The sequence below is a fragment of the Paramormyrops kingsleyae genome, chromosome 11, assembly GCF_048594095.1.
Source record: "Paramormyrops kingsleyae isolate MSU_618 chromosome 11, PKINGS_0.4, whole genome shotgun sequence".
Classification (NCBI taxonomy): domain Eukaryota; kingdom Metazoa; phylum Chordata; class Actinopteri; order Osteoglossiformes; family Mormyridae; genus Paramormyrops; species Paramormyrops kingsleyae.
Window position 1 is genome coordinate 3858895 of NC_132807.1, and position 70854 is coordinate 3929748.

General features: G+C 45.3%; 3 protein-coding genes and 1 long non-coding RNA gene across 13 annotated transcripts; 3 read left to right on the forward strand and 1 right to left on the reverse strand.

The window, feature by feature from the left end:
• Positions 1-969: 969 nt before the first annotated feature.
• Positions 970-27081, forward strand: LOC111859389 (RNA polymerase II elongation factor ELL2-like). Its single transcript, XM_023842010.2, has 12 exons — positions 970-1163; positions 3181-3228; positions 13418-13545; positions 15476-15639; positions 17530-17780; positions 18004-18128; positions 19487-19604; positions 19886-20210; positions 21928-21991; positions 22710-22881; positions 22991-23035; positions 23179-27081. Exons 1-12 carry the CDS (start codon positions 1026-1028, stop codon positions 23302-23304), a joined length of 1704 nt encoding a protein of 567 aa, XP_023697778.1. The 5' UTR covers positions 970-1025; the 3' UTR covers positions 23305-27081.
• Positions 27082-28890: 1809 nt separating this feature from the next.
• On the forward strand, positions 28891-40206 carry wdr93 (WD repeat domain 93). 9 transcript variants are annotated; one of them, XR_002841813.2, is made up of 17 exons: positions 28891-28954; positions 29237-29489; positions 29629-29830; positions 29985-30049; positions 30149-30227; positions 30848-30930; positions 31135-31219; positions 31440-31611; positions 31851-31921; positions 32088-32177; positions 32482-32613; positions 33200-33392; positions 33590-33719; positions 35524-35680; positions 36361-36523; positions 38454-39447; positions 39547-40206. XR_002841813.2 is itself a non-coding variant. In XM_023842000.2 (17 exons), the coding sequence occupies exons 1-16, from the start codon at positions 28926-28928 to the stop codon at positions 38584-38586; spliced, it is 2037 nt and encodes a 678-aa protein (XP_023697768.2). In that variant the 5' UTR covers positions 28891-28925; the 3' UTR covers positions 38587-38625; positions 39547-40206. The 9 variants fall into 9 exon arrangements, 8 of the variants coding, with proteins under 8 accessions (XP_023697768.2, XP_023697767.2, XP_023697771.1 ...); XM_023842000.2 differs by having other exon boundaries at positions 38454-38625; XM_023841999.2 differs by having other exon boundaries at positions 38454-40206.
• A 2342-nt stretch (positions 40207-42548) lies between these two features.
• Positions 42549-47321, reverse strand: LOC111859388 (putative gonadotropin-releasing hormone II receptor). Of its 2 annotated transcripts, none has more exons than XM_023842008.2 (4): positions 46646-47321; positions 44862-45538; positions 44150-44354; positions 42549-43657 (listed from the first exon to the last, which is right to left on the reverse strand). In XM_023842008.2, the coding sequence occupies exons 2-4, from the start codon at positions 45402-45404 to the stop codon at positions 43137-43139; spliced, it is 1269 nt and encodes a 422-aa protein (XP_023697776.1). In that variant the 5' UTR covers positions 45405-45538; positions 46646-47321; the 3' UTR covers positions 42549-43136. The 2 variants fall into 2 exon arrangements, with proteins under 2 accessions (XP_023697776.1, XP_023697777.1); XM_023842009.2 differs by lacking the exon at positions 46646-47321 and adding an exon at positions 45754-46382.
• Positions 44298-44905, forward strand: LOC140593426 (uncharacterized). Its single transcript, XR_011993742.1, has 3 exons — positions 44298-44385; positions 44536-44619; positions 44793-44905. It is a non-coding gene; the product is annotated as an uncharacterized lncRNA (long non-coding RNA).
• Positions 47322-70854: the final 23533 nt, after the last annotated feature.

Genomic DNA, 70854 nt, shown 5'->3' on the forward strand with positions numbered 1-70854 from the left:
ATGCAGGGATATATTATTTATGTGTATTCAGATAATCCTCTGCAGTCGGTCAACTTTTTTTTGGATTTGTTTAAACACTTCGCAATCAGTGACATTCATATCTTAAACAGCAATGACAAAAAATGTGTCTCACAGGTGAAACGTGAGACTTAACACTCAACTGTGATATGAGGTCCTTTTTCTGAGTCATCTTGCCAGTGCTTCAATGACAGTTTTACTCTATTGTTTATGATAAAATGCGCCCCCCGCATGCCAACTACACCATCATCACACACATAGGCGTAAATTACGGGGGGGATGGGGGGGTTGTAGCCCCCTCAATAAATCAAAACCAGCTAATACAACCCCCCAAATAACCATGTTTCCCTCCTAATGGGTGGAGACCTCAACTCCCCCCCCCCCAATGTTCCACCCAAAGTTACGCCCTTGATCACACAGTCATCCTCCACATTTTAATAATTTTCATGTGCCATCCCCTCCAAGTGTTGGAGCCATGCCAAGACTATGACAAGCACCAGAGGCATAAGTGTAAAGTCCACGCCATACAGAAAGATCCACAAAAAGATTCATATTCACGGACAAAGCGCTAGTAACCAATTCACTGTCACATTTATGTATTAGCAGGTTTGGGACACAGAGGGGAGTCGAACACATCCTAAGAAATGTGCTTGTGTTAGGCAAAACGATAAGCAAGGATCGTCTAATTACTGGATTACATAATAAAAAAAAACACATCTCTCTCTGAAAATTATAAACAAGAAACGCGAAAAAACAACTGAATTACTGCCCGCACATATAATTATTGGCCATAAGGGAAAATGAAGAGCAATCACACAGAGACAGGGGGCAGCTTCTCCGCCTCCGGGTCGTTGGGACATTTTCTAATGACTGGGGGCATCTGGAAAGGGGGGAGGCGGCTGATGTGCGACGCGCGTTGAGAAGCGCCGGAGCCCGGCGCCTGGGCTCCAGACCCCGCCTCCGCGCCGCCTAAATGACAATGTCCCCAGACCGCCTCACTTCCAGACATGGCAGCATTGAGGCAGGAGCATCGCTATGGGCTCTCCTGCGGAAAAAATCACAAAAACGCCCCGAACAGGACGCTTTACCACGTCAAGCTGACGGACACTGCCATCCGAGCGCTCGAAGCCTACCAGAACCGGAAGGTGAGCTTTACTTAGCGGGCACTTCGCTTACTTTGCCTCGAAATCCCCGGGGCTCCGCTGCCAGCTTTTCTGGCAGCTGCAGCAGCGGCGGATCGCAGCAGAGCAGCGACACCGTGATAGTGTGATTTAAAAAGTTTTCCAGTCATCGACAAAATGCCGTGATTCAGTTCACCCGTGTTACCTAGAGGGACCTGGCGAGGTCCGTGTGCGGAAGCGCTTTATGCTTGAACCGTGGGAACCGAAAATAAAAACCTTTGGATCCCATAAACAAGCAGTCGGATTTACATATATACTGCCCAGAATGATCGTATCTGGCGTAAACCGATTTAATTTTAAGCAATCATTACAAACAGGCCAACACACATACATTTAATGCATATGTATAGGATGTATACTCAGTCTACACTAACAGACTCATATATAGCCTATCAATCACACATATAAATACGTAATTATAATAATCATAACAACGATTAGGTTCTGGATTCGAAATCATGTTGGATATTGCAGGAACAGGGCAGGGGACAACTTTTATTCCGTTTACAAACGCGGCTTTTACCATTAAATCATCTAAGTAACTTTTGTATTATCCTCGGCATTTAGAAGAATCACCGTACGGTGTGAGTGTGGGTCTCCGGAAGACTTCAGTTTAATGACATTAAAATGAAATAAGAGAAACCTAACAATCCAACAGGCGTGTTTTTTTCCGGAGGTTGTCGGCAAAAAAAAAATCTGATTTACCAGCACGTCTGCGATGAGTAATTTAACCTTTTGTATTGTTTATACCGGCTGCCCGTAAAGTCAGCGCCATGAAAACATCCGCACTTGCTGGTCCCCTGGCTCCGAGGATGCTCCACGTGAGCGTCCCGTTAAACATGGGGTGGGAGTGAGGACCCGGCTCGGAAAGGACAGTTACGGGGCATCTTTTCGTTAGCTTGTCCTCCGCATTTGAAGCTATAGGCCTACCTTATATGCCTCTTAAATGTTTTGGCCGCCGTTAATAAGCCAGTCGTTTCAATGTGACGTGAATCGGATACATATTTAAGCTTCTGACACATATACAGTCAGAGCAGTGCGTGCATCCTGGATTCACAGCAGTGATCAGGGACCCGCTTGAAAAGCGAATTAACGCCCACCCCCCAGACGGAGACCGTTTTTACTTAAATTCCCTAACAGCGCGATCAGCCGCACTGTCAGAGCTCTAGACGCCAGCTGGAGCGACTGATCGTTGAATGCCCCCAGCCCCCTGCCCCCGGCCCCTGGTGCTCCAGGCGCCCCCGCCGCTCCCCTGACCGGTGGCTGCTGTCGGTGTGGCTTTTCGTTGCTCTGCTCCTTCGCTATTGTTCTGCTTTTTATAAGCTGTGCCTCAGTCCTCTTACCCTGTTAAACTCAGAATAAGACATTTAACTCACTGCTGCTATGCTTTTTAATGCTTGCAACTATCTGCATTAGATGCCTCTATCAATCCCGAGGTGCTGAAGGATAATTGCAGTGCCAGATACTGTCTGTCTTGATCATTATTGATTTTTTTTTGTTTATGTATGATTTTTATTACTGTGAACCAACAGCCTACTTACCCAGAGCTGTCAGTTACTCCAAGAAAACCGTTAATATAGATCTGTCTAGTTAACTTTACGTTAATCCATAAAAAAAAAAAAACAATGCGTTCGTTATTATTTTTCAGGCTATTTTTTCAGACTTGTTTCCTTGTGAGCCCCACACGTGTAAATTTCCGATTTATCTATGTCCATGGACTCCGTAAACAACTGCCTTGTCCTTGGCTCTGATCTGTCACTCCATATTGCCGTAGCAAACCTAACTTTCATGATTCCCTGAAAATGCCACCCATGAGTCACCGGTGCAGCTGGTAATCTGCTTGTCAATATGCCACGAACAACACCTTTATCAAACAAGCATTGTTCAAAGGCTTTGGGCTTTCCCTTTGTTTAGATTAGGGAGTCTGCGTCAGCACTATTCATTTTCAGGTGGTAACTAACTTCTTCTCATTGCTTTTCAGGGCTCCTTCTCCAATCAACCAGCTATTTGTTTTAAGGAGAACCAAGGGGTAAGAGAGATTTTCACCTTCCAGACACCATGTTCTTTTATGTTCCCTGCTTATAGTTCTTCTGTACTTTTCTCTCCTCCGTTCTCTCCAGAATGAAATGTTTTTTGAATGTTTCCTGTTAAGATAAGCTCTTGATCTTTAAAGTACCCTTTTAGCAAATCAGCATCCATCTTAGCCTGAGCTGTGCCTCAGAGGCCGGTAATAGACGGGCCTCCTTTGCAGAGGGAGGCTACCTGATTTGCCCTCCTGCTTGTAGAGATGGGAAGCAGCCCCACAAACAGCAGCGGTGGCAGTGAGTCAGACTGGCACACAAACAGCAGCCTGTGCACTGCCTCAGGCCCCGAAACCTTAGAATGGACACTGTATTCGCTCAACCTTCCAGTTGGGTCACTGGGTCAGGCTGGCAACTGGGAAGCTTTTGTTTGATCAGGGAGCAGTGGAAGGAGGGGGCTTGGGTTGGGGGCTGGGATGTGAGGGGTATTTAGCTCTCCGTACCCCCTTATTTAGGAGAAAACAAACCTCCTCCATCTATATTTTATTTGGACAAACGAGAGTGTCGTTTATGGATTATGACATTGTTCCTTTGTTAATTATCCCTGTCTATTAATAAAGATTAATAAATGATTTAGGTAGATGTCAGTATAGAGATTTATATAATGTTTAATAGCAAATGTATATGTGGTTTTATTATATGTGATGTGTGTTGATTGAATAGTTTCAGTGTTAGTCATAAAATATTGAAAGTGATTGAGGTGAAGGGGAGTAAATTCCCCCCCCCCCCCCACCGCCCGGCCTCCTGTCCGCTTGACAGGGATCAGACTAAGTTGTTGTCTTGGGGGAGGGTGATGGATGTGTCAGACTGGCTGGGCCTCATTGTGTCCCCAGTAAGGTGACAGCATACTGGAATTCGGCCCTGTGACCCAGCGGCAGCCTCTCCAGTAGGTCCAGCGATCGTATTCATTGTAACCATATTTTAACGAGACACGTTCTTTAGGGGGACGGAGAGAATTGGGTAGGAAGTTGAATCGAGGGGGTGGGCGTGAGGCTCCGTGCTTCACGGCGGTCTGAACATCTCAGCTGTGGGTCAGAGCAGACAGCCCACCGAGGCCCCTGTGCTATGCTGACCTCCACTGAGAATATAATGAGGCTGGGTGGTGGGGGGGGGGGGGCTTCCCATAAACTCTTTCCTGGCTGCTCACCAGGATTTTATGGGGAGGTGGAGGGTGGGGGGGTTTAATTTCTGAAGCTGGATCCTGCTGTGGGCTGTCAGCTGCTGTTTTCTTCTGCGCCGCTGATGGGCCGCTTTGAAAAGCCCTCCAGTGGGTCAGCACCACGAATGGGGACTCTGGTAGGGGTGAAGACGGAGCCTGACTTTGGCTTAAATGCAGTAGCCCTCAGGGGGAAAGGCGAAGTACCTGGATGAGGCAAAAAGATAACAGTGGCATTCAGTAAGCGAGGCATGATGCAGCAAATCTCTAAAGTAGGGTTCGCCTAGAAGACTAATGAGTTTAATGACTGAGATTAGCTGAACTCTCGGAAAGCCTGGGAGCGAAGATCGGTTTGGTTTTGCGTTTCCGTGTTTATGATGTCACCTAGTCGGGAATTTCACACCCAGGCCGTGTTTAGCGTCTGTCACTGAGCTCCCAGCTGGGAATTTTGTCCAGCTTTACAGGTCACAGTTACTTGTTACAGACCTGTTTTGTTTGGTGCTCATTAGAGATGGAGATACTGTTGTATTACCATGAATATCAGTCATTAAATCATCAGTCGGCCTCAATGCAGGGGTAATTTGCTTTTCAAAGAAAAAAATATATATAGTCGTTATCAATTATTAATATAATTATTATTGTGCATGGTTGTATGGTTTTATGACATACATTTTTATGGATGACTTCGGTCTTCTGGTATCATTCATCAACAATAAAGGGTTAATAATGGTGCTGCAGACTGATACCTGCCCCTTTGCAGAGCTCCTATGAAAGACATAGAAAATACCCTCAAAAGTATTGATATATCTCTGTAAACAAAGAACAAAAAACAAGAATATGGGATTTTCTGTGACTCTGTGGACACCTTTGAACCATCCACCCTGAATTTGCTTGTGAAGCATAAATAACCAGTTTGAAGCTGCTCTTTCTTGGACATATTATGAAAAGATCCAGCACATTGGGAGCAGAACTTAATGCTTGGGAAAGCTGAAGGTTACAGAGGAAGACGACAAGCAGCAAGAAGATGAATGGACTCCATTTCACAAGAATGATGGATGGCGTCAATATTCATAGCATACCTTCGGGAAGCCTGAACACCTGGACAGATAGTTCTGGAGGAATGCCATCTTCATGGTTGCCAGGAGGCAGTGATAGTAATGATAATAATGGTTCTTGACAAAGAATCGATCTAGGAGTGTTGCTCACCTTTGAGCAAGTAGTAGTCTGAGATACTTCAGGTATAGTGCTTTGGTCTGGTTCTCAGGCAGCTACATGGCTTCAGCTGGTGATGCATGAACAGGGTCCTTTGGAGCAGCATCATACATGGAAGCGTCTGCCCTCTGCCTCTTGTTGGGGGGGGGGGGGGTTCACCATCTGCCGTGGAATTCAGCCATTTCTGGGACGGGAACTGAAAACCTTCCGGGCTTCAGAGACACTGAGATGTGGCTGTTCTTCTGGAGAATCTCCCACGTTTATCTTGTCTGTGCTTCCCCGCAGGGGTGTAGCTTGGAATTCTGGGCCTCCTGGCTAAATGTCACCTTGGGGTCCCCCTCGGTAGATTTTACCCACTGGAGGGATATTCTGCTGGGCCCTCTGACTCTACCAGGGTATCCATGCCCCTTCGACACCCCTCCTCTCTGGTCTTGACCAGGGGTTTGGCAGGATGTTTCTTGTGGACCCCTCCCACCCCCCAGCACATATAGACCCAGTGAAACGCCCCCAAAAGGCCTAATAAATGTGTGAAATCAGTAGTGACTCAAGGCAGGAGCGCAAACAGTGGGAGCATGTGGTGTTCATGGCTGGGGGGGGGGGGGGGCTAGATCTTAAAGGAAAATGAAAAAGAAATCAAAGTGAAATGAAAATACGCCTGGGAATATTTTCATTTCACTTAGGTGAGCAGCACGTGTCTGACTCATGACTGACAGTACAGAGCCTGTAGACCCCTTAGGCCTGAGCGTCATGCAGCCTGCCGGCACGTGTGGGGGGAGGGCGAGGGCTGCATGGGGGGAGGGTGGGGGGTGCTGGCCGTGTTCCGCCAATCCCAGCAGCCCCATGCCTGCCCGTGGAGTGTTTCTGCACGTGTGCTGCCTGGTCTGAGAGTGTCCCTCATTACAATGACAATGACGGCTGAGGGGACGCGGAGCACAAAGGGGCCGTCCGTCCCGCCATGCCCCGCTGTCCTCAGATAGACCATCCCTGCTGGAGCAAGTGTGACTAATTCAAAGTTTACCAGGTCCCCTACTGGAGACGCGGGCGAGTCTGGGCTCAAAAATAGGCAGAAATCAGAAATCACAAACAGGATCAGTGGGGCACTAACCGAAACGTCTGAGCGGCAAAGACTGTCTCCTGCTAGTTTGGTGATTCCGACCAAAATGCCGCTGAATGTTTGTTGTGGGTGTCGCCGTGCGAGAGGGCTCCCCTAGCTGCGACAGCTGATCCGCGGGGGGATTAAACTCTTCTGGCAGCATTAATGGAGGGCAGCTTTTCAAAAAGCTCGCAAATGAGACATAGTCCATGGGGATCATCAGAGATGAGTGTACGTTTAAAATAAGCCCCTTCCGCCGTGGCATGGTCTGCGTGAGCAAAGAGCCGCTGTCTGCGTGAGCAAAGAGCCGCTGTCTGCGTGAGCAAAGAGCCGCTGTCTGCGTGAGCAAAGAGCCGCTGTCTGCGTGAGCAAAGAGCCCCTGTCTGCGTGAGCAAAGAGCCGCTGTCTGCGTGCTGCGTGAAAATGCTGTTTGCAGAAGCAGACTAGATGGTGTTTGAAGCTGCAAGCAGAGGCCTGAAACTTCAGCTTGGTGTTTTTTGGGAGAGAGAGCCAACACACAGCGGTGTTTCCTAACTGCAATTTCTAACTGTTATTACTTATTTCAATTGATATATATTATTTATAATGAGCCATATAATTGTGAGCTCCAGGTAGAATCGCGAACAGAGGTGGAACAGGATGTGTTCGAGTTACATCTGATTACACACGTGGTCTTTAACTTATGCCAGGGTCATTAATCTCAGAGTGACAGCACATTGAATTTCGTTTTCAGGGAACAAAACACTAATGGCTTGTGGCTGTTGTTTTTTTTTTGTCCGTTATTGTTTGCAGATCTATATCCTTCACAGTTTTTTTTTAATTACATTTAGAGTTACATCTTCCATTGTCTCCCTGTTAGTTATCATTTGTAGACCTGTATCCTTCATTGCCTCTCATATCTTGATAGGGCACCACCTTACAATAAGGCTTCCTTTTACGACTTGTAAATGGTAGTAACTCATTATTAAAAAGAAAACGGTGTTATAACTTGTTTAAAATGGTCTATTAATAATTTACAAAGTGTTACAGCCTAATCAATGATCAGATTATAAACCATTCATAAACCCTTTATATGGGGAGTCTTATTGTAAAGTTGCACCCTTGATAGTCTGTAGATTTGTTGGTCTGTGCATTTTTGTTGCATGCAAGATTAGGGAGAGCTTTGGAGTTTGGATTGCTAGTCACCAGTAGAGAGACTGGAAAGTAATGGTTAAACTGGGAAATGCACCACAGCAGGTTTGAACTGGTAAGCTACTGGTCGTGTTTTCCCAATGATTCATAAAGAAAAAGAACAAATTCTCCTGAGCTTAAAGCCACAACACCTGCATGCTACAGCACAGTTCAGGTCACAAATGTCTAGGGTCACTCCCAAGACTCCAGAGGTCAGGGTTCAAGTGTGATGGCTACTTTGTCTGCTAAAGCAAAGCAGTGAAAAGAGAGATATGAAGATGTTACAGAATAAGTCACCTCCTGAGACAGAGTGTGACGTGTTTTATATTCAGCCCCGCGCTTAGATTAAAGCAGCGAGAGCATCCCCCCCCCCCCCCCCCATGTTACGTCAGGGGGCCCCCGCCAGCGGAGACACCCTGCATCCCATCCCAGCAACGCTGACGGCTCACCATTTAAATGCAAATGGCCCCCAAACAAAGGAGACTGGGGGGGGTTAATGAGTTAAGTGACATCTGGAGTAATAAAGACAGAGCAGGAAGCTGGGAATTAGAGTGCGGGGGGGGGGGGGGGGGGCGGAGCCAGCACATGGGGGGAGGGACCTGGGCAGGGGTGCCAGCTTTTGTGTTGTGGTGTGGATGTTTGAATAGCCGTTGGTCGGGTTGTTGGCTTGTCCGTCCGTCCATCTGCTCTTGTGCACCTTACCATCAGCGCGACACTCCTCCGTCTCTCTAGATGTTTGTTAGTGTGATGTCGCATCTGATAGTCGTGCTGCTTTTGTGTCCCTACTGTACCACCTGATGTTTCACGCTCTGTTTGTGATGTGCGTCATGTTGCCGGGGGTCAGCACGCTCTGCGGGGGCGGAGGGGGGCGTGACCTGACGCCCAGCTGACGAGGGGACTGTTTCTCAGCGTGGCATTTAACAGAGGCTGTGTCAACGTCTTGCCGTGGGAGATTAGGGCAGTGCAGTGCACACACACACACACACACACACACACATACACACACACACACACACACGCACATGTAGTGTAAACATATCCTTATGGGGACCGCTCATTCATTTCAATGGGAAAAATGCTAATGCTAACTATGACAACCATAACCCCCACCCTGCCCTAATCATAACCATAAGTAACCTAACAAAATACAAGAGTTTTTGCATTTTTAGTTTTTTCATAGCAGTCACCGATTTTTATAAAATAGAGTTTTCCCTTATGGGGACCAGGAAACCGGTCCCCATAAGGGAAAAAGACGGATATTTATCACATAATGTCCCCATAAGGATAGGTAAACCCGCTCGCACACACACACGTACACGTACACACACGCACACACAAACAAACACGCACACACGTGCGCGCACACTGTGTCCTCTGTGGTTATATGAAGCATGGACTCAGCACAGCACAGCGAATAGGGAAGCGTAATCTTCTACGGGGATTAAATTACTGCCCAAACAGGCACCAGTTCTCCGCCTTCAGCCATTCAGGGCCTGTGGAGACTCTTAATCTTCGTCCCACTTTCATTTTGACATTTTCGATTGAAAAGCACGTGCTGCTTTTGCCTGGAATGAACCTTCACATTATTTTTGTTTTCTTCCTGCATCCTGTGAAAAGTCACCAATCGGCCAAGGAGACTGGCTGTACTTGCATGTATGCTAGCGGACATTCGGCTAGTTTGGCTTTTGTGTCCGCTCCCCATCCTGAGCACCTGAAAGGACAAGTTTCTGGCTGAAGCGTCGGTGTCCTCATGCACTGTGGCAGACCTCGCTCATGGTGAAATGCACAGTGCACTCTCAGTGTTTAATGGCACTAATAATCACTGTATCCACTGACTCCTGCTCAACAATGACAATTCAGGAACTGAACATAGAGCTTTAATTAAGGCTGCAGGCCAGCATTCCTGCCTCTAGGGGGAACCTGAGCCAGGGTGGTTCTGTTCAGTCACATCCTTCCCCAGCGGGGCACTGGGTGGGCTGTTCAGCCTCCGGGTCCCATTCCGATTGTGACATGTCCCAGACTGGATCTGTACAGTCTCCTGAGAATCCTCTTCATGGTCACCTGCATGTGCCATGACTTGTGAGATTTAAAGGGCCTCCATTTGCTTGCCATTTTTAGCTGATGAGGTCCAGATGAGTCGCTGCATCATCTACGTTTTTGTGAGCTGGATTTGTCACTGTCTGTGACACTAGTGTTACATTGCCTCACTGAGTCGTGAACACATCTGAGCCGGCATTTGTATGTCCTGGGTGAAAACATCATGCATCCCCTTCTTGCATGGTTGCTGTATTTAAGCTCCTTTTTAGCTTTTGTGTTCGACAGGCTCCTTTGAAACGGTCAGGGTTAGCTGAGGCCTAAGGGATGCGATTGTACAAATGTGTAATGATCATTGATATGATATTATAGTCAGCATTTTACTCTGCTTTCTGCTTGGAGAATAACAAAGAGGCTGTTTTCCCAGGTTATGTATGATAGAATGTGGGAATGTGGTTTTATTTTCCTGTTCCTGGTTTTTTTACCTGGTGAGCTGTGATTTTCCCTGCTGGTGTAAACCTAAGCTTTCCTCCCTGAATGTCCCAGAAGGAAGTTGTGCTTTAGGTTTGGCAGGGTGTAGGAGAGGTTTAATGATATGCACTCACACAAACAAACTCTCTCTCTCTCTCTCTCTCTCTCTCTCACACACACACACACGTATATGTTTTATGTCTTGATGTCAACACATGAATTAGAATTAGAAGATGGATAATAATTTGCTTTTAAAGAGTCTGACCTCTAATTCTAATTCTCTGATTTACTTTCTGGGTACATTTTCTGCTACCTAATGGTTCGTAAAAATGTATGGGGGAGGTGAGATCTCTGTCTAAATTACTGTTGCCCCTCTGCTTCAGAGTGAACTGCTCCTCTTCAGCTCAGTGTGAAGTGTGCTGGTTTTAAGGTGACGTCGGTGATGTGAATGAGTCAGCCTCAGACAGACTGACTCTGGGGGTTTCGGGGTGCTCAAGTCACACTTAATTTTATCATCCCCCCCCTCATGCAGTTTACTCGTAATGACCATCATGCATCACCTGAAAAGGTGACAGACTCCTCACACACTTGAGTGTAACTGAATTAAGGCTGTTTCTGACTAAATCATGGACCAAGTGGTTACCGGCTGCTCCTGCTCTCACACAGAGTACAGTGCTCTCATATACAGCTCATGAGAGTTCTACTAACACAAAAATGTTCCGAGGGTGAAAGGAAAAATGATTGGCTCAGAAAGATAAAAAAATCAGATTGTAGAGGAGGTGGGTCCAAGCAACTAGAGGAGGTGGGACCAAGACATCTGATTGGTTGGCCCCACCTCCTTTACAATCTGATTGGTTATCTTTCTGATTCAATCATTTTCCTTCTGCCCTCAGAACATTTTTGTGTCAACTCCCATGAGCATGACTACAGCTTCCATTTTCTGTCCTTAATGAGGCCATCTAAAGCACATTTGGGCCACTTTGCAGGGACTGAGGGCGTGAAAGGGGCCGGCTGGGTGGCACATGGCCAGTGTGCGCAGACCTCTGCCTGCTGCTGTTACAGGAAGGGGTCTCAGGTTACATTGGGTTTCTTGTGTGTGTGTACAGGCAGTCAGGCTGATAGCCATCGCTACCTCTGGCGGTGGTGAGAGGGTGAGGTGGGTTCGGGGTGGGGGGGGACCTGAGGACAGACTCTGAGGCAGCGGAGAAGCACAGGAGTGGGTGCGATCTGCCTGAGCACAGAAGATCCCATAGCTTTTACGGTAGATCTGAAAATGGGGCCTGTTGTCTGGCACTAAGGAGCCCTGATAAGCACAATGCTGTGCTTTGCAGCCACTGTGTAGCCACTCTGGAACTGGTGTGCAGACGCAGTGTAATTGGTTTGTAACGCTCTAGTGCTGTGCAGCCACTGTGTAGCTGCTATGCAGTCGATGTGTAGTTGCTTTGTAGCTTTTGAATCTGCCCATCTTCTGTAGCTGCTATGTAGCTCCTGTGTAATTAAGTGTAGCTACTGAGTATTTGCTTTGCAGTGCTCTAGTGCTCCGCAGCCACTATGTAGCTGCTGTGTACTCACTAGGTAGTCGCTGTTCAGCCGCTCTGTAGCTGCAAATTCAGCTGCTTGTTGAGCTTTGTGTTTCGCTGATGCCCATCCATCTTTGCTTCGTTCGTTCCTTCCATCCTTCCTTCCTTCCTCTTTCCCCGCATGGTCTGTGTACCTCCCCTTCAGATGGTTGCCCGGGACGCTGGAGAAGCATTCAGCGAGACTTCCCGCATCACGGGGCTTTGTCTTGAAAGTGATGCCAGTTCCATTGTGACATGGGGGGGTCTATCTGGGTAACAGAACACCATGGGGGGGATGAACGTGGCTTGGCCTAGCAGCCGCATGGAAGCAGTTAGCACGCTAGCTTCCTATTTCCCATGAGGCTTTGCTGTAAACAGGTGCCCCATTTTCCCTTTTCGGCTCTGTCCCCCTGGCCCACGTGGAACGCTCTGGATTTGCAGGCCCCCCCAGGTGTTGTTAAGCTAACGAACGGAGTGCAGCATAGCCCGCGGCAGCCCAGGAGGCCCCTCCATGGGCCGACTCTGCCCCGTGCCGCCCCACATGCCTGGGGGGGAACACGCTGGAAAAAACACCGTTTGCCCTGGGAGATTTATTTAAGGTGGCACAGCTGAAGTTGGATTCTTAAGCTAGTTACCTGCACCAGTGTGTGTGTGTGTGTTTGAGTGTAAATGGCCTACATTAGAGGTGAGGATGTCAGACAGCAGGCAGTGATGACAGAGGATGCTGACGATGATTCAGACATCAGACAGTGATGACAGAGGATGCTGAGGATGATTCAGACATCAGGCAGTGATGAAAGAGGATGCTGACGATGATTCAGACGTCAGACAGTGATGACAGAGGATGCTGATGATGATTCAGACATCAGGCAGTGATGACAGGGGGTGCTGAAGATGATTAAGACATCAGGCAGTGATGACAGAGGATGCTGACGATGATTCAGACATCAGGCAGTGATGACAGAGGATGCTGACGATGATTCAGACAGCAGACAGTGATGACTGAGGATTCTGAGGATGATTCAGACATCAGGCAGTGATGACAGGGGATGCTGACGATGATTCAGACAGCAGACAGTGATGACTGAGGATTCTGAGGATGATTCAGACATCAGGCAGTGATGACAGGGGATGCTGACGATGATTCAGACAGCAGACAGTGATGACTGAGGATTCTGAAGATGATTCAGACATCAGCCAGTGATGACAGAGGATGCTGACGATTCAGACAGCAGACAGTGATGACTGAGGATTCTGAGGATGATTCAGACATCAGGCAGTGATGACAGAGGATGCTGACGATGATTCCCAAATTCTGCTTAGAGTCACCAGTCTGAGACTGATCTAGTCATTATTCTGGCACCAGAGCAAATAGGATTTAACAAAAGGCTCTTCAAGCCTGTTAGGCATTAAATTTGGGAATTTGCCTGTTTTTCCAACAGTACATCAAGATCCCTGCCCTGTCCCCTGATTCCCAGGAAGCACTGCGCGTTTTCTCCTTCTCTCTGTCCAGCGACAGCAAAGACAAGCCCCAGGCGAGCTTGGACTGCATCCAGCAGTATGTATCCAGGTAAGTGCGTTTGTCAGTCAGGCTGCGAATCAGTCAGTCTGGGGGAGTTTAGCTGTAATAACACCCTTTCGAACCACACAACACACTCACTGAACTGTCCTTAATCAGCCATTTCTATGTTTTCTGTCATAAGAAGGGCTGCAGACTCATCTTCTAAGATAGTTTGAGTAAAGATTGTACAAGACACACAATCTTGAACAGACTGTGGACAGTTAAACTGTTCTTTTTGACTTCATCCAGCAGAGCTCAGGCCTCTGAACAAAATGAAAATTGCTTAGTACCTGTGGAGCCCTGTGTCCAGTTACATTTGCTTTGCTCATTAAGGTGCCTCCTTTATTATTTGACAATCTGACACGACGTTTCAGGCCTCGCTGCTGGGGAGTAGTTAGAGGAACAGGGCCCTGGAGCCATAAAAGAGGATTACGGCCTGAAATGAGGGGCCACCGTGGGATGTTCTGGACAGGTCACACTGTGATTTTTATTATTACTTGTTAGTTCCATTGATGCGGGACAAAGTGCGCGGTTGCTGCAGCTGATGGATGGTCACAGGTTATAAACGCTGGGAAGATCCATGTTTGATCGTCATTTGCTTCCTCTTATGTCCATCTACTGCCAAGATTAAGGCTCGGATGTTGGCAGTATCTGCAGATGGTACAGTTTCCTGCCCATGTTTGTCTTCCCCTTTAATATCTGGACTTTTCCATCTCCCATTTACTGGGCCTGTAAGCAGCTATAATTGTCAATAGGAGCTTAAAGGGAAAGTCAGGAACTGGGATGTTTGAGCCCAGGGCAGTTGCCTCATAGACTGAATGGCGTTTAGACTTTACAGTAGGTGCTACAGTGACCATGAATAGGCCCCGCTGTGTTCAGCCCAGCTTTCTCTGACTCCTGCCACTTTTACAGGCTCTCAAATCTTCGTTATTATTTATTTTTCCACACCAAATGAGCTGAAAGACTAACCAGAGTATGGCTGAGGGCAATAAGACTATAATGTGCTTGTGTCACACTCTGAAAGGTTTGCTCTGTGTGTTACAGTGATAGTATCGCGGGTCTTGTTTGGGTCTTGGGCCGCACCACTTCCTGTGTTGAAGCAGGAAGTCCTCTAGGTCGTCAGCGGCGCACATGGGGTTAACGGCGAGTGGGCTGGTTTGATGCAAGGTGGCTCAGCGAAACCCTGGGCTCTGCCGTCCTGCCTGAGGAAGCATGTGAACAGTCAAAGCAGCAGTGGAGTCTCTCCCTCACCTCTGAGATCCTCTTACAGGAAGCAGAACAACAATGAACACAGATCCGTCGCTCTGTTGCTCAGTATCTCCATGTCATATTAGTAAATGCAGCCTTTGTCTGGAATTTCCCGCATTTCTGGAGCTATTTCAAGCTGAAATTGCTTAATTAGATCTTGATCCAGGATGAAGATCTGAGCTTGGAGGTTCTCTGATGTTCCTCTCAAATCATTCACCCAGTCGGCTGTTTGCTACCGACTTGAATGTGACGTGCGTGGCAGTGTCACAGAGCACTCGAATTTTCTAGAAACATGACCGTATCTTTCTTTTTAAAACGACATGTAGGTGTTTGTGGCTTTTCAGTAGAGAGCTGTAGTGTAGGTGGGCTCTGTTAATTGCCTGTTTTTCAGTACTTATGTTGTATGAACAAAAACCATTTAATGTGCAACAGGATAACAGATAATAAATCTTCTGAATTGAGGCACAATTTCCAGTATTTCAGAGTCTGGCCATTATAATATAATATAAGTCAGTCTGCGGTGTCATGGAAGCTTCTTTGTATCACCTTCAAGTTTTTGTTCATTTTTCTCCTCCTCTTCCTCACTATTCTGTCTCTCATCACTCTTTGTCTTCTCCTCAATCTTCTTCCCTGCACTTCCTCACCCCATCTTATTCACATTCTCCTCCTCACCCTCCTCTTCATTCCACAGCGACGGCCGAGAAGAGCTGGAGTGCCAGGGCAGCATGCAGGACAAGATCACAGTGTGCGCCACCGACGACTCCTACAAGGTGACACGGGAGCGCATGTCACAGGTGGAGAAGGACATCCTGGGCCGGTCGGCCATCGAGATCAAGCCAGGGCCTCCTTATCAAGGTAACTCTCTGCTGGATCACACCTCGCTTGTCACAAGACCTGCTCGCATTTGACTTCGTTTCCTAGCTGAAGCTATGAGGTCATGCTGTGCGTAACACTCCCAGCAGCCTTTGCTAAGCTTCTGCTACCCTTCCTTCTTGCACACTTCCTGCTTACCTGTCCCAGAGTGTTTCTCAATACATGTACTTGACCAAACTTGTGGTCTCGCGTGCCCGTTTTACGTCATCTCCCATTGCCGAAGACCAGTTCCAAAACTAAGATCAGAAGTACAGAGGATGGTAATAATCCCTGGATGTCGTTTTTGTCCTGTCCCAAATATCAAGGATGCATCGTTGCACCCTTCATGATTCATGATTCATGATTCATTGCGCCCCAAGTTCGTTCTTGGTAGGGAAATTAGCAAGACTGGTCTTTGCCAAGACCTCAAGTACAATCTTTGTGTTCTTGGTATTTGAGAAACACCCCCTGTCTCTCATCCTGATGCCATGTTTGCTAGCAGCAGAAGGAGGGGGTAGTTTAACTGTCCATAAAACTTAATTGATAAGATGGTTTATGCGTTGTCGAAGCTCTTGAGAATTATAAAAATAGCAGAATGGTGTCTAAAGTGCTCAGCCTTTTCATGACGCACGAGGCCTGCTTACATAACAGGTTATGCTTTTTGGATTTGCAAGCCCAGCACGTTACCCTGTTTGATTTCACACCAACTTACATGCAGCATAATATGTTTAACAGCAGTCTGAGGGTTAAGAAGCACCGGGCAATTGTAACACAGTAAGACTCTCTAAAATGTGCAACATGCTCAATCATGCAGCTGTCAGGAAACAAACTCCTTCTGCCTCTACTAGTTTTAGAAATGTTTGGAATAGAAATGCACTGTTAAATGTTTCTTTGTTTGGCCTGGATGTCTTGACATGCCCAGAAGCTGTGTGCTCGCTTGCCTGCAGTGAACCAGAGGCTTCAGACCCAATTTGTGTGTCAGTCTGAAAGAGGTGTGATCTGTTACCATCCTGTCCCATGGGGACAGACTTAATGAAAATTGTATCGGTGTTAATTTAGTTTTGCCTTAAGGGATTCGCAACAAAACAAGCCCAACTTTCATAAATGGAGCCAAATCTCGCTTCATCCTCTATTTTAAGATCCCTTAGAAATTACTTCACACTTTTACAGTGATTTAGTAAGTTATGAATATTACAGATGTAAGTGAAACTTGCACATTTTCACTTCACTCAGCTGCACTGAGAGCCTTGGCTGGCTCTGTTTGCCAGACTCTACCCTGCAGTCAGGTCGCAGCTGTCTCTGTGCACTGTCTGTGCAGGTAACCCTGCTCCTTATTCCAAAAGACAGAGTGAATGACTGAACAAACACTTACAAATCATTAAAAAATGTTGACGCTCCTGTACTGTGTATGCAATGTGTTCCTGCAGCTCCAGCTGTTGATAAACCACTTTGGCACAGAAGTAACTAGCAGCTTTTTAAAGACGCGAATATTCGGCCTTTGTGTCCTTCTGTGCTGCTCTCAGCAGCGTTGCCTGTGTGTTCAAGGGATGTTTGTGTTCAGGAGACCTGTGGCTGTGTTATCCCGGTTCCTACAGGCACATACCTTCAGCCTATAAGCTAAGAACTCTGGTTCTCCAAGTCTTTAGGAAGTCGCAGGCTCTCTCACATGCTGCCGGTCTTTCACTGCATTACCGACACTAATTCTGTGTGGGCATTTTGCTTGGCCAGCTAAGGACCTCCTACTGTAAGTCCCACCCCCCGGCTCCTCGCTGTCTCCAAATGACCTGCAGTACATTCTTCTGCTTATCTGACTGATGGTCTCTCTGATGGTAGTTTAGTTTTCCAAGAGGGTTCGAAGAGTGACAGTTACGGTGTTTGTGCTCCTGTTTTCAGGCAAATGTGTAAAGGTTCAGAAGAAGGCAGGCCAGGCTCCAGGCCCGGACGGCCTCAGCAAGCACTCCCCCACCTATAAGAGGAGCTGCCCCGCTGGAAGCGCGGGCGTGACGGTACACAGGCCCCTGCGGGAGCGCCTCATACACCTGCTCGCCTTGAAGCCTTACAGGAAGCCGGACCTGCTTCTGTGGCTGGAGCGGGAGAGGGCCAGCCCCAGGGAGAAGGCCGAGCTGACCCCCCTTCTGGAGGAGGTAGGAGCAGCCATGGGAAGGTGCTCACACCCACAGCCAGGAAACACTAAGCATTTGCTAACAACAATATGAATTCTGGATGATTGAGACCATCAGGTAGGGGGTGTGCTACTCTGTCTCAGGACACTGCCTCCAAGATGAAGTAATATTGCACAGATATAAGACACGCCGAGGGTGTAGTTCTGTAGCAGGTGAAGACAGTGACGCGCTCTGGTCCCATCAGGTCGCTAAGCAGAATCCCAGGGATCAGAGTTTCACGCTGAAGGATGACATATACCCGCTTGTTCAGAGGGACTGGCCCGGCTACCAAGAGGAAGAGAGGCGGTTTGTTTACAAGCTGCTGGCAAGGTGGGCATAACCAGATCACGCTATGTCTGGATCACTGCATTACCAGATCACGACATCATCAGATCACGGCATGATCGGATCACTGCATTACTAGATTACTGCATCACTAGATCATGGCGTCACCATATTCTTGCATGAATAGATCACTGCATTGCGGGATCATGTGATGACTGGATCATTGCATTACAGGATCACGGCATGACCGGAGCACTGCATGATCAGCTCCATATAGAAATGGTTTCTATCAATAACCTGTGTATTTTACATTTATTCTGAGCATGTCAGTCCCATCACGTCATTGTCAGGGATCTTGTTTTCCCAGCAGGTTGTGGGGTTTATGGCAGGGTCGTTACTTTCTTCCCCCTGGGATCACCCTTTGACCACAATTTCACACCAGAAACACGCTCATGCTTCACATAACTTCCTGGTTGTTCTGAAAGAAAGCGGCAGTAGGCTCCATTTCTCCAGTTCCACAAATGCTGCACACCTGCAAGGTCACCTTTCCAGGAATTGTATGTGTGAGGTATGAGAAAGGTCACAGGAAAACATATGCAAACCAATCAATACCTCGTTGGCTGCATACTTTCAAAGGAATCATCTGTAATTGTTCTTGTCATCACTTCTTTTAAATACAAACACTGTAAACTTTCAGCAGTGCGCATAATGCCGGCTTGCTTGCAATTTACGACTTCCTCTCATCTTTCCACATACGTCACGGACCCAGATTTTAAATGAATAAGGTGGCATTCATGTACGGATAGGCCTTCCAGTTCAAACATACATGGACAGAAACGTGGAGGTCCAACAATCAGAGCTGTGGCCAGATCAGGACACAGACAAAAGCAGAGTATCTAACACTGGCCATTGACAGAACCGGGTCAGGAGTGACTTTTATAAGGCTTCCATGTTTCATTTCTGCTGGCAGTTTTCAGTTCGTCAGGAATGTCCAGCAGCTAAAAAGGCTTGGATGCAGCAGCACAGAGGGGGAATGTAGGTCATAAAATAAGCGATTTCCCTTCTCGATAAAACTGCAGTGTATCTGAGGAAGGGCCTGCAGGAAGGAGATAGGCAGCGCTGCACATGGGGGGCAACCTCTGGCCCCATTGTTTACTGCGGGGCTCCGCTTGGGACGCAGGAGAAGCCCGCATCCATGGCATGACTTGTGTCCCCACTGCCTGCTTCACTGCCTGCTTCACTGTGTGTGTGTGTGTGTGTGTGTGTGTAGGGATAGGCTGTGGTTTTCTCTGGTGTAATGACACCTTCTTACCAGCAGGGTACTGGCACAGGACCTGAGACACAGATCAGCCAGCTGTCGGTTCACGTGGCAACATGAATGCCTTTCCTCTCTGATTTTCCAGGAAATTGCAGCCAGCAGTCAGCAGCAGCCAGTCAAAGAGCTTTCAGTCAAATGCTCCATTCCCAAGAAGCTTAGGAGAATCTCCTTCTCATCTCAGTCCTGTCAAGAGTCCAGCCGTGGTAAATTACTGCCATTTACCACAATCTTTTTGCCTGCTCTGCCTGCCTGGCACACTGAAGATTGCTTTGCTGCTTCTAATCTAATCACTTGTACTGCAGATTCTTCAGAGTTTGCCTGTCACTGTTATAGTCCTTAGGAAATGTATAAATGAATCGGTAAATAGCAAAAAAGGGGGTGTAAAATAATGAGTGACTCCAGGATTCGGGTGCCATGACAGCTAGTGAATCACACCTGAATCCTGTGTGTTATAGCCGACGTTTTTTTTCCGATTCCTGCTCAGAAACGCCCAGTGCCGTCCAACTCGCTGGAGAACCAGGCTCACAAGAAGTCCAGAGTCCTGGAGCAGAGTTTCCGTCTTCGGCATCTGTCCGGCGACCCACAGGCCGCTGGGGGCCACAGAGGCCCCGCCCACTCCAGCAGCCCCCCGCCCGGCCAAGCCGAGCCTCGTCCAGAGAGCCTTGGGATCGAGCCGGGGGGACATAACCCTTCTGGCAGCTCCCAGCAGCACAAGAGGAGGAAATCCAGGAAGCAGAAAGAGAAGGAGCGAGAGAAAGAGGAATGGAGGAAGGGCGGTGAGGAACACAAGCAGCATGCATCGGTGGAAGGTGAGCTGCGGGGCACGCTAAGTACGTGTGTACATATATGGGGGGGGGGGGGGGGGTCACAGATCTAATAAGCAGTAGGGCCACCCCTTGCCTGCAGAATAGTCTGTAAGGTCAGTGATGTTCCGGTGACTGAGGAGGTCATGGAGGGCGTTTGACGTCATGAAACCAAGAGAATTTCTTCATGGGAGTTTTACTTACAGACTTTTTCTGAGGGCAGAATGAAAAATGATTGGTTCAGAGAGATAACCCATCACTGTAGAGGAGTTGGATCCAACCAACTAGAGGAGGCGGGACTGACCAATCAAATATCTTGGTCCCACATCCACTAGTTGCTTATACACGCTTCCTCTACAATCTGATAGGTTATCTCTCTGAACCAATCATTTTTCGTTTTGCCCTCAGAACATTTTTGTGGAAGTAAAACTCCTGTGAGCTTGGAATTATCTCAGAATATGAGAACATTGTGCAGATAGAGCATCTGCACCATAGCACTGATCTGTGGTCATTTTTAAGGTTCTACTTTTCTGGTACTATCTTGACGAGGGTCCATCCATCCCTGACAGTGACCTTCGACGTGTCACTACAGTTGCTCTTTGCTGATGTTGTTTGTCCATGTTTGACACATGTTGTGGTGATTTTGAGGTTCTTTCTCATTACACATTGAATAATTTAATGGTGCTTGTGACAGATGCACCTTTGACTTGGACTTTGAACAAGTTTGCAAGTGTGATGTAGCTTCCTGAATATTAAAATCCATCTCCGTGTTATTTTGTGCACCCTATATATAAACAGGTAAGGTAACGCACTGTAATTGGTGAATGCTTCTTATGCACTGTAAAGCACTGTAATCGGTGCATGCTCCTTATGCACTGTAATGCACTGTAATAAGTGCATATTCTTTATACACCGTAACACACTGTAATAAGTGTATGCTCCTTATGCACTGTAACGCACTGTAATAAGTGCATGCTCCTTATGCACTGTAACGCACTGTAATAAGTGCATGCTCCTTATGCACTGTAACGCACTGTAATAAGTGCATATTCTTTATACACTGTAACGCACTGTAATAAGTGCATATTCTTTATACACCGTAACGCACTGTAATAAGTGCATGCTCCTTATGCACTGTAACGCACTGTAATAAGTGCATGCTCCTTATGCACTGTAACGCACTGTAATAAGTGCATGCTCCTTATGCACTGTAACACACTGTAATAAGTGCATGCTCCTTATGCACTGTAACACACTGTAATAAGTGCATGCTCCTTATGCACTGTAACGCACTGTAATAAGTGCATATTCTTTATACACCGTAACACACTGTAATAAGTGCATGCTCCTTATGCACTGTAACGCACTGTAATAAGTGCATGCTCCTTATGCACTGTAACGCACTGTAATAAGTGCATATTCTTTATACACCGTAACACACTGTAATAAGTGCATGCTCCTTATCTCCTTCTCCTATATATAAACATATATCAGATGTCCGTTACATCAGCAGTACAGAGGAGTCTCTTTTTTTTTTTACCGTGCTCAGTCAGTGCCCCCCCTGCCCCCACCTCGGCTGATTATTGATTGAATAACAACTGTGTTGCTGCTCCCTGTGGACCCCCCACCCCCCCCACCACATCCTGAGACCTGTTGTCTATCTGTCTGCTTGGGACATGGACAGACTGTTATCTCTCACTGACCTCTGTGCCTCTCTCTGCAGACCACGAGAGTGTGAACACACCTGCAAGCCCCACCGCGACAGAGGAGCTACCTGATTACTTATTGTGAGTAACACGAGGGCCCGTTTCACGTGTAAAAAGCGTGTTTACAGAAGAGCGACAGCAGATGCAGGATCACATTTAGCACACAGCTGGACCGGCTTGTGGTGTGCTTATCGCTTCAGGCAGTCGACAGAGGTGTTATGTTACAGTTTCTTATCAGCAAGCACACACTTGTTTCCTTAAATCTAGTATTTAATTTAACTATAGTGCCACCTTAAGGCTAAGTTTAAAAATACACCTGTTACCCATAAACCAGATACATTTCAGCTATGAAACTTTCCAAAATAAAATGAGTATATTTACCTGCTCCATTAGGAGACTAAGAGGGACATGTTCCAGGTATATAAGGTTCCAACAGGTCTGGATGCTGTTCAACCAAATAGTTACTTCAATTTTAGTTTAAATACTAGAACTTGTGGCCATAGGTGGAAATTAGTGGGAGAACATTTTAAACTGGATTTGAGAATTAATTTCTTTACACAGCATGTAGCTAGAGTATAGAATAGTCTTCCTGTTAGTATAGTGCAAGCTTTAAATCCGAACTAGATAAGATTTTACAATTTTAAGCTATTAGTTGAGTTCTCCCCAAATGAGCTTGATGGGCCAAATGGCCTCCTCTCGTTTGTAAACTTCTTATGTTCATTCTAACAAGAAACAAATGATGGTCTAACACCCCAGAAAACAGGGTTAACAGTGAGTGGTGCTGTGACCCTCTTCCCAGGAAATACCACACCATTACTGGCCTAGAACAGCGTCAGAAGTACAAGGATGACTTCTGCGCAGAGTATGATGAGTACAGGAACCTCCACTCCAGGATCGGAAGTGTGATCGAGATGTTCGTTCGTCTAGGTTCGAAAATAAAAACGCTATCTCCCGGAACACAAGAGTATAAGGTACACACCAAGATATCCCTGATTTGGCGGCTGGATCGTAACGTCTTGCATATTGATTGATGACTCTGATTTGGGTGATCTCAATGCTGCCATGTCTGGAAATTTTCAGGTTATGGAGGAGCAAATACTGGAGAAGTATCAGAAGTACAGAAAGGTAAGGGAGCAGAACTCTGAGCTGCATCTGCTGCTGGATGGTTGTTCTGATTCAGTGAGAGAGCCGCTCTGGGCTTGTGGATCTGCATTTGAAAGGTATCTGATACCGTCTCAGATTTGCTGGCTGTCTGCTCCCCTCTGCAGAAATGCCCGGGGTATCGGGAGGAGAAGAAACGCTGTGAGTATCTGCATCAGAAACTGGCACACATCAAAGGGCTCATCTTGGACTACGACCGAGCCCAGATGCCTCCGCAGCTCCGGTCTCCCTGAATCACTCTCAGACGCATCAAAGACCTGCTGTGAGACCACAGCCCTCATGACGCCCCCCTGTGGCGCAAGGACCAAACATCACTGCAGGGAAGCTGTCTCGCCCTCATCCTCCGGAGACTCCATACACACCTAACTGGCCCTGCTTCAGAGCCATGTGTCCAGGGTTGCTGAAGCAGCAACTTCCAGAATCGGTCCGGATGGATATGGACTCACTCTGAATGGGCTTTATATTTCTCATTTTCAACATTCACAGTGATGAAATTATCATGTTGGATTCTATCGTGCAGAAATTTCATAGAATAAAGGTTTCAGTGAAGCCAAAGAGTCATCAGAGCAGTCCATGGTTGAGCAGAAGGAGAAGGCAGAGAGCATCTACTGTCTGTCTGTATTCTGGTGGCTTCCCAAGGACTCAAAGTACAAATATGAGGAGAGAGTAAACAGATTACTTTACTGTTATTCTGATTACTACAGCTGCGGCTGGAAATCATTCCTCACTTTGAATAATCCAAACCAGTGTTTCTCAATCTGGTGCTTGGGGACCCTCCCCCCGAGCTCCCTGCCTCCCTATCTGGGAGGGAGCAAAAACATGGACTGTCTATGGGTCCCCAAGCACCAGACTGCGAAACGCTGAAACAAACCTTTAAACTAGTGTTGGCCAATCATGTTCTGTAATTATTACTTGACTGACCAATCAGAGTCCGTGTTTGGATAGAAACAAAGTTGATTCATTGCAGGTAAAGGAGGAGCTGCTGAGTGGAAAGTGGCCTGATCAATAAATAATATAAACCCATGCCATGGTGCAGTTTGGTACCAAAATAATGACATTGGTGTTTGAGATGCAAAGAAGGGCTCTTCTAGGGTGTGGCTTCCTAAGAAGGAGGATGCTTATGACCTTCCTCCACATATCCAGTGGACTGGGTACTATCCTTTGTGCGGGACGATGGCCTGGATCAGAGGAAATATAGCTTTAATTATAGCTTAGCCATTGCTTGATTTTAAGCAGAATGAATGAAACTACGGAAGCATCTGCCATTCTTTGTTGCTGCTGGATTTCCTGTGTTTAAATGCTGTCTTTTGTATCTTATGCACCATAGTTGGTGCTCCTTCAGGTCCTTGATTATGTTTCAATGTGTACCTGTATGATTCTCAGCTGTCGGTGAGAATTAAAGAACAAATGCTCTACAGGTGTGTAGAATCTGGTACCCTGGTGCATTGGACTCACCTGGTGCTGTTTGTCCAAAGCTAGCAAGAGTTCACATGTATTATAAATGGAGCCCTGAAGCTTTTAGTGGGTTACACACTCGCAGTGTGTATGTCCCATGTTACATTTGGAATATAAGGCCAATGTGAAGTTAAAAATGTCCCTTCTTGTTCAGAAAGTTGCTCTTTGTGATGGAGGCTGCTCTGCTTGCCAGTATCAAGTATTGTTGCTAATAATTCATTTTTTCTACTTTCAGTCTTTGCTCATTTGAAGAATCTCAAACTACTGATTAATTCATTGCAGTTTTTATTTTTGTTTCCCATTTTCCTGTGTAGCTTTGAGGCCAGAGCATCTGATTTTATGTCTCTCCATCTTTGTATCATACCATTCTCATCTCTCTCCCTCCATCTCCATCCTCCAGTCGCTGTCCCTTATGCCTCTGCTTGCTACCATCTGCATTTTGTTTTCTTGTGGAGGAAGATTGTATCACCACAGCGATTGTAACACCATACTCCATGCTAATGTTAGAAGTGTTTTAGGTTGTGGTTTCCATACTTGGACCACATTTCCAAATATTCCGTATAAGTGAAGGTAAAGCGCCTCCTAGTGGCTTAGTTGTGCCTAGCGCTTTGTCAGACTGGCACAGAAGATGTGTAGCTCTTCACACTAATTGGACTCAAGCTCACTAGATGGAGAGATAATATTTGAAATGAAAATTGTAATAAAAATTGCCAAAGTGGAATAGTAAGTATTCTCATAGTGTTGAGTGCTGAGTCTTTCACTGCATGTGCTACTTTATAAAATGGTTGATATGCCTTTAAGAAGTGACGCCACGTAAACACACCTTATTGTCCTGTACAGTGCCATCTGCTGGCTGCTCTTTAGCCTTAAGCTTTACTGTGCTTTTCTTAAATGCAACTTCCCGCTCAATCAGCACAAGTATTTGTTTAATATATTCCTTTTATTTTTCTTTTAATTTATTTTTACAGAGAAAATGTGTAGCCTTTGTGTACGTGCAGCACACTGTGTGGTCTTTGTTACACAGCCTAATGATTTTTAGATGGTATGTATTGTTTGATATTTAATAAGTTATTGTTGTTGTTATATATTTTTGTTTCAAGGAATCCCTGAATTCAAATGCATTTTATCCTTGCTACTTCCATACTCGGTCTTTGTGGTTGCAATGGAAGGTCTTGCACCCCATAATCAGCATGTCTGCCAGCTACTTTCCACATCTCTGGAATGTTAGGGGCTTCAGGAACCTTAGTGTGAAGTTGTGAACTGTCCCCTGTAATTGCTCTTTTTACGCTGATCCTGTGCTTTTCATCTCATGCAAGGAAGATGGATGGATTAAGGTAAATGTGGTATATTACTGTGTTTTTCTGGGACAGCCTGAAAACAATCTGTTTATGGTACTGCAGGGACGTGTATGTTTTGTTGCATTTCTTTGTTTGTTTTTCTGTGAATTCCCCTTTATCATTTAGTACATTTCCTTTTGTTTGTGAAAGTTCAGTTTTGTTTTTTGTGTTTTACATTGAAAATGATTAATTTGGTTGCCCTGAATTCGTGCAACAGATTTTCTCAAATTCAAATCATCAGAATGAACTAATGAAGTTAGGAATTTAATTACATCAGTCAGTACACAGTTGCACTGAGGGCTAAAATCAATCAGACTCTGATCCTTGTCACCTGAACTGAGATCTGGCCTTCGATATGTGAAAGCTTATTAGTTCTGCTGATGGAAATGAGAATATCTGTTGTCCAGTAAACAGCTGAAATGTTTAGTGCTTGTGTAACACTGGATGAGAAGTACAGTTAGACTCAAGTGAGGTGATTTGGTATTTTAAAGCCACAAATTTGTAATGGAGGCTTTCAAGGCTTGTCTCCCAGGACAAGAGCCTAACATTTACAGGGTCCTCAATGCTGCTGCTTAAAATGCATGCTACAGTTTATGTGAGACAGGTGTTAGGGTCCAGTGGTCCAGTAGGTGCCTTCTCTGAGAGACTGGGGTTACACTGGGTTAAGCCAAACAGAAACATTGAATATACAGAACACATGTCTAACGAAATGTGTTTTCTCTCAATTGCATTTTACAAATGCACAATGCCTTGTATGACTTTGTGGCTTTTCAGGAACAGAGTTCTTGTGATATTGCTGTATCACCAGGTGTATTTGTAATGTGTTTCTACTTTTCTGATGCAAAAGTAACTGTTAATGAGCTGAAAAGCGATATCATTTTCTGGGACGATTTCCCCTTTGCATCTCTTTGCTGTATTTAGTGTATCTGTTCATTTTATTTGTTGTCTTTTGATATATGGGGGAAAAAAAACTTGTCTTGTGTGAGAATGCTTTTTGTTGAATTATAAGAAAATATTTGTTTGTATTCCTCTTGTTCATTTTTTGTGAAATGCTCTCAGTTTCTCACCACAGATATTCAATGATGCATTTAATTGTCTGGAGTGAAATTGTTGTATATTTTTGCATCTAGATCCCATTAAAAAGACTTGTACACTTTTTGCCTTTGACAAAACATAAGATATATTTAATGTTTCTGAAAATAAAGGTCTTTTGCATCACCTCTTACTAACTACATCATCAGGCCGTGCAGATTAGGATTATGTGCAATTAAGTGCACTCACTGGGCACATTATTAGGTTTACCTTGCTAGTACCAAGTTGGACCTCCTTTTGCCTTCAGAACTGCGTTAATTCTTCCTGGCATGGATTCAACAAGGTGGTTGAATCATTACTCAAAGACTTTGGTCCATGTTGACATGATAGCATCACACAGTTGCTTTCATATTTGCCAGCTACACTTCCATGATGTGAATATCCTGTTCCTACAATTCCATAGGTGCTCTATTGGGTTGAGGTCTCATCTATGGAGGTCATATGAGTACAGTGAACTAATTGTCATGTTCAAGAAACCAGTCTGAGATGATATGAGCTTTGCGACAAGACACGTTATCCTGCAGGAATTTAGAAACTGGTACTAAAGGGCCCAATGTGTACAAAGAAAATGTCCCCCACACCATTACACTACCACAATCAGCTTAAATTGTTAATACAATGCAGGATGGATCTGAAGGTCGCAGCAGAAATCGAGACTCGTCTGTCCAGGTGATGTTTTCCAAATCTTTCATCGTCCATTTTCGCTGAGCCTGTGCCCACTGTAGCCTCAGTTTCCTGCTCTTAGCTGACAGGAGTGGCAACCTCTGTGGTCTTCGGCTGCTGTAGCTCACTTGCTTCAAAGTTTGACATGTTACACATTCAGAGCTGTTCTTCAGCATACCTTGGGTGTAACAAGTGCCTCTTTGAGTTACTGTTGCTTTTTTTTTTTTATCAGTATGAACTGGTCTGGCCATTCTTCTCTGATCTCTGCCATCAAAAAGGCATTTTCACTCAGAGATCCACTGCTCACTCAGTGGTTTTTCCTTTTTTAGCCCTGCCTCTGTAAACCCTAAAGATGGTTGTGCCTGAAGACAAATTCACAGTCACTTAAATCACTTTTGGTATGAAGCTTCTTACCGGTATCTGTATGATTTTATACATGATGCTGCTAACATATGATTGGCTGATTAGACATTTGCTTCAATGAGCAGTTGAACTGGTGACCTAATGAAGCAGTGCCCAATAAATTATTTTGAAATAAAACTCTTGGCTATTTTGCTTAGAGTAAACCTATGTCAATACCTTGTTTACAAACCAATAAGGGATACTGGCGAACAAGTGAGTTTATCTTGCCTGATGGCTGAACTCACGTTCTGAATGGTGAAAACGTCTGTCAATCATGTTTGGGTCGAGAGCGCACATTATCAAAAAGAGAAGGAGAGGTACTGCTTCACACTTTTTGTGTGTGTGTAGCGTATAGGAGAATTGTTTATTAAATGTGTCTTTGATGTGTGTTATTAAGTGCACTGTGCTGGCAGTGGTGGGAATATGTATACTGGCCTTGCTAGGTATGGTGAAATCCAAAAAAAGCTGAAAAAATAGTTCATGTTTGGCAACTTGCATCTTTTTTTTTTTTTATAATGGTGAATGTATACATAAATATACATTTTCAATACAATTTTATGAAGCAGGCTCCGGAGCCCTGCGACCCTGCGACCCTGCATAGGGTATCATGGAATGAATGAATGAAGCAAATACATTTCCTCAGCACTGCTGTCTAGCTACCTATGTAGACTGCATTGTTTGACTTTGAAGGTTAGTGAACTACTCAAGCCAACTCTCAGTTGTTTACATATATCTATACTGTTAATAAATACAAGTACATTTACGACATTTTAGCAATACAATACCCATATTAACAACGAATCGGAACGCTTTTTACGAATATAGTTGCACTTAGGAACCTTCCGTGCGGACTGCTTTCTGTAAGGGAAACTTCCTGCACCCGTTGCCTTGGCGACATATCAACAATGAAACCGAAAAAGCTTGGACGAGCAAAGTAATACTGCCATACCTTATTCTTTAGAGCGTTAGTTTTTTTAAGCTCTTCGGTGCTGCTTTAAATGTTTGAGGTTGCAGTCTTTGTTTCGCCATTATATAATGTTTCACGTTATATAATGACGTTTCTAATTTAGGGAGTGACACGCGAAGGTTTTCGTAAAAGTAATAAAATGTTAGGCACGGTATCAGGTGCCTTGTTAATCACAGAGATTTTTTTCTGCTGTTAATAAAAATTATTGAAACTCTTTTTTTGTTCGCTTTTGTATACGTTTTTATTTAGGATGCCAGTGTACACCAGGAAGGTCCCTACAGGAATCCCAGAGCCTTGGGACTCCGAGGACAGCGCGGATGAGGAGCGTGTGGATCCTGACCTGCTGCATGACTCCTTGCCACAGCCCTTCCGCATGATTGGCAAGGTGCTGGATGGCGTCCTCGACAGGGCCTGGGGCGTCATCTCAGACAGAGAGGCCGCCAGAGTGACCGAGCGGTCCAGGAGAAAAATCCCACAGGTGGAGTTTTCAGATGAAGTTAAGGTGGGAATCTCACTCATCTCTGTGATTTACAAAAATACAAAATCCATGTCATGTCATGTTCCATTGGACCTGAAATATTTCGGTTTGTTTAAATGAATTAAAGTGACAAGTTGCAAACAAACATTTTGTTCACATGTAGCTTCCAGTGAAAGCGAACTGTCTGGCATGCACGGATGATGGGAAGTACGTATTTGTGGGATTTTCCTGTGGGATTTCTGTGATCAGTGCCGTCGGTCACGTGCGCACTGCCACGTGGGAGCAGGACAGGGTTGAAATCATCTCCATTCATTGCACTTGTCTTGGAGAGATGGCTTATCTCATAGCTACTGTGGACGACATGGGTAAATGATCTTACCAGATTTTTAACACAAATTATTCGAAAGAAATATAAAACGTTCTTTCTCCTTGTAACTGAAAACTAGGTAGGAGACCAAACTGTGTGGAGATGCTGAGAAGATGATGCTGTCTTACGGAGATTCTGTCATATCCCTCTAGGTGTATCCCGAGTCTTCGCTTATTATGCGGATTATATTTACTTAATTAAGTTAATCAATGAGACAGTAAGTCTAGATGTTAATTGAACATTTCAGTAAAATGTCAGTATTTATGGGAATAGATATTTCATACTATATTTATACCTGTTTTCTAATTAAATGCAGAAAGAAAGAAATAAAAGAAACAACTGTACAAAGATTGAACTGTCTGAAGGTGGGGATTATGCGGCAGTTTTGATTGATTGTAAGTACTTTTTCTGCATTGCATATTTTAGAACTAGTGCATTTAAAGTTAAAGGACAGCCTAGAATCTGACTATGCCATCACCACACAACCAGTTAACACAACCTATTACATAATCTTTCCATGTTATAATGGAAACTTGTTTTATTTGACTTATATTTTCATTTATAAGTTGTTCACTCAACTTTCCAATGCTTAACAAGAATAAAAAAAAATCTGCAGCTTATGAAGTAAATGGAAAAGTGATAAAATCTTTTTGTGTGCAAGAACTTTTAACTGGTAGTGTAGCTTCATCTTTCCCACCAGACTTAAAGGGGTGTCCTCCAGCTTGCTCCAAAAATGTGATTCGGGTGAATCAGTGGTTATAAGTCGTATGTGGCGTGTGCACGTGTTGGTGTGTGTAACATGATGTTGGCTGCTCCCGGCTTCGCATTTCCTGGAATGGGGTCTATGCTTGTTGCGATCGTGTGTTTATGGGCTCACTGCGGCAAACCTGGGAATGGATGGATTTAAGATGGTCATGCCTGTTTTTCACAGGCTCCAATAAAAATTCTGTAGCAGCAATAAAACACATTCCCCTGTTTTACTGAGACTCAGTAACTGTCTAATTTCTTTGGCCAGGCAATGGTGATTCTTGGATTGAAATGTATCGGTTCCCCAAAGTGTCATGGCTGAAAGAGCTGGAAGCAGCGTCATGCAACCAGGTGAAACTCCATCAATATCGCCTCAAGATGGAAGCGTTCTGATGTATTAGTAGGCACGAAGTTCTACAACAGATAACTCCAGTTAATTAAAAAAAAAAATCTTTCTTTCAATTTGCTGAAACTTTAAACCGAAGTTTGCTTGTGCAGCACTGAATTTCCTCCATATAATTTTTATGTTTAATCAGTCTTTTTCCTATGCTGTAGGTGACAAATATGTCTGGAACAGAAGTTGCAAAATTTTCACCAGTGGTAATACTGCTAAAAATCAAGGCACCTGACATGCTTTCAGGTATTCATAAAAAAATAATAGAAGGACGGTTTTGCAGAACAATGTTTGAGTCGTTTCAGAGGTTTCCATAGCGATTGTAAATTTGTGATGTTGCAAAAGTAATTTACAGATATTAATCTAGTAATAAAGATTTTAAAAGTTCTCTTGGCTTTATATTTGCATTTGGTTATATACCAGCTGTCACATGTCATTCTGTTTTCCTTTGATTTTGTTTTTGCAGGCACATCTTTAAAATGCCCATTTGAGGTGTTACAGAAGACTGCATCTGTGATTGGCTCCGGTCTGAATCACATGATCAGTGCTCAACAATGGGCGGAGCAGCGGGCAATATTTAAATCAGTGCACAGCAAATATCTGGACACAGGCACATGTGAGATGAAGGCAAAAGCGCGGTGAGCTATTAATGTAGACAGCAGAATGAGAGGCACTGTTTTAGGAAATCAGCCATAATATGCTCATAATCTCTGATTGAACATTCCATACTGAAGATAGAAATGAAATACTCTCTTTAACTTGTATGAATTATGCAGTTGCATTATTAAAACTGTTGTAGGGTTTCACAAAAACATTACAGAATACAACGCTCCTTCAGTGTGTGTCAGTCATTAATTTAATCTGAATGTTACTTCAGCCTGGGTAGTCTCTTCTTCCTCCTTCCTGGAGGACTGTGCACCTTCACAGACGGGACCAGAAGTCTACAAGGTGCGTCAAAACAGTTCACTCATGCATTAATTTCTCCATACGGGCATCTCCCTTGGCCACTTATCAGGCGCTTGGGCACACGGGTACGTGATACTATGGTTTGTCTTGTACGGGAATAGAATCTCTGTGTAACAGAGCAGCCGGCCCATAACGTTAATCTCTTTAGGTCCACCTAGTGCTGTCTGTGTGTGGTGGAGAGGCGATCATAATCTTTACCAGTACCTGCTGCATAAAAGAGCTAAAGAGAAGACGACAGGTAGGCTGTACACCTCATGTTATGCCCCCTTATTTGTGATGCGCAATGATACATTATTGATTAATGCCTTTTTAAAAATGCAGATTCTGCTTTGTGCCAGCAGAGGGCAGTGTTACTGCTCAGGTGACCTTATTTAAAAACAAACATAGAGCTGATCGTTTAACATGATGTTGTGGAATTTACCGTGCTAATGCACTCTATGGATACATGGTTTATGATTAGCACAATCAATAAATGGTTAAAATAATAGATGTAGATTATTATATGGTTTCTTTATGTTTATATGTACCCTTCTTTGCTGCAGAGGATGAAGCCAAGCCCAGTGTGGTGTGGCCAAACGCTCAGGAGATCGTCTGCTCGGCGATCAGCAGATGCACTCGTCACATTGCGCTCGGGCTGATGGGGGGGTTAGTCACCGTGTGGGACCGGTGTCTAGGTGAGCTCCCTCTCTTTGGTGTCTTCAGACTGCCTGCTGACGGCTTATTTTTACAGCTCGCAATGTTTCTTGGACGTGTTTTTATTATCAGGGTGAAAAATCAGGAACAAAATGAATATACACTTTATGGACAAATGTGTTGGGGCAACAGGCCATTACACCTAGAGGAACTTTTATGACATCCCATTGGAAATCTATAGGCATCAATATGGAGTTGGTCCCCCTTTGCAGCTATAACAGCTGCCGCTCTTCTGGGAAGGATTTCCACAAGACTGCATTGTGCCAACTGTAAAGGGGGATAATCATCTGGGGTTTTTCAGGGGTATTTATATGCACACACACACACACACACACACACACACATACATATATATATATATAATAATGATAAAATTATTATTATATAAGCATTTCACCATGGGCTCCACACAAACGTTTTGGTGCTATGCGTTATTTTAAATAACAAAAACATGATGGGCATTGATGCTGCTCAAATTTAAATAAATCTTTCAGAAACAATCGACACCAGGTACACTTTCGATCAGTGATGGTTTGACTCATGTGGATCTGATCTTTGATTCTGCAGGCCTTCCTTGGTCCGTCCTCTCTGTTTCTGCTGACAGCCCTTTCAACAAGCTGCACTTCCTGGACTGTCTGCCCTTTTCCCAAGATCCTTTTTTCCCCAAAATACACGTCTTGGTGACCTGCAAGAATGCCGATTGTCATGTGATCACTGCAGGCAGGGGGATGGATTTCCAGGTGATGCAGCTGTGTGGAAGGTAACCTGACTGACCTGCAAGGTGAAAGAGCGTGTTAGAAATGACCTCCCACGTTCCAGGGAGACATGTTACAAGCAGCTGTAAAACGAGAATCATCAGCAAGCTGTATTTGTGGATTTCAGTCTAAGGTGGTGTGTCAGTGTGTGATTGAAGGTGTTGCTGAGAGCCATGTGTCTGACATGTGCCTCTCATGACAGGCCCAGCTTCCCCGCCAGCCAAAGTGCCGTTTGTGTTATCATGCAGACTGCTGTTTCTTTCCTGGACAGACCTGCAGATGCAGAGGGTCCGCCCACAGAGGTTCTGTCAGTCCACTTTCTGCAGATGTTGGTGAGCATGGTTTACATTTTTGAGAAGAACTTGTGATCAGGCAGGGCTGCTGTGGGTGTGCACCTCCCAGAATTTAAATTCACTTAATTTATCCCCCAGAATATATAGACCTTTGCTTTTATATCGTTAAATTGTGTTCCCCCATCCGCAGTCAAACTCTCTCCACACCATTGCGTGCAGAACTATGTTACGGTTAACGGTGTACATTTTTGATCTCCCAGCCTGTGGGTCAGGAGATGGTGGTGATTTCTCTTGGCTCCAGGATTCAGGTCCATAGTTTTCATGTGAATAGGTAACTCAGAACGACCGCATGAGTGAATTTGTATGTATGAGAGTGTGAGCGCCCCCTGATGGCCAAGACAGATGATTCTACAGGAAAGACTCTGGCATTACTGAACAAGGGGTTGCTGAGAATTATATATATTTCCATGCATTTAAAAGTGTTGCTGTCTAATAAGCATTCTGTGTCAAAACATGTGAGTGTGTCTCCAGGTGTTGTGAAAGACAGAAGGAAGGACATTGGTGCTGATCAGCTCTGAGTAATCAGGTTTTAATTGAAAAGCACAAAACACAAATTCAACAGCTCAAGACACTGAGCAGCAATCAGAATCCGAATCGTGAAGCTGAGGCAAAGGAGTGAAAGGCAGTACTCATAGTCGGTGAATCAGACGGAGGTCGGGTGATGGGCTGAGGCAGTACTTGTCAGTGAATCAGACGGAGGTCAGGAGATGGGCTGAGGCAGTACTCATAGTCGGTGAATCAGACGGAGGTCGGGTGATGGGCTGAGGCAGTACTTGTCAGTGAATCAGACGGAGGTCAGGAGATGGGCTGAGGCAGTACTCATAGTCGGTGAATCAGACGGAGGTCAGGAGATGGGCTGAGGCAGTACTCATAGTCGGTGAATCAGACGGAGGTCAGGAGATGGGCTGAGGCAGTACTCATAGTCGGTGAATCAGACGGAGGTCAGGAGATGGGCTGAGGCAGTACTCATAGTCGGTGAATCAGACGGAGGTCGGGTGATGGGCTGAGGCAGTACTCATAGTCGGTGAATCAGACAGAAGTCGGGTGATGGGCTCAGGCAGTACTCATAGTCGGTGAATCAGACGGAGGTCGGGTGATGGGCTGAGGCAGTACTCATAGTCGGTGAATCAGACGGAGGTCGGGTGATGGGCTGAGGCAGTACTCATAGTCGGTGAATCAGACGGAGGTCGGGTGATGGGCTGAGGCAGTACTCATAGTCGGTGAATCAGACTGAGGTCGGGTGATGGGCTGAGGCAGTACTCATAGTCGGTGAATCAGACTGAGGTCGGGTGATGGGCTGAGGCAGTACTCATAGTCGGTGAATCAGACGGAGGTCGGGTGATGGGCTGAGGCAGTACTCATAGTCGGTGAATCAGACGGAGGTCGGGTGATGGGCTGAGGCAGTACTCATAGTCGGTGAATCAGACTGAGGTCGGGTGATGGGCTGAGGCAGTACTCATAGTCGGTGAATCAGACGGAGGTCAGGAGATGGGCTGAGGCAGTACTCATAGTCGGTGGATCAGACGGAGGTCAGGTGATGGACTGAGGCAGTACTCATAGTCGGTGAATCAGACGGAGGTCAGGAGATGTGGACTGGCAATCAGGGGGCACAGTTAAGCTTGGAGTCTGTGAAATGAAGCAGAGACAGGTACACAGGTAGGCAGGGGAATATACTTGCCGGTGGGCTCTCCCATAGGGGCTGATTACTGTGACATAGGCAGGGCTTTCTCGGACTGGTTGCTGACGGTAGTAGGGTGATCCTTGCATTTTGTGTCCCTCCCAGGTTCTCCTCATGTACAGAAATGGCACCATCGTGCTGCTGGACACCTCAGATGACACAGTCGTGGCCACCTTGGTTCTGCCACCTTCCCACTGCCTTGCAACTCCATGGAGCCCAGTATATACACTGGATCCAGTGAACCAGAACTTGTTTGTTCGAGGTACAGTGTCAAAATGGCTCATTTTTCACTTCGTCTGAGCCCTTCCCAGCATACATATGAGTGTGCATAGAGAGGCTAGATTTCTCTTCTATTTCAAGAGGAGACTTTAAGAATTCTGGGGTGGCTTGGTGGTACAATGATTAGTGCTACTGCCTCACACCGTAGGGCCAGGGTTCTCCGCCATGGCTCTGTGTGTGAGGAGTGTCCATGTTCTCCCTCATGGGGTTTCCACCAAGTATTCCGGTTTCCCCCCCACAGTGCAAAAACATGCTGAGGTTAATTGGAGTTACCAAATTGCCCGTAGGTGTGACTGGTGTGTGAGTGTGCCCTGCGATGGGTTGGCACCCGATCCTGGGTTGTTCCCTGCCCTGGACCCTCTGCGATCCTGAATAGGGCAAGCAGTTTCAGAAGATGGATGGACGGATGGACTTTACGAAGTCTGTTTTGAATCTCAGAGCCAGTTTGCATTAAACACAGCAGGTCTGCCTTTTGTTTAGATATTTAACAGATTTTGACAAAAACCATAGATGGCATGATCTAATGAAAATGTTTTAGATCTGCGTGATTTCCTATTTATCTTGGCATGTCTGCAGCATAACAATTAGGAATAACAGCCGTATGTGTATCTTTTTTTTTTTTATTTAACACATTCAGACTGAAATGAGCCCTTCCTGTTCCAGCTGACAGATATCTCTGTCCTGAGGAAGATCAGGATGAGGAAGGATCTGGAAGCTCTCTTTATGTTTTCAGCCTCGGAACAACCTCGGCCTCGGAGCCTCAGCGAGAGGCACCAAGGAAGCTGCGGACTTTGGAGGACATGTGTAATCAGTACTTAAAAGAGAGGTTAGTTGGTCAGGTCACTGGGTGCACCTGAAACCTTTCTGTATCTTTTCTAAACATCCTCCAGGGTGTAAGCAGAACAGTCATTACAATAGATCACATGGAGCAGGTACCTGACCTTAGGGCCAATATTTCAAGTACATTTGGTAAAACTGCTGGAATTTTGCAGGTCCTTCAGCGGACAGTCCTGTCTTCATCCAGTAATTTCATATTTTATACCGTTGCCGTCCAATGAAAACCATGTATGTCCACTTTTTTGAAGATTGGGTGAATTCCATCTATAATAAAAAGTCATATTCTCCTCTGTCTACCGATAGCGTTTGACATCAAATTGACCGATGAAAATATTATTTATGACATCACCTGTTTAACTAGTATTTATGGAAGTAAATCTGTGTCATCACAATTTTAATTTCATATGCCACTGAAATTCTAACATTGAATATTTATGCATTGGAAATATGCATCGGGAATTCGATGGTCCGAATTCACATGCAAAAATACGAGGTTAAAAATACATTCAGGATACCAAGGCTAAGCAATGGAATCTGTGGCTGCGTTCGACTTCATGCAGCCGCTAACAGCACAACAGCAATGCATTCCGGTCCTGACGTTTGTATCCCAGGCAGTTCCGAGGCGTTATCTGCTATTTCTCCCGAATATCACGTAAAGCAGTTTCAACTGTTTTTCAGTTAATTTACCTGGTAAAATAAAGTTTAAATAAATGACATAAATGCTCTAATAGTACACGGAAGTTAGTGGTTTATTTATTGTTAGTTACTGTAATGTTGCTGCTTTATTTGTTTAATCGTCCAGTCTGTGAAGAAGGCATTCAAGTAAGAGTTTACTCCGTACATGACAATAAAAACTTAGATTCCTTGAAATACATGTATTTGATCTTTTTCCTGGCAGCTATCTTTTTACACAGGGCCACTATACAGAATAGTTTATTCTTTTCCACTGCTAACAGTTTGTATCAGGAGTTGGTTATTGTAAAAGAAGTAATGTGCATGCAGGTGATATTTGTATAGATTTATCTACACCCTTCTGGCAGTGCGGCCATTGCAGTCAGGTCTCACACACTATGAGGAGTAGAAGTTGTCCGGCTTGGCTGCAGTCAGTTTATACTGCATCCCTGCAGCCGCAGCCAGATGCTCTTGTCACGTCAGCTGCAGACAGACCTAAGCCCAAGTCGAACGCAGCCACAGATTCGATTGCTTAGGCTTGGTATCCCGGATATATAACTCATATTTTTAACCTCGTATTTTTGCATGTGAATTCGGACCATCAAATTCCCGATGCATATTTCCAATGCATATACTGTATATTCAATGTTAGAATTTCAGTGGCATATAAAATTCTAATTGTGATGACACAGATTTACTTCCATAGTATTTATGTTTGTTCCAATTAACATTTGTATACATGGTGGTCGTTTCTGTGGATTACTTTATATTGCCAATTTTAACAACTTAACGTTGATAGATAGCTCACTAACATCACTGTTAATTGTGAATATAAAGTAAGATTAGTTTGTGTCTTATTGACATCGACCATTTTGCCTCGCTGACAATAATCCACATAAGTCCATTTAAAACATTAAACGGTTCACTGATTACTGTGCGTTTGTGCTGCTAATGTGTCTCATATTGTTTTAGGTTTATTTTGTTACTGGGAAACTTTTTCACATTCCTGATATAATGTACTTTTGGAGATGAGTGTTTTTCATCGGACAGCGACAATATGAAATGCAGTCTGATTACAGAGTCCATATTGGATGGTTTGGTTATTAGACACTGTGAGCTTTGGCCTTTTCATAGCTTGAGTCTCTACCTCCAGCTACCCCATGCCAGCGGAGCTGCTGATCATCATATTATTGGTGTCGGAATGATAACAGACGTTTGACAGACGTATGCTTCTCGTGTCTGTGCAGGGCGCTAACTCTCGAGGACAGAAGCGCGGCTATTAGGCAGAGCTGGATGCAGCTCCAGCAGTGCAGTGCCCCTCTTTCGGGGAAAGCAGTGCCCCTCTTTCGGGGAAAGCAGTGCCCCTCTTTCGGGGAATGACTGGAGACCCCTGAAGGAGTTGATGTCCCTGAATGCCGGGTAAGATGCAGGTGTCGTCCTGGGCAGAGTGAGGGTAACCATGTACCTCCGGACAGTCCAGCTCCATGGTCCATGGTACATACACTGCGTCTCCACCCCTAACCCTGAACTAACTTACAGCCTGGTTACTAGCAGCCACACAGTACTGTTTTGGCCAGATGTGTGATGCTGTATTTCACTGGCTCGGTGTAAACTGACTTCCTCTGTGCCCTTCCTGTTGTACTTCCTGTATGCTACTAACTCTGTGTTCATTGGTGTCACAAGCTTTGGCTTTGAGTGACATTGGAGAGTCTTTTATGGTCAGATTTTAGTTCTGTGATCGATTGTCATCTTCAGTGACAGGGAGGGACTACAATGAGTTTATTTTAAACCTCTAATACTTTCCTTTCAGCTATTTATATAAACCTTCATCTGGTTATTGTTTGGCCTTTGTACTTTTTCATGTCGCTCAGATCTGCCGTTAATTTTTACGCGTCTAATTACAATAATTGCTTCACGTCACATGACTCCCATTTTTAATATTCATTGTTTATGAAGAGAATTAGCAATTTTAAAAAAGCACGATGGTAACAGAGGAGAATGATCTCCCATAGCGCTCTGGTGGTCTGAAGCTGACTGCTCCCCACCGCCTGTCAGCATGTGTGAGAGACTCATCCTTCAGGACTCCAGTCAGAGTGATTATATTCCTGAGAGCAGTATGTGGCTGCAGTGTTTCCTTTTAAAGGGCATCTTGAATTTATCCCTCTTATCAAGTACAGTCCATCTAATCTGCTTCCTCATCACCAATCTGCATTATCCTCCTGCAGAGCACCTTGAAAATTGGTAAGGGATGGTTAACATTTTTGCGGTTTTATGTTTAAAAGAATTTGTATCCGTTTTTATTTGTATGCGGTTTTATGCTGTTTTCACGTTACCTCAAAGGGGCCTTTTCAGCTACGTTTCCATGTGAACCGGCTGTCGCTTGTGGCAGCATTTAGAAAGACTCCTGAGGTCTGCATAATAAACGAGAGCCGCAGAGCCACGGGCGATGACCCGCACGGGAGCAGATAACCCCTAAGCCAGGACGTCCACAAGCTCCTTCAAGGAAGAAACAGCCCCACGTGCCACCAGGACGACCTGAAACGGCAGCTGTCTGGTTTAATATCTGCATGGTTCAGGAGGACCACCTGCCCACATCTTCCGGCTGCTCTCCCCCATTCCATATGTGGGAAAGATGTCAGTCAAGGGGTCTGGACTTCCTCAGGGTGAATTATGTTCATTCAGCTATGGTGAGGGACTAATCTACAGTACCAGTCAAAAGTTTGGACACACCGAGTCACCTACAAAGGAGTGATAGATTGTTGCATCACATAACCTGGCCACCTGACCAAAACACAGTAGAAATGGTCTTAGAGGAGTTTGACCAGAGAGTGAAATGTGTGCTTTTATTGTACTCTGTAGCTCGTGTTTGCTCGTGTTTGTTTTGCTGGTTTTGGAAAGCTTTGCACTGTATTCAGTTTCCATTTTTCGCTTTCATTGTACTAATTGTGTTTCATTGTACATTGTAAGCCTTTTGTTTCAGTAAATCTTGTCTGTAATTTTGCTCTGCTCTTTGTGTCCTTTGGATTTTGACGTGTCGAACACCTTGTACACTGAGTTCGTGTAATCAGGGTGTGAAGTGGAGGAGGGTTACGACGCTGCCAGGAAGCTCCTGTCCTTTGCAGGCTTGTTGAGTGACATCTCACATCCCTGGGAAAACCTTCAGCTGAATGACTTTCTTGGAAAGACTTCCTCATGATTTGCTTGTTGACCTGCTAAAGATGTCAAAAGTTAATGGCTTTGAGCAGAAAGACTGACAGGGCCGAAGGCAGCCACCAGCTCAGCAGGAATCAGCTTTTTCTGCATGAATGAAAACAATATGTGTCTTGAGTTGCACTTAAACTGTACAGACATTTTCCAGAATGAATTAGTAAATAGCATTTTGCATAATGATTCCTCTCTTTTAGTAGTAGAATGCTAATATATTTATCTTTTGTAGTGCTACATGAATGGCACTGTTACCCCTTATGCTAGTTGTATTTTGTCGTAAACAGTTGCAAGCGACAGGCTTCTTTTGCCACAGGTACGACAGCATTTATGCGTTTGCCGAGGGGTGGCGTGTCATCGTGAGCTCTGCGTATGATGGTCATGTGATCTTTTTGTTGGTTTACGAACATACAATGACCTTGTCTATGAACACAGGCAGCGTGACACTCCGCAGTCTAACGGGTCCTACACTCAGGAAGAAGTGAACGTCAGGGGAATCATCACTCAGAAACATGAATTGAAGGACCTGCCATCTCCTCTCTCCTTGCCATTGTTATTGCGTCAGTCTAGAAGCACATTGCACTCGTGGGACAATGAATTATTTGTGGAGTAGCTGCTACGGGAAGCACAGTTCCTGCAGTGAGAAAGCTGTTCTGCAGATGACTTACCACTGTATCCAATGTGGCGCTTCCCTCCCAGTGACCTGAACACAAATGTTTATAATTCTTCATTAGCAACCAGCACACGTGGCCTTTCACACATCATTTCATCTGATACAATGTGATTCAAATTTCCCATCAGCTGCTACACGCGTGAGAATCATTCTGCTCCTGAAAGTTAACTCTGACCGCATGTTCTCCTCGTTCTCATGAAGCTTTGTTGACAGGAGCTCCTCCTGATCGTCAGCAGCATTTCGATGCCCTCTTGACAATTCCCAAAGGCGCTAATCAGCCCTTTATGTCAAACGTGTGGGACAGGCAGTCGGCTTTCTTATAGTTACAGCAACTTTTCATACAACCTAGACCTGCCACCGTGCACATCTCTTTGTCTTGCGCTGTTGGATAAATCAACTGGCGGCGTGACTCTATGTTGGAGGCCTGAATGGAGTGGTCTGTAAAGGTGAGAATGGTGATCTGCCAAAAACACATTAAGACCCATAAATGAGTCTGAAGATCTGAAGGCCTGAGAGATGATCTATTTCCAGCGGCACAGCGTTGTGTATGTTCGGTCCAAATGGACCACTAAACACTAACCTAGTGACTGTGTGTTTTACAATCATCAAAGGGCCTTGGTTACAACAGGTACAGCAGCAGGAATGTGAGTGATATCATCCCCAAACAGTCACCTGTATCTCTGTGAGTTTTAATTGTTCTATAATGTTATCATGCCCTGGGGGGTTGGACAGCCAGTTGACCTTGGACCTCCAGAGGTTTTACTTTAAAATGTTCTAGTATTTGGTTCTTTTTTGGCGTTCAATATTTTGTTGAATATTTATATTAATGAATGATGATTCAGTACAGTGTTTCTGATTATCCTCCTCTGATTTTTTTTTTTTTTGAGGACATCTTAAATTCAGACTGTCCTCACAACACCAGTAAGACCTTCTGACTGCTTATCGTGGTCAGAGTGCTGCTGGAGATGTATACAGTAAATCACTGTAAGTGCTATTCAGTATTTAAACAGGAAGATTTCAGTAACAGTACTGATGATATGAATATGTACTGCTCTGTGATTAACTGAAACTGGGACAAATTCCATATATTTACAAATGAAATGGTTTATTTGTTTCTGTTGTGACTAATAATGCTTATAGTTCATCTTCCATCAGCAGCTCTAGTCTGAACCAATGAAACATGATTATGACTCTCAGTTTCTCTCCCCTTATCTCGAGGTCACAGACATGGCTGAAAGGTCACCTGAGGAAGGTGGAGCCCCACAGGGCTGCTGTCGCCAGGGTGCTGGCTCCATGGCAACCACATCAGCATCGTTTCCCCTCACCTGGCCTGATGTTCAGGCTCATTACTGATTCCTGAATCACTCTTCTCAGAAACGCCGCAAGTGTTGGAATTTATTCTGACAGCTAAGCAGAAGCATGACAACATCCATTAATCTGTGCAATGAAGAGCACAAACGATCAGTCTCTCTCATGGGTTTGTTTAATCGAAAAACACAGTAATAAACAAGTGTCACGCAGATGACTGTAGATAAGGGTGAGTGCTTGTCTAAGTAAATATAACCTGTTAATGATAAAATACAACATACTTAGAAAGTGTTGATAATGTGAGTTTTTACATTTTGATAGTTAAGTTAGAATTCAGAAAACCGACATTCCCCTGAGAGACTGTAAAACACTAAAATTGCTTTGAAACGAAGGGGGATTTGACTGAAAGAAAATTTGGTAAAAGAAAAGTTGGACATGACTGAAATGTCAGCTTAAAATTCAGTCTGTTAAATTGGTCCATAGAAGGGAAAAAATTTGTGATTCCTGACATGAACGCGATGGACACACAGTAGTGCTTAACTGGACAGTACAACACCTGATTGTCACCTTAAGAAGAAACACAAAAACAAAAACATATCCATAGAGCAAAGGAGTGTGGAAGGTCTGTACGCAACTCTGGACCTGTTAGCTGTTACACAAAGGTGTAATTTTGGTAATTACGATGAAAGTCTTAACATGAGCAGTGACCATAACAATAACTGGCCAGAAAAGCAGTGAAGATGCGTCATATCATGTTATCAGGACTGAACTGACTGGTCTGCTTCTCCCTGCTGTGGCATGTGGTGAGATAGCTGCTGCACTGACAGGTCTTCCTGTCCTGCTGCGGCTGCTGAGCACTGGCCCCCGGTCCATCCTGGGCCTGGGCGGTCAGCCGTCTCAGAGGAAAAGAGGAGGTGGAGCAGCGGAAGGAAGTGGTGACGGTGAGGTTCTCCGAGTCGGCCAAGACGGAGGCTCTGTGGCGGTATCTCCTCAGCCCCCTGTGGAAATGGATGCTGAAGAGGCCGTAGGTGATTGGGTCCAGGCAGGCGTTGAAGAGCCCAAAGATGAAGAGCATGTGCGTGAGGGAATGGGAGACGGCCTCCTCCAGGCCATCGGGAGAAAACCAGTACCACAGCCCCAGCAGGTAGTAAGGAGTCCAGCAAATGATGAAGGAGGTCACTATGGCGATGCTCATTTTCAGAGTCCGCATCCTCGCTTTTGGTATGTTGTTCTTTGAGCGGCGGAGATGAACTTCCTTAGAAGATACTGGAACAAAACATTTTAGGTTCAGGGAAACGGATACAAATTCTTTTAAACATAAGCATGTTTCATTTGATCTGATTGTAACATTCTAATTGCAAAACTAAACACAATGCTTAGTATCCTGTTTTTATTTTCTCACATGCAGAAGCGTTTTCTATAGCCTTCTGAGACCCCATCCATTCATTTATGTCCATTGTAGTGGACATTTTGTTTTTCCATCTATCTTTTCACTGATGTAAGGAAACATATTTATTCCTGTTGTACAGTAAAGAGGACATGTTGTGAAATTAAAAATAAAAATTAATTTGAAAAAATCTAAATTTTAAGGTGTCTTTCCCCCAAAGACAAATAACCTAAAATTGAAGGACACTTTTTTCCTTGGGTCTCAGGAGGATAGAATAGGTAATATTTTGGTGGGCCTGGCTCTCACTGGGTTTTATTTAAGGTGCAGCAAACATGAGCATGGCATGCATTAGGACCTTTGGGTTGCCTTACAGTATCCCTTGGTCATTCGCCTGGAAATCTCTATTAAGATCCTTGTGTAACAGAAGATCATGATGGCCAGAGGCAGTAGAAACAAACAGACAAAGGTGCACATGTTGTACAGGGTCTCCTGCCAGTGTCGGGAAAAACTGCCACGGGTTGTGCACTGAGTGAAGCTCTGTGGAACAGTGATGGTCACGTTGTGAAACAGGAACATCTGGAAAAGACCACAGCACATGGAAGCAGTGGTACCTGACTTTTCGCTTCACTCTGACATCGCTCTGATTAATGGGGGGCGTAGTTAAAAAAAAAATTGCTCACAGATCCCAATTTTTTGATTGTATTTGTGTTTTTTTGTGACGCTTAGTCTAACATCAGTAAAATGAATCATCATGTAGAGTGTGGCTACCATGTGGAGACCAGGGATAAGAAGAATGACTTCTAAATCTGGGATCTGTTTGTCCATAAGTTCTCCTCTTCAGGTAAGGCGTGAGTTTAACTGACTGCTGAGCTGATCTCTGAGAACCTTAACTTGTTCACCATGTCTTGTGTGTATTTAAATAAAGTTTGTGTACAGTTTGCCCAAAGCAACTGAGATTAACATAAAGTCAGTACCTCATCACAATATCTATCCACCCATCTCTCATCTTTTCAGAACCAGCTGTCCAACGAGAGTCACTGTGAGATTGGAGCCTGGATCTGCTCGCATTGCCCAGATCTTTACCTGAGGGACCGACAGGAGCACGCTCATCACCCAAGCCACGGTCAACATCACTTTGCTTTTTCTTCTTGCCTTGTTAATAGCCAGAGGGTTCAGGATAGCAGTCTGCCGATCCAGGCTGATAACCACCGTCACGAAAGCAGAGGAATACATGGCTAAAAGCTTCAGGAACATCAGCATCCTGCAGGCCGTGTCTCCAGCCAGCCACTGGACAGTGATGTTCCAGATGGCATCCAGCGGCATCACAATTAAAGTGACCAGGAGATCGGCTGTGGTCAGGTTCACAATCAGCGTCCGGACGTGAGACTTCCGCTGCTTGTTGACGGTGGCGGCCCAGAGCACGGCAACATTGCAGGCCGCTGAGATGGCACAAAGGATGAAGGTGATGATCACCCTGACCTTGGCAGCAGTAGAGAAGGTGGGGAGCTGCAGAACATCTTCATCTGTGCTCCTATTGAACGAAGGAGCAGGCAGCCCGCTGCTGAGATTAAGCTCAAATTCTGTCTTTTCTGAAACAATCTCAGGTCCAACAAAGGTGCCATTCATTTCTGGTAGGTGCTTATCAAATCAACATTGGGGCAGATATGGGCAGTCAGACTGCTCACCAAAGCAATGAAACCGCAACTTAGGAGGTTGTGAGGAGAAGCAGTGCTCCGAGTGGCATAAATAAAGTATGACACCTGCAAAAACATAAAGGTATGCAGTTTTGTAGTATTTCATGTTAAGATCAAAGGATTATGAAGCATTAGTAATTAATATCTAGTGGCTCTGTAAAAGTATTCAAAATAATTATTTCTCACATTTACTTTTTATACCTATTAAACATTTCATACGTGTCTGGTTAATAATAATAATAATAATAATAATAATAATAATAAACATTTCGTGGTCTTACCAGAGCCCAAGATACAATCTTATTTTGTTAGCGGCATACCGAGGGGCGGGAAGAGCACACTACTTGCGCTTCTTGATCTTAAAAAAGCGCGTCATGCACCTCGAAGAGCGATCGCTTATGACAATCCAGAGGCAAACTATCTAGCAGAAACGTGTCGAAATATATCCGGCACAGACGGTGAGAAATACAAATCAGAAGAACTGTTTATGACTCTCATTAAAAGAAAAAAAAAACAGACGTAACTTAACCAGTGAGCAGGAATTTCTAGATATTGAACACGGTCCCTTTAAATCAGCAAGAAATGGGTAACAAAGAAGTTTCTTATAAAACCGTAATGTGAGTATTTCAGTAATGAGAGGTACAGTAAGTGACCGCTAAACTTCTGGAATGGCTCTGCTGTCTGTTGGCCAATTTTCTGTCTCCCAGCAGAAAGCAAAACTAAAAACCAGGATTTAGCTAGTCTAAAATGGCCTTAGATGATCACGTGCAAAAGGTGCAAAAGCATCATAGGATGGTCATCTATCATAAATTCTTAATCTGGTCAACCAGCTTCAGTTGGTAAAGCTGTTCTGTCAGCAGGGCTTACAGCCTGACACCTAGACACAGCGCAGCGCTTTATAACCTGAATCATTTCCTTAGGCTACATGTCAATGTCCTAACTGACCGCCATACATGTCTGCACGTGTCCGAATACACAAAACTGAACTCAAATCTCTAATGTGATATTCAGGTATGTGTGGGTTGGGGGGACCACAAAAACAGTCTCTATTAATGATGGACTACAGGCGCATGATGATTAAACTGGCATTGGATGTACCCAACTACACTGCCAGTTGTTTTGTAACAAGCACCGTAATCCTAAATCTGAAGAGGTGTTTTTTAACATCCTTACCTGAGGCAGTTCTCTGTGTCGGAGCAGCTTCCTAAGTTTCCGGAGGGCGCTGGTCAGTGCGCGCTGAAGACCTGCTTACTGTTAAAAGCTCATATCGGTCCGTCTCGTTTCTTTTTTACTGCTTTGAATGAAAACCATGCATGCAACCAGTGTTGCCCCACATATAACAATGATTAATAAATGGCTGATCCACCTCGATCACTTGATTTTCCGGTTTATCGTCAAGTCAGATATTCATTATAAACGTAGTCAGCCGAAGGATAAAACGAAGAGATGAACTTTGCAGTCCCGGTGCGGCGCTCGCCATCTGGGGTTTGAACCCGGTGCTGACTGGACCCTGCGGCCAGGTCCGGACCGGTCGCTCCTTATTCTCCTCACAGCGTCTGTACACGAGTCCTTTATACTCACAACGCTGATCTGAGACGGAGGCCACCATACTGCAAACACGCAGCTAAGTATAAAACATCTGCATTGTCTGGAGAGCCCTTGTCTGTTTGGTTCACATCTCGTTTTGACGGAACGCTTTGTGAAAGAAATCCCCTGGGATCCAATTCTGTTAAGTTTTTATGATTTAGACGCAACTGTATTCATAGAATAAGCCTGCCTATATTTTAATGTATATTTTTGTACATCAAGTAGCTCTGTTTGTAAAATCCCATGTAGAGTATGATAGAGTAAAAACAACGACATAAGGGTTTTGGAAGGTTTTAAGCAACAGTTACTTTAATAGGCAGCATTTGAATGTAAATCGACATTTTAACGCATAGCTACAGAGGAATCTGTACAAATGCAATATTTTTACATTTTGGTAATAATTTCAATGTTAAAGAAGTCGCCTTTACTATTTCCTGTTATTTTCAATAGTATTTTGATTATATGAAAATACCCTTATAATTTCCTTATACAACCTTAAATTATACTTAAGAAAAAACAAATAAAAGTGACTGGAAGGGAGTCGGGAGCCTAAAATGCAGCCGTTGGTCATATTAGCTTATAATGTATAATTAATCACATAGCTAGATAAGTAGGTCGTTTATGCAAAATTGTATTTAAAAGATTAAAGACACATTTCCCCAATTTCATATGTTGTTCCTGTTGTTTAGCCAAAAGCAAACATAAAACAAGCTTATGACTGGTCTGAAAAGGTGCTTTTTCAGTTAATAATAATAAGTATTTTTAGTTTCATTACTTTCCAAATTGACCACTACCAGCCAGAATGTGTGACAGAAAAGAAAAACTGAAGATTATACTTTCTATAACCATTTCAATAACATTTACATACAAAGTGGAAAAAATAATTGTGTGTTGAATACAGTAGAGTGTATTTCCTGAGGGGGAAAAATGTTTTTTTTTTTCTTCTCCTTTTGTGGAATCTACATAACAATTTTTTCTTTGAAGATGCTGCTGCCTGAAAAGTATTGGTGCATAATTTAGAATGTGCACGCCTGTATAAAATGCATTCAGAGGTGAACTTTAAGGATTAGATGCTAAAACTGGAAACATGCATTCTGAATGTGCAGTGTTTGTAGGTAGGCTGAATGGAAAGGACACACTTTTGTGTAATCACAGCAGTTTGTTCTCCATTAAAAAGAGCATTTTCAGCCAGGGTACAAAGTCTGAATGCCTCTCTCCTCTTTCCTTAAATGTCTTGAAGAAAGTAGTTAGCCATAAATGCTTTGAAATTGTAAATTGTGAGGTCACAGGCGTCTTTTTACCCAAACAAGTTGCCTTAGCGAATGCGTCATGTGTGGCAGTCACCTGGTCTCATGTTTGCATTGTTTTGAAGGACAGAAGCGTGACAGCAAGGTCTCCAAGGAAAGGACAGTACAGACTGGCCCAGGGCACGCTGCTTCTAAAGGTCTAACAACAAAAGCGCAAATGGCCTTGTGAGCTGAAATTTAATGCATCTCTTCCCTTAATGAAAGCAAATGCAGAGGGATACCAGCCAACAGTGAATATGTGCAAGATTTAGGCTGTAAGAAACAAGCACGTAGAGGAAAATTATGGGGAAAAAATCTGATCAATCAATTTGTAACTTTGGCTTTTTTTTAAAAGATGTCTTACGATACAGGGAGAATGATTCTCTCCGTCAGCGGGTGATGGAGCTGCTGAGCAGCGGCCAATCAGAAGCTGTGCTGCGAATCACAATGTCATCGACGTTTCACAGTTTCCTGAATCAGTACTGATTTTAGTGCTGAACACGCAGACATTTTATATTGAATATACTCACCTTCTTCATTATGGTTGAAAATGAAAATGTTCCATTATGGCAGTGGAAGGGAGGTGGGCTCAAGCCATTTTTTGGCCGATGGAAGCCGTAGGGCTGCCAGTGAGAGCCGCTGACTTCCTGTTGTGTCGGAGGGTCCCACATGGTCGCACACAGTTGGTTCTTGTTGGATCTGTTTTGGCCAACTTAGCATGTTGAATTGGCATTGCAGCTAGTCAGTGAAATTGAGTTCTCTGATTGGGCTGTTTGTCACCCATCACCTCTAGTCGTGCCAGTGTGTTCCAGCACAAATTTTGTTTCTGGGAACCAACGGCAGCCAATAGGAGCTGATCATTCTTCAGCCTCGGTTTGTACCCAGCTTAATACCTCCTTATTTGGCTAAGAGAACTGAGCCATTATTTGGGCCAGAGAGCAAATCATTGTCTTACTGTAGCAAAATCACATTATATATACAAATACCATATTCTGCAGTCACTATTGGTAATATTTTAATACTCCCAAGAAACCATAGGAGACGAAACGACATGTTGCAGTGGCGGCAGACAGATTTTCCTGTCTCTCTGGAAGAGATGTAACATTCAAGGATCATGTCGCAGGTCATGGAGAGTCAGTTTGTGCACCTGCTGGGCTCATGATGAGCTTTAGAATGATGGTATTTCTGTTATGTCTCCCCTGAAGCCCAGAGGCAGATTTTAAGACGTCTCAGTTGGACAGAGCAAATCACCACTCATCATTCTCTCATGATTCTCTGTATAATTACTGCTTTCTGAGTTTAATTTCATAATTAACCAGCAAATATCATCTTGGCACCTCTGCTCATAAATATTTCACTGAAAGGAGTGACCTGACCTGACCTGATGAGAAAGTTTTCAGCCTTGATGCCTGATGTGCCAGCCTGACTCTGGCATGTCACTATGCTCTGTCACGCTACATATTTATGGTCATAAGGAATAATTTCCTCGATGTAAACACGATTCTAAACACATGGGAGTGATTTTTGCACACCGTGTATTTCTCCATTTTATCTTCTTTTCCGTTTAGAAAAGGAATCGAGGATCATGAGGAGGGTCCATGCTGCCTACCCCTGGTTTGACGGAAATAGCGATAAATTCCTTGCACAAGTTCAGCCCCCCAGATCCTTTCCATGGAATTTCATGAAGCTGCTGAGGCAGTAACACGCCATTCTGTTTTGTCTGAGTCCGTCTTTGAGAGTGGATCAGAGGATGAGGGATTTCAGGCTCCGTTTGGCTCTGTTTTAATTGTATGTCAAACATGCACTTATTTATTATGGAAGTTTGGGAGAAAAGGTGAATCCCTGTGTGCTGTGCATGCAGGAGGTGCTGGGAATGTCTAAATAAAAGTGTCTAAATAAAGTGCGAAAACAACCAGTTTGTCACTGCGGACACCTTGTGAACATTTAGTTATCCTTGTTTTACAGTATAATCATATCATATATGCAGCCTTGTTTGTCAACTACAGTACACTTTGTTATCAGTTGTGTTTGTTTTATGGATGTACTGAGTATTTTACATTTTAGGACCAACCATCATCTGTCACACCTGATTATCAAGTTCCAGTGCCCCAGAAGCAGGACTGGGCACCTCTGCAGTAGCCTGTCTGGTTTTTAAATGTCCAGATCACTTGTTCATAATCCCTGTCCTCGCGACCCCCTGTCCTGCAAAGGTATTTCTTACTCAAAACACCTGATCCTACAATTATAATTTGTTGAGGTAGGAAATGCATGTGTAGGGCAGGGGATCCTGAGCACCAGGAAGGAATATCTCTGGTCTAGGTGTACCATAATCACTGTCTAAAACAAACATGTTAAGACCAGGTTAAATTAAACAGTAGTAGTGGTGGTATAATGTGAACGCTATTCAACCAAGTTAAGCAGTAGTCGTGCCATTGTAGGCCAATGGGAACTGTTTATGTTAATTATCTTTCACGAGGAAATGGTTTTAATACATATAAGCGAAGTAGGAAGCCCCCAGCTAAATTTGTTTCCTGGTGTTGACATTCATGTTAAATGTAATGGCGTAAGAACCAATGAAAACGCTGAGGGTCGTTCCTGTTTTTACGGGAACGCCCCTCGCTGCAATTCGACCCATCTCATCATTTCTGCCTGTGACGCCCGCCTGGCCTGGCTGCCCTTTGTCGCTGTGACGTCTCTCCTTCCTACCCTGCTGCTGTACCACTGTTCATCCTGCCATCAGAAGCAGCACCAGCACCTGCCTGCCATCACCTGCCTGCCCCCCCACATTGAGACTCAAATCATAAAATTTGGACAGTGCAAATTAAGATTTTGCCATCTTGTTAATTTGATGTCTTCTGTCAGCCCCTGGAGGATGGGCTCCCCCTTTGAGTCTGGTTCCTCCCAAGGTTTCTTCCTTCCAGGGAGCTTTTCCTTGCCACTGTTGCCTCTAGCTTGCTTACTGGAGGCTATGGGCAGGGATAATGAGAAACACTTTGAGACAACGTAATGTGAAAATGTTCTATACAGATGAAATTGAATTGAATTGAATTTCTTTGGGTGCCCTGTACTGATTGGTGGCTGCGAGACCATTTACTACAAAAGCGCTTTCACATAATGACAGCCTTCTCACAGTGAAACATCCAAGAATGATCTCTGTCTGGCCTCTGTTTTAGGATATTTAAAAGATGAAGGCTGAACCACACAGACACAATGCTGTTCCGCGACAATCCCTATGCACGCTCTTCTTTTGCTTACTATCTTTTCTGTATTATGCTCTTCATATTAAAGTAACGGAAAAGCAACAGTGCTTCTTTTCAATCAGTGACAAAACAAACAATATGTTTGTTGGCTTTGAGCCCAACACCAACCAATTCTTCTGGTTCTAAAGGAGTAGATGGCATGAAGCAGTCAGACAGGAGAGCATAGCAGGCATGGTAGTCCTGGAAGTGACTCATCCCTGTTTTTTTTATCTCCCTCTGTGACTGAACCAAGGTGAATATTTGTATAGATCGTCATGGGAACCTGAACATGAATCCACTCTGGGTCAATGGGACCTGAGCTAAACTGTCCTGGTACATCCTCACACATGGAAGAAAGAGGCCTCTTCTCACTGTCAGGATGAGTTCATACTGTATACGATGAGTGAATTTGAGGTGAAGGAGTCCTCACTTTTTAGTGTCTAGTACAGGTGAAAACAAGAAGAAATCCCTGGATTTGCTACACAGGGCACTTGAGGATTACGGCATGAAACACTGATCGTCGTGCAAACTCATTAACCTGCCAAATGAAATACATGACCCCTGATTCCACAGAAATGTGCGTCGAAGTGAATTTCTCTTCAAAATGCTTAGCTATTTTTACTCTGTACTCCTCTGTTCCAGAGAAAGCATCTCCTTACAGTGTGCATATCAGAAACATCTCTGTATTAGAGTCCGTCCCGGCGGCCTGTAAAAAAACTATTTCCCCCCCCCCAAGATTAGTGTACAGAAGCCCATTACCATTCGTTTACTCATCCAAAATGAGAGATGCGGACTCTTGGTCCCAATGGGATGATGCATGAACCATAACAACCCTTATGAATTTCAGGGTTCGGGTGGGGAAGGCGTGTCCTGGAAATGACATAAGAATGATATGAAGAGGCACAGTCTTGTGTGGCTAACAGAATCATACACCATGGCAGTGTGGTAGAAAAATTATAAATCAAGGACTTAGAATAAAAGTCTGGACCTCTTAGTTTGGTGAGTAAAGTAAATCTCTTTTATTCCAGCAAGTTCAGCAAAGCGCTCCCATCACACTCTGGCACTTGGTACCAAGTCACCCGCGGCACACAGAGCAACCAGTAGATGAAACATAACTCCCAGGACTTGTAAGTCCTGATTGGTCATGAAACATCAACAAACTAAGCTGAAACGTATAACAAACACAATTCTCCTGCTCCATTGGTTCACCTTGGTAGCAAGGTAAAGTTCACCCATTGTACGGAACTTACTGTAGACAGCCTCGGCTTCTAGACTCTACTTGAGATATGTATATAGATATTAATTATATGACATTGAATCAGTGTTAATGTTTGATTAATGATTAACACATTGACATATTGTCCCTGAATCACTGAAAATACATGGTTAACATATGATTAACATAAGTATGATTAACATGATGCAATCAATTGCATATAACATATTATATATTGACTACTACTATTCTATTAAGCTATAACTCTTTGTGCACCAGTAGGTGCGGCTTCGAGTCTCTTCCTGCAAGTGGTTTCTCCCCCCCTTTGCTCCACTGTCTGCCCCTCCAAGGTCCGAGCTTCTGCGGAGCCACCTGCAGGCAGCTATCACAAAGCGAGTATTCAAAACAATCTCTTCTGGCCTAAGGCCTAAGACATAAGACCCAATATGCCTCCCCTCCCGGGCCTACTAATGCCCAATTTTACTTCCACACTCCCCCCTTTTGAACACGCGAAATCCGCGCTGTTCACACAGAATCAGAGTCCACAGCGTAGTAAAACTCCGGACAATAGCGCAGCGGGGCGATGGGCGCTGGCCGGGGTTGGATGGACCACGAGTCACCAGCAGAGTTGGCATTGCTGGTCATATTGATGACGACCTGGGGCTGTGGGTCGAAGAGCCAGGCCAGGAGGAGAGGATCATCCCCGTAGGGGAAGTTCGCTGGGACATGACAGAGCCCGCCTGGGAAGACAGAACACTAGAGCAACACCTAAACAGCAAAATGATTAGCAGCAACACTACAAGCAAAAGCAATAAACCAAAAACTAAAGGTCTAAACACCCCAGATAAACCCGGAATCAGTGAGGAGAACCAATTGTCCCAGCTGTACTCAAACAGGCCATGCTCCTTATGTATCGCGGACATCTGTTTGTGCACCACGTCTTCCAGATTCTGCACAGCCTGAGAGGAATCCGGGATGTACGTGCAACATTCTCTCCCCACTATAGCACAAACACCACCTTTCTCAGCTAACAGAATATCCAACGCCATGCGGTTTTGCAGAGCCACCTGCTTAATCGCAGACAATTCACCCTGCACGGCCTGTACAGTATCAAGTGTCTGATTGGCCACCTTCTCTACTGCAGTCTGCAGGGCAGCCACCTCAGTCTGAAGGTCTGACACTCCAAGGGATGGAATAAACACCCCAAACCATTGTTCAGTCCGACTCAGCGACCGCTTGCCGCGTGAATATGCACGCACAGCCAAAGACATCTGCTCCTTGGGCACCACGCGAATAGGAGGAACAAGATAAGCCAGATAACAATACCAACCAACCTTCGCCGTCGAAAGAGACAAAACAATGTAACCCTTAAGAGAGTCCTTGCGACCACAGACAAACACTGAACGTGGTGGTGCCACTAGCAAGACATCACCAAGGACAGAGAAGTTAACATAAGCCCTACAGTGCAAAGGTGGGGAGGAAAGGGCTAACGACTGGGCCGAATTAAACAGGTGGAAACACACAGTCTCATTCACAGGGATGACAGCCAAGCCATCCTCCGGCATGGTCGTCCCCTTCGCCCTCACATGTGTGTCTGATGGACAGGACACAGCAGAATACGTACAGTTATCAGGGCTTCGTCGACATTGCAGGGCAGTTACAGTCAGCTCTCGGACCCGCGCCCCGTAGCGTTCGGGGTCCTCAGCCATCCATGCTGCATCAACAGTCCACGTGATAATTATCTGGGTCGAACAAACCCATCCCTCACCTGTACTATTCACGCCTACCAGCAAATGAACCGTAGTGAAACCCCAGTGATTGGACTCATCAGCCTGAGTCAGATAGAGGTTTGGATTGTTCCCAGCAAACTCTAGTTGTAATTGGTCATGTGTGGCCTTAAGGGCCTCCTCCACTGCCCGCGACTTAACAGCGATACCGGAAATGCGACATATAGGTGGTGGCTGGGTCGAGGACAACGACCCTAGCTTGCGGGTCAGAAGCCCAGCCATAACAGATATAAGGTCAGAGTATGTCTGATTTAGGACCGCCATATCATGATAGGTGTACGGAACCCCGAAAAAAGGCCACTCCGCAGCAGTGTGGGGCATATAATGACAGACCCAACAGTCAGAAACATTCAGTTCAGCAGTCACCGCTCGGGACAAAAGCTCCACAGCATTGGCATCCATCACCCACCTTTTCCCTCGATCCAGAACCCGTGGGTCTGGCACTGTCGGAGAAGAGTGGGTGACACAGCTGGAAAAAGCGGTTCTCCAAAACATTATAGCATCAATCCCAAATATAACAGTCACAATAAAAATAGTTATCATAAAAAGGCAACACAGTTGTGACCCTCTCAGGGGCCAGTCTTGAAAGAACCACCAGGGTCGGACACGCGTTTGCAGTGGACCCGATGGACCCAGGCGTCGATTCCCTCCACTTTCACTGCGTGAGGGGTCACCATCAGCACCTGCTGTGGTCCCCTCCATCTCGGCATGTTCCATCTCTTTCTCCTCAGGTCACGAACCAATACCCAACTCCCTGGGTCAAGCGGTGTCACAGCTCACAGTGGTTCTCCCTCTGGAGTCCTCCAATAGGCACGAACCTGGTCCCAGGCTGCACCTATCGCTTGCCGCAAACCTGTAAGATAAGTCAGCAAGTCCCCATCCACAGTTTCCAGTGTGACATATCGCGAGGGAGACGAAACACGCATTGGCCTCCCAGTCAACACTTCAAAAGGAGCCAACCCTGTTTGGCGGTGTGTCCTGGCTCGCATGAATAACAAAGCCAGGGGCAGGGCATCAACCCAGGGCAGGCCAGTTGTCTCTGAAATTTTAGCCAATTTCAGTTTCAGAGTTTGATTCGCCCTCTCCACCATCCCCCCACTCGAGGGGTGATAGGCGCAATAATGTTTCAAATCAACCTGCATCCAATGGGACAATTTAGCCAGGGTCTCTGCGACAAACGCAGGACCATTGTCTGTGGACAATGGTTAAAGTGGAGGAATCACCTCTTTTAGCAGACATTTAGCCACACTCAGAGCATCAGGGCGACGGCAAGGGAATGCCTCCACCCACCTGGAAAACAGATCTACAATCACCAAACAATACTTGTATCCCCTGCACGGCGTTAGCTCAATGAAATCCATCTGCAGGTGATCAAAGGGGCTTTGGGGACTCGGGGTCACTGCCGGGTCAGTTGGAATGCCCTTCCCCACATTGAATCTCATGCACACCATACACTTCCCACAGAATTGGGCAGCAGCTGCGGCAAACCCAGGGGCATGCCACACCCGAGTCACAGCTGCTACCATCCCGTCACGAGACACATGATCCAGGCCATGAACGGCTTCGGCCATTCCTGGATATGCAGATCTAGGAAGATAAGGTCGGTTAGTCCCAGAATGTCGCCACACGCCTTCCCCATCACACCGTGCACCACTCTGTTTCCATCCGCGGAGCTCAACCTCTGTAGCACCTGTTTGAATCAAAACAAGGTCATTATCAGCGCATAGTTTATCAACATCCATTGCTAGCAAAACCTTATTCCCAAACCCAGTGGAGTCTTTAGCTAAACTTTTAGCCCACTGGTCTGCGAGATCATTCCCCTGACTGATTTCATCAGTCCGCTTTGTGTGGGCCAGGCACTTCACTATTGCCACCTGTTCGGGTAGCATGAGAGCGTCCAACAATTGCTCCATTAATTGATGATGCTGAATGGATTTTCCAGTGCTGGTGCGTAAACCTCTCTGCTTCCACAATGCACCATGATCGTGACACACCCCGAAGGTGTATCTGGAGTCTGTGTAGATAGTGACTTTCTGTTTTTCAGCCAGTTTGCAGGCCTGTTGCAGTGCAAACAGCTCAGCCGCCTGTGCGGACCAATGTCTAGGCAGCTGCCCTCTGTCCACAAGTGATCCATCTCGCACCACAGCATAGGAGGTCGCTGGCGATCCATCCTCCAGCCGCAAAGAACTCCCATCAACAAACAGGATGTTGCCTCCTTCCAGTGGGATGTCAGTCAGATCCGGCCTAGGTCTGCACACACAGTCGATGATCTGCAAACAATCATGCGGTTCCCCGTCCACCCCCGTGGGAAGGAGGGTCGCTGGATTCAAAGCAGAGCACCTTTCCACAGTCACATTTGCCAGCGTTAGCAAAACATTCTGATAATGCACTGATCGCGCAGGCGTCAAATGAGATGTCCTGGCCTGTGTCAGGATCGCGTGCACTGCATGGGGAACTCGAAGTGTCAGTGGATGCAGCTGCACCAGATCTGCACTCGCCATCACTGCCTCAGCTGCTGCAGCCACCGCTCAAAGGCAAGGTGGTAATGCTCGAGCCACCGAGTCCAAACGCTTTGAGTAGTAGGCAACCGGTTTGCACCTCCCCCCGTGATACTGAGTCAGGACTGAAGTCATGAACCCTTTTTTTTCGTCCACATATTGCACAAATGGCTTTTGATAGTCATGCACCCCCAAAGCTGGGGCTGACATTAACGCCTGCTTTAAGTCAATTAGGGCGTCTTCAGCTTCAGTCGTCCACGTCAGTCTGTCTGTCAGTCCTAGCCCAATTGTCAAATCAACCAAGGGCTGTGACCTCTGTGCATAGTCCTGAATCCAAGGCCTGCAATAGCCAATCATGCCTAGGACTGAAAGCAATTGCTGTTTAGTCTTTGGTTTGGGCATCTCCTGTATGGATGCCACTCGGTCTGGTCCTAATGACCTTCCCTCACTTGTTAACACGTGTCCAAGGTATTTAACCCTTTGTGACACCAGCTGCAGCTTTTCTTTGGAGGCTTTGTGCCCAATTTTTATTGCCAGGAAGTCTAACATAGCTATGGTGTCCTGTTTACAGGACTCACGAGTGTGAGAGCAAAGCAACAAATCATCCACATACTGTACCAGTGTGCTACCCCCAGGCGCAGTAAACCCCTCCAAATTTTTGCCAGCTCCTGTCCATACACACTATGTGCCTCTGTGTAGCCCTGGGGCATCACTGTCCAAGTCCAACCAGTACTGGGAATCTGGATCTACTGGGATAGAAAAGAAAGCATTAGCCAAGTCAATGATAGAGAACCATTTAGCCTCCGCTGGTATGGAAGCCATAATCGTAATTGGATTGGGTACGATAGGAGCTCTGGGGTGTATGGCTGCATTGACACCTCTCAAATCCTGTACAAACCTCCAAGTACCATTTGCCTTTTTCACAGGTAAGATAGGAGAATTAACTGGAGAATAGGCTATTTCCTTAATAGCCCCCCTTTTCACCTGATCTGCATGTACTTCTCTCACTCCCTCCTCTGCTTCTCTAGATAAGGGATACTGGGCCTTGTGAGGCCAAAAGTCAGACTTGGGGTGGACCACCAAAGGCTCAGCTGACACCACTGGGCCAAAATTATTTTTCCCTTTTGCCCACAAGCAATCTGGTACCTCCCCTAACCAGTCTGGCAGAGGGTCAATACCTTTCCCCTTATCTTCTATTGCATCCCCTTTTCTCTGTACCTCTACGCACTGGTCTATTTTATACCTTTGCACCTGACCATCTCCACTCATCCACCTACCTTCCTCCACACGTACCCACTCAGTCCTTTTCTCACACTCAGCAACCCAGGGTCCTAAATCCTTCCATTCTAGCGACCCCTTTTTCCCATATGATACATGGGGGACCGAACCTCCCACATACCACTGTTCCTGGCCAGCTGACAAACGGACAGACACAGCAGACTTGTCTTCTGCCACATAGAGATAATCAAGCACAACAGTCTCTCTCAGCTCTCCTGCAGCCTCAAAATCCCTCGTCCACTCGGCCCCTCCTTTTCCAAAGAACTGAGCAGTGCAATGCAATCTGTCAGGCTGATCTTGTCCTTCAGGGATACAGTCTCTCATGATTGTGTCATCCACTAGCCACCAAGCGGCAAAGTTAGCTTTCTCTGATAAGCAAAACAGTCCCAAAGCCTCTGAGGTCACTGTGAGACCGTCCTCCCCCAGTTCCACCTTCATCCCCAGCTTCCCCATTAAGTCCCTCCCCAGCAGGTTGACAGGACAATGGGGGGAAACTAGGAACTGGTGCTGACACACAATGGACCCTGGGCTCCGTTCCACTAATAAAGGTTCTGTTTCTTCTAGGAATCCGGGGATTCCTGAGGCACCGATTATTTTTACAGTTCTGCCAGTGGTGGGGACTCCCGACACTTCCACCTCTCTGATTGTTGACCTTGTAGCTCCTGTGTCCACGAGGAAAGGGATTTCCCTTCCCTCCACCCTCAATTTAAGCAATGGGTCATCTGTTAGGTGTCGGGTTAAGGCGATGAACTGACCCTCTTCACCACCCGTCCCCGCAATCTCCTATGGGGCAGGAGGAGTAGGCCATGCGGGGCCTTGTGCACCCAGAGTGTGGAGAGATGTCCTTGCTGTTTGCAAACATAACACATCACAGGCCCTGGTCTCACTTCTCCCCCTCCTCCTGCTTGATTCTCCTGTGCAACCTGAGGCAGAGCAGGGCAGTTCCTGTAGAAGTGAGTGGGACTTGCGCAGTTCCAGCATTTCCTGTCCCCTCCTCTAGGTGGACCAGGTGGACCCTGGCCTCTCCCTCGTCCTCTGCCTCTGCCTTGGGGTTTCCCTGTAGCCAAGTTAGCCACCGCCTGAATGAGCATTTCATGTTCCTTCTCCCTTTTCCCTTTTTTCTTCTCTTCCTGGATGCTTTTCCTTTTCTCTGTGTCTTTCAGATTCCGCTCGATGTTCTGGGCGAAAGCTCGCACACCAGCCATGTTTCTCTCCCTCCAGTCAGGGCAAACTTGCTTCAGGAGCTCTCGGATCTCGGGCTGCAGTCCTTCCACATAGAAGGCAGCCATCATTTGTCCCTGCTGTTCCACTCCTGCACCTGAGTATTGTTCCATCAGGCTCTGCAAGCGGAGCTCCCAGTCATACACATCTTCTTTGTCGCCTTGCCGAGCTGCATGCAAACGGGACCAGTCAACCGTTGTGGGAAAACGGGACTTAAGAGCATTCTCCAGAGAGTTCATCTGCTGGGCCCACCTAGCATTTTCCAATCTCTGGATCCCAGTGTCCCAGGATACTCCCAGAGCAGCCCATGCCGGCCCCAACTTCTTTTTTAACACCTGGCTCAGCTCCCAAGCACTGGGCTGGTACACTCCATCCATGTCCTTCACGGCTGCGTAGAACTGAATCCCCCCACTCTTCCGTGGGTTGGGCAGGGCCTCTGCCACTTCCTTGATTTCACCAGGCTCCCAGTTCTGTTGCACCACCATGATAGGCCCACCTTCGAGTCGGGGGTTCGGGACCTCCACCAGAGGAAATTGTTGCTTTCCTTCTTTCTTCCCTTTACGCTGCAGACGGCGTGAACGACCTTTACTATCCCGGCCTTTGGATACTTCCTCCTCGGCCTCCTCATCATCTTCCTCATCCTCCTCGTCATAGGAAGATTCTTCCTGCTTTACAGAGGGCCCCGGACCCCTTTCTGCAGCAGGTGCAGAGGGCTCTGCTCTTCCTGGAGGAGGCGGGACTTGGGCAGGAGGGTGAGGTGCAGGAGGCGGCGGTGGAAGAGGGGACACTTCAGGCAGGACCGGATACAGGAGATCAGAGTTAGGCTTTCTCCTCCTCTCAGCATCAGCAGCAGCCACAGGCGGAGAAACAGCAGCAGTTGGATCGGCCCCCCTTTCCTCTCTGCTAACCATTACACGGCTTTCCTTATCACTTAGCTGTTCCCTAGGTTTCCTAGCTCTCAACAAGGCCACAGACTTCCACCGAAAATAATATTCTGGCCTGTACATTCCCCTGTTACAACAACCATGTCCTCTCCTTTCCAGCAATGTTTCACAACATTCTATTTCCCATATGTTTAGAGTGCCCTCCTTTGGCCATCTACCCCCAGTCTGACGGTTCCAATTTCTACAAGCCTTCTTTAGTCTCAGGCCAGTAACCCGTTCCATTATCTGCCTTGGGGACTGTTTCCCCTTAACCCCTTTATTACATTTCCTCATTATCTCTCCCTCAATCTCTGAGTCCCTTTCAGGAGGGTGTGAATGTTTACTTGACGCACTCCCCATATCTACCCTTTAACAAATGGCGTTGAACACAAGACCTATGAAATATCTGTTCTGACCCTGATATCCTACAAACTCCCCTTCTCAAGGTAGCTGCCGTCTGTACAAAGCACGCAGCTGCTGGGTAGTCACTAAACTAAACAAGACACCTTGTTACTGGGTGACGACAGAATCAAAACTAAGAACTAAGTGTTATTCCAAACATTTAGTGTCCTAAAAGCAAATTAACAAGCCTATCCCAGTATACCTCAGGTCCAACACATGATTCCCCAGACACTTTTTGCTGTATTAGTCCACAGGGCTATTCCACCATTCCATTAAATGTTAGCACCTGCATGTGACAGTGTGGAGCAAAATCAACTCCATGTATTGTTTATCCCACTGAGGATACTGCACCTGGGAGACCCCACACCCTTTACCACGTACGCATTCTCCAAAACCCACACACCCTATCAACATACACCTTTATACTCCCGTGGGACCAGGAGTGGGCCAAACCCAGAACAGTGCCTCAGCCCAGTGCCAGGGGTCTACGACAGCGCCTGTCTTAGGTTGTTCCTGTCCTCACACAGGAATCTTACCCGTCCTTGGCCTGTTACGCAGTGCTGTGCTACCGCATGCAATGCATTCACTGTCCAGCCTTCACCACACAATGCCGCACCACGCAGAGCACACACCACCCTGCCCTCAGCCCCTGCTGCACCAAGCCTTATCACCGTCGTGTCTGGACCCCCTGCGGGTGACGGCTTCCCTGCCGCCTTCCTTGTGCCCCGTCACACAAATATACAGTGGCGCCACCAAAATCACGGACTTTCCCAAGGTCTCGTGCATCCACCTCTTCCACGTAATAGGTCACTCAGGTCTCCACTTGGACAGCACCCTTTCCCTATCACAGGTGGATGAGCGCTCTCCCACCGGCCTTTCTAACCGTGGTCAGTGCTTCCCCATGCTTGGATCCCCTCAGTCACGGCGGACTTTCACATAACACACTCAAACACTACCAAACACATAACCTTCAGCAACAAGCAAAGCAGCAGCAAGAATGAATAAACAGAGAAGCCTTTATCTCACCAAAACAGGTCCGGCCAAATCAGTCTGAGGAATGTTCAGGTCTGGGACAGCGTGGTCTCCATTGTTCCTTGACGAGGGACTGGGCCAATCCTCAATCTCTTCAGGATCTGGTCCCGTCCGGCTCTAAGCTATTGCCGTACCCGCTTCTCTTGCAGGATCCCTCCGTCTGGAACAAGCAGAGAACTCAGCTGCCCCACGTTGGGCGCTAAACTGTGGTAGAAAAATTATAAATCAAGGACTTAGAATAAAAGTCTGGACCTCTTAGTTTGGTGAGTAAAGTAAATCTCTTTTATTCCAGCAAGTTCAGCAAAGCGCTCCCATCACACTCTGGCACTTGGTACCAAGTCACACCCGGCACACAGAGCAACCAGTAGATAAAACATAACTACCAGGCCTTCTAAGGCCTGATTGGTCATGAAACATCAACAAACTAAGCTGAAACGTATAACAAACACAATTCTCCCGCTCCATTGGTTCACTTTGGTAGCAAGGTAAAGTCCACCCATTGTACGGAACTTACTGGAGACAGCCTCGGCTTCTAGACTCTACATGAGATATGTATATAGATATTAATTATATGACATTGAATCACTGTTAATGTTTGGGTGTTCCATTGATTAATGATTAACACATTGACATATTGTCCCTGAATCACTGAAAATACATGGTTAACATATGATTAACATGATGCAATCAATTGCATATAACATATTATATATTGACTACTACTATTCTATTAAGCTATAACTCTTTGTGCATCAGTTGGGGCGGCTTCGAGTCTCTTCCTGCAAGTGGTTTCTCCCCCCCTTTGCTCCACTGTCTGCCCCTCCAAGGTCCGAGCTTCTGCAGAGCCACCTGCAGGCAGCTATCACAAAGCGAGGTCACATAGTATTCAAAACAATTTCTTCTGGCCTAAGGCCTAAGACATAACAGACCCAATATGCCTCCCCTCCCGGGCCTACTAATGTCCAATTTTACTTCCACAGCAGCATTTTGAGAGACAATCAGAGTTCTCTATCTTCAATATGACAACGTAAGGAACAAATCCCAAGGGGTCATCTTTTTTCATTATTTAGGTTATCTCTGTAAATGCTAATGTGCAACCCAGTAAGTCACTTATGCCCATGAAGGAGGCTGTGATGTTACATAAACACGTCTGTCAGCCCTGTAAAACTAATAAGCCTCACATTAGGATGTTATAAAATCCTGAGGTGACGTTCCTGTGACGTGTATAAACCGTCACACATTCCAGAAGGATGTTACCTAATAATGACGTATCATTTACTTTTCTGTATATCAGGCCTGGTTTGCAGAACTGAAACTACTGCATTAATTATGGTACAGAAGAAACATGGATCTCGCCCGAAGATGCTGAGATTGGCTCCAGCTTCCGCGCGACCTAGATGGATAAAGCGGTATAGATAATGGATGGATGGATGGATGGAAGAAACATTCCAATGCTGTCACACTGCTAATCACTTGTGATTATCATTCAGGCTGTGAAGTAAATGGATTCCTAGCAAATATAATGTGAAATGACTGGACAATATTAATTCACAGTGTTATGTCTACAGTTTACATGTATGAGATATATTAATGGTTTCCTTATTTAACCATCATGATCATTTACCGTCATTGTGAGCATTAAAAACGAGAATCTCGTGTCTTCTGCATACGTGATGTATTCTATATGCATAGTACTGCTACGTGTGCCCATAGTAAATGTGCTTTAGAAACCTCTCTTTCTTAATGACAGTAACATCAAATGTTTTTCAGGTAGCTGGTTTCTCAGATGTTACAACGCATCTACTTAAGGAGAAGCCAAAGGCTAATCATACCGAAATAATGACTGTCCAGAGTGAGGCTAGAACCAGAACCATAAATAATGAACTTTATACAATAGCTTTGAAAAATGTGAATTGAATTTTCCCTGGCCTATCTCATATAGTTTAGGAGTTTGGCTTGGAATTCAATGAGATTTTCCCTTTGTTCACAAAAATGCTTGGTCGGCCATTTTCAGATGCCTATACGTTTGCAATGGTAACACCTAAGCACCTAATATGTATTTACTTAGCTTATAGCTTCAAATTGTCAATAAAACACTTAAAACAAAAATGTAACCCTTACAATCAATAAAACCCTTAAACAGAATAAAAAAAACATATTCTCACTATCACGTTATAACGTGAAAATATTACATTAAAATGAGAAATCGTATCATGTGATAACGTGAAAATATCACGTTATAACGTGAAAACCTATCCCGATAGGATTAAAAGTTAAATTGATCAGGGGCGGTGTTATGCATCCCCTTTGATTTCGCATTTCTGCGGCTCCCATCATCAAGTACATGAGAAATATATCCCCCCACTGACTTCATTTCATTTGCACTGACCCCAGCATGAAGCACGTTTTCTTAATACAATTATTTGGAGACAAGTGTCATCTGAGCTACGTGGTGCAACACTATTTACACTATTTTAGCCACACACACACACACACACACACACACCTAAGTAACAACCCGTTTTCAGATCTGCAACTTATTTTATTAGTTTTATGCTCTATATCTGTACTTTAACAAAATACAATGTCTTATGATGTGTTACATATGTGTTATGAGCTTACATACACACAAACGATCATTTACATGAGTTACAAAAGAGAGCTTTCCTTTCACTGCTTTCAGTGGCGAGACAGGCATGCATTCTGCGACAGGGATGCCTTTTTCAGCATAACACCGCCCCTGATCAATTTAACTTTTAATCCTATCGGGATAGGTTTTCACGTTTTAATGTGATACGGTTTCACGTTATAATGTGATATTTTCACGTTATCACATAATACGATTTCTTGTTTTAACTTGATGTTTTCACGTTATAACGTGATAGTGAGAATATTTTTTTTATTATGTCGTGGCAGTAATACGGTTCCGTACATCAGGACCCAGTATATTCTGGTACTGAAATATGCTACCCTCTCAGGGTCAGCCCCGGTTGTCCCACTCTGTGTCCCTTCCCTGTTTGGCCAGCAGGTGTCGCTGGTCATCCTGTCCTTCATGTTAAGTCTTTGTTCTCCCCTGTTACCTGTCTGGCCACATGGTTCAATGTGTTAAGCATGTTTGCCTGTGATCCTTGCCTTGTGTTCAAATCCTGCCTCCTCTGTTTTTGTATTTGGCTCCCTAGTGTTTCATTTGAGTTTTTCTAGTTCTTGTATCTGGTGATTTTGTATTTGGTTTTTGGTTTTGTTCCTTGTGCCCCTGCTTGTCTTTACCTGTCTGTAATTCCCCAGTGTTAGTTTCTGTTTCCTTGGTTAGTTCTTAGTTTCCGTGTTTTTAGTTCCTTTGAGTTATTAGTTTCACCTGTGCCCTGTTTCCCTGGTCTTTGTTAATTAGTCTCACCTGTCCTGTGTTAGTCTCGCTACCCCTTAGTATTTTAGTTCCTGCTTCTGTTCAGTTCCCCAGTGGTTCATTGTTGCTGCTAGATGCTAGATGCATAAACCCTGTTTGTTTTTCTTGGAGCCGCCAGTGGGTCGTCCACCTATTTTGTGCCTGTGTCATGCCACGTTCTCGCACCAGAGCCGCCCGGAACCATGACACTACCCATGAGAAGCCACAATATTTAATTACAAAATTAACCACAAGGGGGCATGCTTTAATGTCCCTGTGTGGAAAGGGTTTGCCTCTTCTCCTCAGTCTGTAATGCTGATGTTCTTGGAATGGTCAAAATCTCTTCACTTCTGGCTGTTTTGATTCATCAGTGGCATGCAGCTAGCTTCTTGCGTATGGCATTGATTTTACATCCTACGCTAAAATGATTGGCTTTTCCACAATTCTTGAATTGTTTGCCAAAAGCTGCACATTTATTTTTGTCTCTGATACGTGTTCTCCATGCAGCATCTGCACAACCCTGTGGCAGTACCTTGTCTGAGCTCTTTGTCTTCTTTCACAGCATGGATCTCTTCAGCTACTGAACCTTCAATAGTTTCCACATTTTTCCACTAGAATTCCGCTGTTGTTCACCCAGCTGTGAATCAGCAGTACCCCACCCAATTCTGTTGCGATCAGTCTTTCACCTTACCAAAGCTACAAACGCTAGCAAACATCCGGAGATCTGTAACATATTTATCGCTTGATTTATGTTCTCCATGATTCCCAATAAAGAACCAATAGCAGTGCACAGTTTCATTCACTTTGGGACTGCAGTGCTTATTACCTCGCGGAGGCAAATCGTAGAGCATAACGTTCCTCAGAGGCAGCTCCAGTTTTCCCCAGTAGGAACTTCAGTCTTGTCATCTGCTTCACCATCTAGCACTTAGAGTTTGGACTCTACTTTCCATCATGTCTATGCCTTAGCCAGATTTTTTTTTTATCCATGCACAATAGTGCAGGAGGTCTCCATCCCTGAGCGCTCTCCTTTACTGCCACCAATGAAACATGCGTCCAGTGCCTGCGCCAATGCAGTTATTTTCCTAGAAATACTGTCTTCGTGATTGCTCACTACCACACTGAACTTAAAATCCAATTTATTAACTTGCACACACATTCTTCAACTACCTGACCTAACTCCACTCCATTTTGTGTCCCCCTATAGCTGGACTGCATACAATCAACCACTATATTACAAAATATAAGTTCCCCATTGTATCAGCTGTCGCACCCTGCCCAGCCAATCCTCCTGTTTCCTTCCCCAACGTGGCCCTAATGAGCCACACCCCTCTCCTGCCCTTCTGTGATTCACTCCAGCTGCTCCCTTGTTAGTCTTTGTATAAAAGTTCTTCCCAGTCCTGTGCTCCCCAATCCTGTTATTAAAGAGGTGAGATCAGATCTGTGTGTATGCTTGAGTCCTTTCTTGTTCTGCCCCACTCCCCCCCACCCCCCTTCTGATCCCTTGGTGTCTGTTTTGTTTCAGAGCCCCAATTTAAGTACAAATGAAGCCCCTTTTGTTTTCCCCAATCCCTGCCTTTGACTCCATGTGTTCAGGACAAGACATCAGCAAGGTACCTGCTTATGAAACATATGTAGTTTTGCTTTTGTATCATTCATTTAAACTTTAACCTTTGCGATTTTTCCCATCTCTGTAGGTTTTCATTGAAGGTATAAAAACGTTTTATGGACAGCTAAATCCAATACCACCACATTGTAAAAGTGTAAAAGTACCTATGATGAGTTTCTTTAGAGGACTAATGTTCTGTTTTTGTTTATCCGGTTATCTTTTCTTTGAACAGCTAACAGTAAGGAGTGTGCGTGTGAACTCCACCATCAACATCTGCACCACCAGCAGCATCCAGAACAGCTCTGACATTGTAAGTGGCAACTTTTAAAAATTTCTCATAGGAAGGAGCAGGCTTTAAGGCTTTCTCCCGCCAAAGGTTCTGAACCATGTCCGGGTCTACCTAGATAAAGCCCAGCTGAAGCCAATGGCCCTGACCTGCTAGAAAGGCTTGAACACGTACTTCAAGCCCGACCTACCTGTCCCCTTTGGGATCATCCCACCCCAGGGCTGCCTGAGCTTCGAGGTGGGGGATGCTCTGACCCCGGTGTTCCTACAGGACGAGCACGACCTGGAACTCGTGCCATCTGCGTGAGCTCCCCAGTGCTGCTGGGTAGGAGCTTCCTCGTGTCCTGTGATTACCGGGTCAACCGGCAGAACCAAATGGTGGGAGACACATGAACGGAGGTGGACGGCACCAACCACACACCTAAGTGACTGGTCCCTCTAAAATATCTCCTGAAGAGTTTGTGAACACATTTTTTTCCAGTGAAACACAGATTGAGGAGAGTAACCAAGTCTCAAAGCACCCATATGTGAGCTTACAAATAAAAACTTGAAATCAATGTCTGCAATAATTTCAAATTTGGGGTCACACTTAAAGTTAAAAAATATATAACAAATTCAACAGTATTCGGAAAGGACAGGTGGTTGCGAATTTGGCTGGTGGTCAGTACTGGTGTCCGAACCCTGGAGAAAAGGAGAGCTCAGAGAGGAGACAGGTATGAATAAAACCAGAAGGAGAGGTTACGCACAGGAGGGCCGGCAGGTTGACAGCGAGGGGCCGTATCAGGAAACACTTTTCTCCTCAGTTCCACTTCGTTATATGTAATTGTTCAGCATTTTATGGCTTTAAAAACTTCACAGGTGGGCATTTTGTTGCGGCTTTTCTTCAGGCTTGAACTAACTCCCCAAGTGTGAAGAATACAAAGAAAATTTCCCCCAACAGAAGAGCTAACGCTGAGCGTTCTACTGCAGCGCGTGCACAGATCCAGCTCAGGCAGAGCACACACCGTGTATTTGCAGAACACTCAAACACTTTCGTGTCTCTCCCCAAGCAAAACATACATTCTGTTCAGCCAAAGTTACACAGTACGCCGATCTGACACCCCCCCAGCTCAGCCACTCAGTCTCACAAAATCCCACACAATCAAATAGCATCTAAAAAGTGAGTCAGGTTGCTGTTAAACATTCACCTAAAGCTAATACTTAGTGGATTTAGGCCCCATCATCCATCAGTCCATCCATTTTCTGCAACCTGTAGTCCCATTCAGGTCACAGAGGTCTGGAGCCTATGGGCGCAAGGCAGGGAACAACCCTGAATGAGGCGCCAACCCATCGCAGGGCACATTCACACACACCATTCACTTTTCTTGTCTTGTCTGGTCCTGTTCTGTCCCCCATGTGTCCAGTTACCCCCTGTCTAGCCTGGTGCCCAGTCTGGATCCCACCCTATCGTTCGGTCTCTTTGGTTTCCCCCCTCATTGGTCTTTCTTGCCCATGGGGGTCAGTAGGTTTGTACTAAAGTCATTTTGGAAAAAGCCTGGTAGCGTGATCTTTTACCCTCGCAAAAAGATATTTAAGGTGGAACATGGGCTGGCCAATCAGATCTCTGATTTTGCCGCTGCTCTCTGTAAAAGAACATTTTTAATTTGTTCATTTTTAATTCCAATCAGCTGCCAGGATAGTCTCTGGCCTCCATGACCCTAACTAGGAGGAAGCGATTTGGCAAACTTCACACACATGGACACGAACCCTAGTCCTAGAGGGGAGAGGCAGCAGTGCTAACCAGTGCCAACCGCCCAGCATCCTTATTTTATAAATTACAATTTTTATAATGCTACTACTTCAGGCTGCAAACAAATATGGCAAAAATGAATGATGCATGAAAAAGTTGTTTGCCAGTTTGTTTGACATGTTTGATTGTGTACAACAACCAGTTTGAAACCTTTATTGGTTATGCGTTATGGCAAGAACAGCATGATCATTTATGCGTGTGGTCGGTGCCGTCCGTGTCCAGCCGCGTGCTACCCACTGTCTGGTTCTGCAGTTTGACCTGATAGTCCTGGGTCACAATGAAGCTCCTGCCCAGCAGCATGGAGGAGCTGACGCAGATGGTAGGAACCATGAGTTCCGGGTCGTGCTCGTCCTGTACAAACACCGGGGTCAGAACATCCCCCACCTCAAAGCTCAGGCAGCCCTGGGGTGGGATGGTCCCAAAGGGGACAGGCCTGAAGAGCATCTGTGAACCTTTCTAGCAGGTCTTGGGTTCCAACTTGGTTTTATCCAGGTAGACCTGGATGTGGTTACTGGAAGCATTGAAAACCTTGATGGGTGGAACTGCTCTCAGGGTGATTCCTTTCTTAGCGGTGATAGAGTTGCTGCTAATGCTGCTAATGACCTCGGTGCTGTTCTCGATGTCGTTATAGCTGGACACACTTGTGCTGGAGATCGATCCCATCTCTCCGAATACAGCAGCCAGGTCTGCAGGTGAGCTGCAGGAAGAACCAGCGCCTTTGTGTACACAGAGCTCCCCAGCCAGGTCTATAGTATGAACCCCAGGTGGGTGCTGCCACTTCCAGAACCTAACCCCCCCCCCCCCGGGTTTCATAAGCTCCTAATGAACACCGACACAGATCCTACTTTACTGACTTTACATTAACTGACCAGGGGTCTTATTTATACGCACAAAACGGAACCTAAAAGAGGCGTATTCCACTTCTCTCACAAACATTACCATTTATAGAGATAAACTTGATGGCAGAATGTGCGTCTCTGTACGGAAACTCTGACCCATGCGTATGAACAACTTAGAGAAAATTGGCGACCCAGATGGAGGTGATGAATTAAACCAGATTGTAGGAAAAATGTGAGTAGCATCATTACACAAATAATGATGCCTTGGACTAGTGAGACATAACTCATACATTTAATTTCACCTCATAGCACATGTCACATATACATATACTTTAGTTTTAAAAAAGCAGTTTTATTTGTGATATTGAGCCATAATTACTCCATAAGGACTTTTTAGCTTTGTAAACTCAAATCTTACATCAAACTGAACTAATACTTCATCAGCACTGTGTGCACTGCAGCTGTTGGAATGTAACACTGTACACACTGTACACACTGTACACACTGTATATTAGTGCTGGACAAGGTGTGCAGCGAGAGTCAGGGAGGAGGTAATGCGGCGTTGGTAAAGACAGCAATGCAAAGGTTCATTTTTTAACAAAATCGTTTGATTTTGCTGAAATCCCAGCACAGCACAGCACAGCTCTTATTTGTTTCAATCTGTCTGCAATTACATTAATTGCACTAATTGCATCTCATTTTGTCCGCATGACAGCATCAGCAGGACCCGACCACTTCCAGAGGCTCCATGCACCCAGGATGCACTGGTGCTGGAGACGTCCGTACGCTCTACAGCCAGAGGCACATTGTCAAAGACCTCTGACATGCATTAAAAGGGAAAATAGCACTTTACCTTCTGTCGTCTCAGCCATGTCACTGTCTCCCTCCTTCTCCGACACCAAACACTTACTTCCCAAGTACTGCTGTCATCTGTATTGTAGCACCGGCGGGGTGCATGTCCCAGCATGCCCCGTGTGTCCCAGCATGCCCCGTGTGTCCCAGTATGCCCCGT

What these genes read in the sequence shown, in the direction of transcription:
- LOC111859389 (XM_023842010.2), top strand. Translation starts at nt 1,026, where the DNA reads ATGGCAGCATTGAGGCAGGAGCATCGCTATGGGCTCTCCTGCGGAAAA. An exon ending in AAGCCTACCAGAACCGGAAG is followed by an intron (nt 1,164 to 3,180) that starts GTGAGCTTTACT and finishes ATTGCTTTTCAG; the next exon opens with GGCTCCTTCTCCAATCAACC. An exon ending in ATCCAGCAGTATGTATCCAG is followed by an intron (nt 13,546 to 15,475) that starts GTAAGTGCGTTT and finishes TTCATTCCACAG; the next exon opens with CGACGGCCGAGAAGAGCTGG.
- wdr93 (XM_023841999.2), top strand. Translation starts at nt 28,926, where the DNA reads ATGAAACCGAAAAAGCTTGGACGAGCAAA. An exon ending in TTAAGTTAATCAATGAGACA is followed by an intron (nt 30,050 to 30,148) that starts GTAAGTCTAGAT and finishes AATTAAATGCAG; the next exon opens with AAAGAAAGAAATAAAAGAAA. An exon ending in CCAGAACTTGTTTGTTCGAG is followed by an intron (nt 35,681 to 36,360) that starts GTACAGTGTCAA and finishes TTCCTGTTCCAG; the next exon opens with CTGACAGATATCTCTGTCCT.
- LOC111859388 (XM_023842008.2), bottom strand. Translation starts at nt 45,404, where the DNA reads ATGAATGGCACCTTTGTTGGACCTGAGATTGTTTCAGAAAAGACAGAA. An exon ending in TGCTCCTGTCGGTCCCTCAG is followed by an intron (nt 44,355 to 44,861) that starts GTAAAGATCTGG and finishes GGTCTTTTCCAG; the next exon opens with ATGTTCCTGTTTCACAACGT. An exon ending in GCGAATGACCAAGGGATACT is followed by an intron (nt 43,658 to 44,149) that starts GTAAGGCAACCC and finishes GTTTTGTTCCAG; the next exon opens with TATCTTCTAAGGAAGTTCAT.